We start from the raw sequence: 72,089 nt of genomic DNA on the forward strand, positions 1-72,089 counted from the left end.
CTTGAGAAGAATAGAAACTAGTAATAAGGATTATATCTTCAGATAGAATATCTATATACATATTTTTCTTATTTTGTCATTAATAAAGCTCTGATCTTTTTCATATAGTGTCCAACTTTGCAGCCTGGATTAAAATTCAATTCAAAAGCTGGTCATAATTAGGAGTATTTTTCTTTTTCTACTTATGAACATGGTTCAAAGAATAAGATTTTCATATTTTATTGGCAGAAGACTGTGAAATTAAGTTAAGTAAGCATATTAATCATTTTTTTTGAGGATGATTAGCCCTGAGCTAACATCTGTTGCCAATCCTCCTCTTTTTGCTGAGGAAGACTGGCCCTGAGCTGCATCTGTGCCCATCTTCCTCTATTTTATGTGGGATGCCTGCCACAGCATGGCTTGATAAGCAATGCATAGGTCTGCACCCGGGATCCAAACCTGTGAACTCTAGGCCACTGACGCGGAGTGTGCAATCTTAACCGTTATGCCACCAGGCCAGACCCCTAATCATTTTTTTTACATGTCTGTTTTTATACTGTTTTGATATCTTAAAAAGCTTTCTGGCTGGGGAGAGATTGACTCTTCCAAGGCAAGCCAGTTCTTAGAGGTAGCCAAGGGCTCAGGAGCACGTCTTTCATACGCAAACCAACCAATCCAGAGTCTATAGCCCCAATCACCTCCTTATCTAACTCTCACACAACAAGCCAATATTTTCACTGCCCTAAATCATCCCCAGGCCAGGTACCAGGCAACTAAAGACAACTGTATAGCCTAAAGCTCCCTGGAATTATTCAAACGAGGCAATCCTAAACTGTTTACCGTGCCCTGTCTTGCCTTTCCCTTGGAAACCCCAATAAAGTCCCTGGCTGAGGCTCTCCCCTTGCTCCTGTCTTCTGCCACCTGATCAAAACCTGGTGCTTCCCCTGTGGCCCTGCATAGCATGTGATGTCCCCTTCTCTGAGACCTGTGAGAATAAGAACCTCCTTCCTTCTAAGCCTGGTTCTCATTTCTTGCTGTGGCCACACTGACTTCACTCTACCATATCCAACATTTATATTAGAACATGATGAGAGTCATCATGGAGAAAATGGATTGTGGCAGATGTAAAGAACTCATAATTGAGAAGGGAAGTGAAAGTGCGCCAGATGAACAGCCCATTGGGATATGCGTCTTAGTGGGGCAATGAGTAATTAAACTAAGATAATTTGTCTTCTCCATCATTTCTCTATATCGCATAGATTATCGTAACGCTATCTTACTAAGGCTTGAGGGACAAATTTTTGTGAGTAAAATGTTTCATTTTCATAAATTTTGGCTGCCTGAAGCATTAACATCAAAGTAAGGATTATCTAAAGGCAAGATTGCACACCTATCTATTTACCTGCAGAAAAGTTGATGTATAATTAATAAGTAGGATAAAAAATAAAATATTCTATATTGCAATATATATTCTATGTATATGTTCTATGTATATATATTGCAATATATTCTATATTGTTTTTAATGGACAGATGTAAGAGTTGGGGCTAAACTATAGAATATCATTTCACAATAATTTCAGAATATGGGAATTATTAAGTTAATAATGTTTCTGAACTCATTTATTCATTATACATTTACTAAACAAATCAATATTAAGTGTCCGTTATGTGTCAGTCACTCATCTACGGGCTGTGGACACAGTAGTGAACAAGAGACAAATGTGTTACCCTAAAGAGTTTACATTATGGTGGGTTGGGAGAGACAAAAATCTAGTTACAGATAAGTATTATGAGAGATATGTGATAAAGTTTTCAATGAAGAATAGGTGATTAATACTATGGATTCAAAATTAAATTTTAGACTTACACGTTTGGCAATATGCTGAAGTAAATTATCTCAAAAGTTCTTAGTGACAGTACCATAGAATACCAGGATAAAATATTAAAATATCTTCCATAATCTAAAGGCATGGTTGATTTTTATAAGAAAGTAGTGATACCCTATGTGCTAAAAGTGAACAGGGAACTGAAACCCAAGAGCAGTGTGTTCATAAATTAGAATTCCAACTCCCTGAAGTGGTGGGTGGGGATTTTAAAATTTTAAAATATTGTCTTTGCTGTTGAGCTTTGTGATGTCAATACAGCCCATCAAGGTGTGCATTTATTTTATCTTTTTTAGGGCCCATTATGACTACTCATACTAAGGATATGTTTCTTTTATCAGTTCTTAAAAATTCTCAGCTGCAATTTGTTTAAACTGTATTTGTTTCCTATTCTCTATTTCCTTTATTTGAACTACCTTCAAGAAGCATAGTGCAATCCTCATTTTACCTTCACTGATTCAAACTCTGTTCCTTATTTTCCTTCTCTTAATTTCTCTATGCTGTATTACAAATATTTTTCAGACCTATATTTTGTTAATTATTCTTTTTTTTTAGTTTGGATAATCTGCTGCTTACCCTATATATTGAGGATTTTGTTTATTTTGAATGAATAACAATTTTTATTTATAGAAGTTTTGAGTTGGTTCTCCTTCAAAGCTATTTTTTCACTTTTTAGAGCCTCTAATATTTTTATGCACTTACATCTTTTATGTCTTTAGTAATACCAAATATTTAATTTAAGGTCTAACTCTTCTAGTATCTAAAGTTTGGGAAAAGGAGTGGATTCTAATACTGTGGCTTTTTTGCCTACTGAATCTCATGCACGAATGATTTTTCCCCAGTGTTATTTTTGTAATTTTGACATGTGAATTCATATTCATCTGAGCTTAATCTGTGGGAATAGTATATGACCTAAATAGAGGTCATGTCCATCTATAGAGGTTTGGATTTGCTAGTAATAAGAAATTCAGTGGTATTGCCAAAAACAGACATATTCTCTCATTAATATCTTTCATTGAGGGTTACTAATCTCATGAGTAGTAAAAATACAATCCAAAACCTCAATGTATAATCCCATAGATATGGATGATGATTATTCCAACTCAGAGTCTAAGCCAAGACAGACAAGTTTGCCCCACGTCTCTCTATATTAGTGGGCAGATTTTTTTCGCACTATAGCTTTTACCTAAGAGGAGAGTCTTTTGCACTTCTGTTTTAGTCATGAATCTTAATTCCATCATCCTACTTCAAAAGAAGCAAAGTTTCATCTCCTATCTCTGTTTGATATTAATGCCTAAATTACCAGATTACAAAGAGAGAAAAGACAGATCACTTAGAAATTGATGACCATGGGAATTAGATCTGGCTTCTCACCTGAAAAAATTGAAGTTATAAGACAATGGAAAAAAATGACTCCTAAGTTATTCGTTAAAATAGCTATCATATTGAACCCAACTGTATCCAACTCTACCATCATGCCCAAGAAAGGTGAAATAAAGTTGCTTATAGACACAGATTGAGCAAAAAAAAAAGAAATCCCTTGCTGAAAGAAGGTACATTACTAAGTGATACAATTGACAAAGAAGAAAATGAACCCAGAAAGAAAGGGTGAAATGCCAAAAAGAATGTTCAGTGCAGAAATTGATGTGTGTACTGGTAAATCTAAACAAGGATTGACAGTATAAAATAATGGTGATGCTGCTGCTGCTGATAATGATGATGATGACAATGATAATGATGGTGATAATAACAAATTATTCTGGAAGTACAATAACAAAAAGAAGTACTAGAATTCTGTCAGCAAAGACCTGAAACTAATAATTTGATTTAAATATCTCAAAGGTCCTTATACCGTTCAAGAATAGATAAAAGCTACTGTTTATTGTAGACTTAGCTTAGACTCTAAACACAAAGGTCAAACAAAAAATTTAAGGATACAGAAAGATCAAAAGAAAAAGAAATAAAAAGTGGTATATCATAGCAGCTATGCAAATATCAGACTAAGTAGACTTAAAGACAGAAAGGAAAAAAAATCACCACATACTATCAATGATGTGAGTGCTAAATAATGACAAAAATAAAGCAATATGATAAAATAATAACTTGTATGCATCTGATAACATAATCTTAAAATATCTAAAGCAAATATTGCACAATTGCAAAGGTAAACTTTGACTCTTGCCTCCATGATGGGAGATGTGTTAAACAAACAACACAACAGCAAACTAATAGGTTTGCTCTGGTGAACACATATAGGACCCTGAACTCAAAATTTAGGAAATATATATTATTTTCAAGTAATGACTAAACATTTACAAAATTCAACATATATTAGTTAATAAAGCAAATCTAAGCACATACTAAAATGATTATCATACACTTTGATCAGAAATTAAATTAGAAGTGAGTATAAATAAAGAACACAAAATAGTTTGTAAATTTTAAAATATCCTTCTAAGTAACTCATAAGCTCATAAAAAAAGAAAATCACATTGCGATGAGACATATTTAAAATTCTTTGTTTCCAGATAAAAATTATGTTGAGATAAATATATTTAGAATTTTAAGTTTATGAAAAATAATAGAAACTTGGGAGCTGAATCTATAACACTATTTAGGGGAAATATTATAGCCTTACAAAACATACTTTAGAAAAGAAGGAAGGTTGCAACTTAAAGTCTTAATCATTCAAATCATAAAGTGTGTAAAACCGCATACCTAAAAAATGTACTTGGAAGAAGGTGCAAAAATAGAGCAGAAATTAATGAACTAGAAAATAGGAATCAAATGTAGGATCAGCATAATTAAAAACTGGTTCTCTATGACAAGACAAAGATTTAAAACATTTTGTAAATAATTTAAAATAGAGGAAAGAGTCTGTGAGAAAACTATTATATATATGTGTTTGTATGTGTATAAATATAATTAGTCGAGGTTCCCCAGAGAAACAGAAACAATAGGCTACATACATACACACACACAGACACACCTATACATCTATGTATATAGGTATATATATGTGTATATATGTAAACTGCATATATAAAGAGATTTATTTCAAGGAACTGGCTAATGCAATTGTGGCAAGTTCAAAACTTGCAGGACAGGCTGGCAGTCTGGAAACTCAGGCAGGATTTGATCCTGCAGTCTTGAGTCAGAAAATTCTACTCTAGGAAATCTCTGTTTTTTCTCACTTCGTGCCTTCAACTGATTGGATGAGGCCTATCCATGTTATCAAGGGTAATCTACTTAAAGTCAGCTGATTGTAGCTGTTACCACAGCTACAAAATACCTTCAAAGCAATTACTACATTAGTGTTTGATTAAATAACTAGGTACTATAGTCTAGCCAAGTTGACATATAAAACTAACAATTTTTCTCTTAATAGATAGATAATTACAATAAAATGAATAAAAACTTGGGCAATCACAAAGTAAAATATATGAATAAGCTGAAAACATAATCAACATGCCTCAGGAAAATGCAAATTAAAACCACAAAGAGATACCAGTATACACCTGTTAAAATGTCTAAAATAAAGACGGTTGACAACAAATGGCAATGATGTAAAGCAAAATTATCCCTTATATATTGCTTGTGGTAATGTAAAATAGGTTAATCACTAGGATTTGACAAGTATTTTTATAAAGTTAAACGTACACTTGCTCTTGGTGTCAACAATTCACTCTAGGTGCTTACTCAAGAGAAATGAAAATATATGTTAAAGAAAAAGACTTACACAAAAATGTTCATAGCAGTTCCATTCATAATAACCCCAAAGTAAAATCAATTCAGATGTCCATCATCAGAAGAATAGATGAACAAATTGTGGTAGTTTACACAATGCAGTACTACTCTGCAATAAAAAACAAACTTCTAGTAACTTCTGATACCCACAGCATTAATGAATCACAAAATATTAAACTGAGTAAAACAAGTCACTTATAAAATATGCATACTGTATGATTCTGTCTATGTGAAGTTCTCAAATAGGCAAAATTAATCTGTTTCAATTAGTATAAAGCATCCCTTTTGCATCAGTTTTGGCTTATTCATGAAACAAAAACCACACAATAATTTAAAGAGGAAAGGTTTAAGATAAAGAATCATTAGAATTAGAAAAAAAGAGTAACTACTAAGCAGTAAAAAGACCTCTAAAGACTTCAGATCTAATAAATATAAAGAGTCACTACTTTTAGAATTGAGGCATGACACCCAAGAAATGAACACACTGGGAGAGGGCTCACTCCTGCACAGCTGAGACCCATGCCTTGTGGAAAATGGAGAGGCTGTAGCCCATTGAATGGTGAAGGAGATCACTGAGATGCCTCAGATCAGGGCTGGCAAGCAGAGGACCACTCTTTCATGCTCTGGCGTAACGCAATGTAAAGCCACCCACTAGAGCACCTGGGAGACGTGCAAGGGTGCCAGCTGACCTCGCTGGGAAGCTGACCTCTGGGATGATGGTGAAGCTTGCTGGGAAGCCACTCAGAGGATAGTGTTCATAAATCACTCTAGTAACCCTCTCCCCGGAACATCTGTGACACTTTCTGGGAAGCCATCTGGGGAACTCATGAAACTCACTGAAAGCTGCCCATTAAATTAATAATAAAACTCACTGCAAGTAAACATCACTGAGTGTCCAACACATTCGTTGTCATTTTATACTACAGGAGCAAGCTGGGGAAAGCACACCAGAACCAGGATGGGAAGATCCTTCCTTCTCCAGTGTCCTTCCAGCTCTTGCTACTGAGGAAGCTTAACATTGTGCAAGCTGGCAAGAGAGAAATGTATACAAAATCTAGCCTTCATATTGCAAAACAGGGCAAAGAAAGTGGATTTGGAGCTAAGAAGTGATGAATTTATACCTGGTACATTCCACTCCTCCGGCACTCACTTTGCTTATGCATTCTTCTACACATGTGGTTCCAGTTCAGGGAATCAGTGTTAGTCTCTGATGTTGGCAGAATTGAGACTCGGCAGTAACATTAGCCAGAAAGGAGAAGCCCATGCTTTTGAGCCCCTGTATAACTTCCGTTTCTGCCACCAAGGGCAATTTGATCATCAGTCTGTGGAGAGATGGCTGGGGAATGAGGCTGACTGACGTCCACAAAGCACATCATTTTTTTTCCACTTGATTATTAAGAGCCTCCTTTGCAGTGGATGCCCTTTGGTGCACATTTACATGGGACACAATACCTTTCAAGTCTGTCCCACTCTGAGAGATTCATCCACATAACTCTTCCCTAGACGTCCTAGTCACCAATCTTCTAATCCTAATCCTTCCAATCCTGAACATCCATCCAAACTGTTAGCTGTTGCCAGTACAGTATATATCTGTACCTCTGGCTGTCTCTCCCTCTAGACAGGGTGACCCACCAACACACCGCTTCAAGTTTTGCTTCCTGGGAGTATTTTCCCCACCACTGTCCTTGACAGTCATCCCTGACTCATATTGTAAGGCTCTAGCTCTTTGCTTTTGGCTAGCACCAGTATATCATACAGATCCATGTAAATCAGGTTGGAGTTTTTCTGCCTCAGTCAGTTGGTCATACAGAACTCCCCACAGTGTCATATGCATAGATTGACAGAGAGGAGGAATACAAGAGGATTGTTGTAAAAGGAGTTAGATAGTCCCAACCCGCATGGATGGAAGCAAATTCTAGATTCAAAGTAAATTATTGATTTTTTAAAATTTTTATTTTGCGTTGATCATTTTACTTTTATTAGTTTATTTTTATTTTGTCCTCAATGTCTCTCTCTCCATCTTTCAAGAAGGGTACATTCCATCTATTTTGTTAGATTTATTAAATTTTCTTGCATAGGTGGACCATAATCTTTATGATTTTACAGATTTTTCTCATATTTTTTGGCTTTCTATTGCCCATAATAATAATTCCTATTCTTTTTATTTTATTTTTGTCCTCATTTTTGGTAATTATAGCCTTTTCCATCTTAGGGTCTTCTTTATGAGCATGCTACTCCACAGAGCCATCAATTTGGACAGCATATATTATTTCAGATACCACAACTTGTATTTTGTGAGGAGAACTGACTACATAATTTGGAAAGTCCAGTGCAACATAGAAATATGAGGTCCTTGTTCAAAAACCAGAAACAAAGTGATTTCAAAGATATTAAAATATACAATTATTTTTCTTTATTTCTGTAGTCTGTCTCTGTCTCTCTCTCAACTTGTCACAGTGTTTTTAAAACTTGCTATCTAGTGTCAAGTAAAAAATTATAATTTAAAATTGTTAGCATGAATTTTTCCATTCGTATTTGTATTATTTGTATTATGAGAGTTTTAAATGAAAATATAAGGCTATTTAACTCATATGCAGAATCATTAAATTTCCACAATTCATATTTCATAGCTTGTACATGCACATATATTTCATTCCTACCAGAAAAGTAGAAATCCTACAAAAAACTAACTCAACTGATTTTATTTCATTTCTTTTTTTTTTTTTTTGTGAGGAAGATCAGCCCTGAGCTAACATCCATTCCAATCCTCCTCTTTTTTTTTTTTGCTGAGGAAGACTGGCCCTGAGCTAACATCCCTGCCCATCTTCCTCAACTTTATGTGGGACGCCGCCACAGCATGGCCTGACAAGCAGTGTGTCGGTGCACGCCCAGGATCTGAACCCAGGCCACCAGCAGCGGAGCGCACACACTTAACCACTACGCCATGGGGCCGGCCCCTATTTCATTTCTTGATACATGCACATTCTATCAAAGCTATCTATCTTTAGTTTTCTGACGAGTAAGGAAGGACTGAAAAGAAAAGGAACTGTGGTTGTTCTCTTTCCATCTATGTCATAATTTTTCAGTGTAAGTGGTTAGCCAAATCAGGGAAGTAACATAAGAAAGGATATGATAGGGTTCCTTGGTCACAGATGTGTCTTGGAATGCCATTTTCTTCTGTGTTTGAAGCAAGTTCTGGTTCGAATGGAAAGTGTGGCCTCTCGGGATTGTTAGTACCCAGCACTTACTGAGTCATAGAACTAACATACTTACCTTGTGCTCACTTTGAGTCTTGCTGAATTGTCACACATCATGGGTCCATCAGAATTCTATGCTCGTGCAGCATCACAAGCTCTATGTGATAGGGGTGGCAAGGGATGGTGGACATGGATTTTGCACATATCTCCTCTGTTCATGCATGTATATGTTCAATTGTTCCATCAAACTTCACATACAAAACCTAAGTTCAGAGATAAAATAATTAAGAATTTTTTTATTATTATTATTTGATTGAGGTCATATTGGCTTATAACATTGTGTAAATTTCAGTTGTACATTATTATATTCCAGTTTTTGTATAGACTGCGTCACGTTCACCACCAATAGTCTAGCTTTTATCTGACACCATACATATGTATCCCTTTATCCCGTTAGCCCTCTCCCCATCCCCTTCCCTGGTAACCGCTGATCTGTTCTCTTTATCTATGTGTTGTTTATCTTCCACATTTGAGTGAAATCATTCGATATTTGTCTTTCTCTGTCTGACTTATTTCTACAACATGGATGGACCCTGAGAGTATTATGCTAAGCAAAATAATTAAGAATTTTAAGAGGGCTACAGAAGCACATTGAACCAAGCACTGGACCCTTTAAGCATAGGTCATATGCCCATGAAGCCAGCCCTGTTTGGGAAGCATGCAACTTCTTATTATGCTGCTATATTTATTGAATTGGGCTACACTGGCAGAGAAAGGTTGCTTCTGCCACTGGGATTTTTCATCCATGATTTTTTTTCAGGCATAAAACTCACTGAAATCCAAACTACAGTGATAATAAAAGAGTGCTCATTATATAACAAAATATAAAGAAGATGTCATTTAATACTAAGAATATATCAAAGGCAGTAATTTTGCATTCTCAACCTATTTTACAAATATACAGTTTGTATCTTTAAAAGACCTATTATTCTGTAAAACTGAAGGGTGTTTAAAAGCTACTTGCTCTAGTTAATAATGACTTTTTAAATGACAGATGTCTAATTTTTAAATTTACTGGAAATTTAATTTAAATGTTGGTGACATTTTAGTAGAATTCTTGTACTTTTTATCTGGACATAAAAAATAAATTTGTTTTTATTTTCTTTAAAGGTTACTTTATTTATTGGCAAATCTTAGATACATCTTCCTAAATTCTACTGCTTTCCAATCATTTTTTCTAACCTGTCATGACTGCCTTCTTGGCACTTCCTTTAACTTTGATTAATTTCATAGAAAAGTTTCTGTCATAGTGTCGAGAAACAAATTCCTAGTGATTCTATGGAATAGGATATTATTTTTACAACACAGGACTTTGGGAGCTACTTCTCCTTTGTCATCTGAGGATACATTTCTCTACTTCTATTTTATATTAAATTAATATTCTACGTATTCTCATTTGATTTAAACCCTGTCTGTAAACTGAGTATCATGAATGGCATGAAATTAAATAAAATAAAGAAAATAACAATTTCATTATTCATAAATTCACTTAACAAATACTTATTAAGAGTTTATTGTGTGATGCAGAGGAGCTACTCTTTATTCAAAGGAGTATTTAATTAAATCATTACCTACCAAAAGTCAGATGTTAAAAAGAAAATAAAAAAAGAAACGAGAAAAAAATAAAGCAATAAAATAAATCTTACAATAGAGAGCATTAATCAAATATAATTCTCTACTGATTCATCTACGTTGACATACCATTTCAGAAGCAAGTTTGTTTTAAAAAAAATGTTCTTACCAGTCATTACTTTTCCCCATATTATTCTTTCTTGTAGCATGCAATAGATAAGAGTTCTTGAAATACTGATATAATTTTCTGAATATATTAAAGTATATTAATAAAAATAGAGGGCTGACTTTTAGCTTTCTTCTCGTGACTTTTAAATTTAGTAATTCCAATTGACTTGATGAAACACAAATAAATCAGCTCAGCTGTAATATGTATGTAAATATTCTTTGCATTCAAATTGTGACAGGATCAGAAATTGAAGTGTCCAGAGTTCGATATTCTATTTTCTGAGGGATTGCTTGGAATAAACAAGGAATGCAATGAACTGTTGTAAAACATGTTGGAGATCCAGTGACTCAAGTGTCCTGCATTGCAAATGGATAGATGAAAAAAAAAAGTGTATGGTTTTTTGCAGTAAGCTATATGATAATATCAAGGACTGTTCTATGATCAAAGCTGTATCTATAATTATTATATTTTGAATATTGGATATTATGATGTCTTTGACCTTTTCCCATGCACATATGTCATCAGCATGATAACTTTGGAATCTTCTAAAGAATTAATAATTTCTTTTTGGTCTGACACTAACTCACAGAGGGAGTTAGCTGCTCTTTATGTCCAAAGGATGAAGTGAAGAGAGAAACACAATGTTTGGTTGCTTCCATTTGAACTCTGCAATTACAAGTGTTGGAAAAAGTGGTCCCCTCTTACTATTGGTGGTAGAGTAAATTGGTAAATCATTTCAATAGAGAAATCCAGATCCATATAATTTAAATATGTATGCTTTTTTTTTTTTTTTTTTTGTGAGGAGATCAGCCCTGTGCTAACATCCGCCAATCCTCCTCTTTTTTTTTTTTGCTGAGGAAGATGGCCCTGGGCTAACATCCGTGCCCATCTTCCTCCACTTTATATGGGACGCCGCCACAGCATGGCTTGCCAAGCAGTGCGTCAGTGCGCGCCCGGATCCGAACCAGCGAACCCCGGGCCGCCGCAGCGGAGCGCGCGCACTTAACCGCTTGCGCCACCGGGCCGGCCCCGAAATATGTATGCTTTTTGACCTAAAAATTCATTTTCCAATAACATTATTGAAAAATATCAGCCTTGCACATTTTTCTCTTTTATATAGAATATTCATTATGGTATCATTTATATTGTGAAAAATGTTTAATAGGAGATTGAATAAATAAATTCGCATGATAGGAAACTTGGCAGCCACAAACATATTGGTTGTAGATTAATATATAATATATATTATGTAATTATATAAAATATATTAACATTAAAATATATAGCAAATAACAAATAATAATACAATTATAATAATATAATTAACATTTGATAACAAAGGAAATATATATGTGATGTTGATAAACTGTTAAACAGAGACATGATTACAAAGTATTATTTCACTCTGTTTCAGAATGACTAGAAATGTGTCTGTATTTATGCATACCATAATAATAAAGTGAGATGGATAGAGAAAAAGACTTATGCAATATCCATCACAAGGTTAATGGTAGTAGCTATGTTTTCATGGGGCCACAGATACTTTTTGCATTCTTCTTTTTTTATTTTCCAAGTTTTCTATAACAAACTTAAGAATCAGAGCAGCACATGTTCTTTGTATAAAGAAGAAAAAATACTACGCCATAAACAAAGTCTGGAATGGAAATTACCATAAGGAATTTTAGCTTCAAAGTGAGCCCTCAAATGGGTCATGAATTTGTGTTAAATTCTCCAAACAAGTGTTAAAGCTTGACTATGTAATACATAACGTTTTCCTGTTAACACACACAGTACTCTCTACATAGGTGAGATCTTGATAAAAGTTGAAATGTGTTGCTTATAGGGCAAAAAGTAAATAAATAAATGAATTTCCTGTGAGACAAATCTTAGCGGTATTTGAAACATGAAGTTTAACTTGGCTATACAGTATATTTCCTGCTCACCTGCATAACCTCTACTATTTTGCACTCCAAAGTCGGAATGCCAGCAGCTGTATTTCTATTTCTGCTTTCAATACTTAGAGTACTATGTTAAATTCCTTTAACATCTTTCACCCTTAAGTTACTCATATATAATTTAGTGCTATTAGCACTATTTAAAATGTTGAAAAAGAGGTTAAGTAATTTTCCCAAGGTAACATAGTGGACATTGGAGCCATTAATCTAATAAGGGTGCGGGGAAAATGGGACTGTGATGTTGGATTTAGTGGTGTAGGCATCTACATTTATAGCATCTTCCTTGGAGAATGAAATAAGTGATAGTTCAATCTATGTTTCTTGCTTTAATTTTGAAGATACACAGCAAAAAACGCACTTGCAGAATTAATAGTAGACAGTTATGTACTTGCTTAAATGTGAGCAAAATATACTTGAAAAAAAGAAAATTTAAAGAGAACAAAGGGAAAATCATGATGTGCATATGACAAGTCATCAAAAATCCACATTTTAGAAAAATGTACATGTGCTCTGAACCTCAGCTTCTAAAAAAATATTTAAAACTATTTGTGCAATGCAATGTGGTGTCTGGGATTGGATCTTGGAACAAAAAAAAGGACATTTATGGAAAAACTGATGAACTCTGAATAAAGTCTTGAGTTTAGTTAACAGTAATATACTAATGTTAATATTTTAGTTTTAACAATTGCAGCATGCTAATATGCATGTTAACATTAGGAGAAGTTGGGGGAAGGGTATATGGGAACTCTGTATTAACATTGTAACATTTTTGTAAATCTATAATTATTTTTTAAAAGTTTATTAAATTGATACTTCATATATCAGCAAACCATGCCTTCATCTAATACCATGTTGTCATTAGAATTTTTTTATCTACATATTTTAAAACTTGTCTTTATTTAGTATTTAATTTTTATGTCTTTTATTATCATAAATTATATATAACATAAAATTTACCATTTTAACCACTTTTAAGCGTACAATTCAGTAGCATTAATATATTCACATTGTTGTCCAACCATCACTACTATTCATCTTCAGAACTTTTCATCATCCCAAACTGAAACTCTGTGCTCATTAATATGTCTGGTTTTGATTTAATTTCAGATGATGGGAACCACATCTAACTCATTTTGCCACCTCACTTTTTACCTAGGTAAATTCTTAAAATGGTTTCATAGTGATGTCTCTTTGGAGAGACTATTTAAATAAAGATACAGAAACACCCAGGGGTCTAAGCAAACAAAGGAGACTTCAATTCTTCCTTGATTTAAAAAAATAATAAAATAGAATAAAGCTGGAGGTATCACACTCCCTGATTTCAAAGTATATTGCAAAGCTATAGTAATCAAAACAGCATGGTACTGGCACAAAAACAGACACACAGATAAATAGAACAGAATTGAGAGCCCAGAATTAACCCACACATTTATGGACAGTTAATTTTTGACAAAGGAGCCAAGAACATACAATGGGGAAAGAAAAGTCTCTTCAATAAATGGTGCTGGGAAAACTAGATAGCCACATGCCAAAGAATGAAAGTAGACCACTGTCTTATACCATACACAAAAATTAACTCCAAATGGATTAAAGACTTGAATGTAAGACCTGAAACCATAAAATTTCTAGAAGAAACATAGGTAATACTCTCTTTGACATTGGTTTTAGCATGTCGTTTTGGATATGTCACTTTAGGCAAGGCAAACAAAAGAAAAAATAAACAAATGGGACTATGTCAAACTAAGAAGCCTCTAAACAGCAAGAAAAATTATCAACAAAACAAAAAAGACAACATACTGATTAGTAGAAGATATTTGCAAATCATATATCCAATAAGGAGATAATATCCAAAATATATAAAGAACTCATACAACTCAACAAGAAAAAATCAACAACCTGATTAAAATATGGGCAGAGGATCTGAACAGACATTTTTCCAAAGGAGATATACAGATGGCCAACAGGCACACGAAAAGATGTTCAACATCACTAATTATTAGGAAAATGTAAATGTAAACCACAATGAGATATCACCTTATACCCATTAAAAAGACAAGAGATAAGGGTTAGAGAGGACGTGGAGAAAAGGGAACCCTCGTATGTTGCTGGTGGCAATATAAATTGGGGCAGCCACTATGAAAACAGTATGGAGATTCCTCAAAAAATTAAAAATGGAACTACTATATTATCCAGCTATTCCACTTCTGAGTATTTAACAAGAGAGCATAAAAACACTAATTTGAAAAGATTTACGCACCCTTATGCTCACTGCAGCATTATTTACAATTGTCAAGACTTGGAAACAACCTAATTGCCCATCAATGGATAAATAGATAAAGAAGATGTGGTATATATACATAATGGAATACTACTCAGCCATAAAAAACGTGAAATCCTGCCATTTGTGACAACATGGATGGACATTGAGGGTATTATGGTAGGTGAAATAAGTCAGATGGAGAAAGACAAACACCATATGATTTTACTCATATGTGGAAGATAAAAAAAAACAATAACAAATGAACACATAAATACAGAGAACAGATTGGTGGTTACTAGATGGGAAGAGGGATGGGGGAAGGGCAAAAGGAGTAAAGGAGGACATTTGTATGGTGCTGAATGGAAACTAGACTTTTGGTGATGAACATTATGTGGTGTACACAGAAGTGGAAATATAATGATGTACACCTGAAATTTATATAATATTATATATAAACTGGTGTTACTTCAAAATATAATAAAATAGAATGAACATTGTTACTTTCCCCAAATGAGTAATTATTCTATATCAAGGAGTTACAGGAAATTTATATGCTTGCTCTATCTGACTCTGACATATCTTTGGGCTATTTTTTGTTGTTGTTTTTCTTGTGTGTAGAAGCAATTTATCTTGGAAGTGGAAAATCTTGATTCCATTTGTTGGATCTGCCACAAGTTAACTAACTATATGACCCTTTGAAATGTATTGAATCTACTGAATTTTAGTTTCTTTGAATCTAAACTAAGGGAACAGAACTCAATTTCTAGGTGTATTTCCAACTGTAAAACTATATGAATGACTCTTTGTGACTTGTTATTAATTTATTTTACTGTTTCCCATATTGTCATAAATAAAAACTTTAAATGCTCTGGGAATTTCAAAACATATTTGCAAATTTTTGATACTCCTTCCATCGAAAGGTGGAATCTAATTTCCTTTCCCTTAAAATGGATTGACTTTAGTGATTCATTTCTAACAAATAGAATGTGGGAGAAACTTCGCTGCATGACTTCTTAGTCTGGGTCATAAAAGGCAAAACAGCATGTCCCTGCTTCTTATGGGACATGGTTTGACTTGCCTTAGAACCCAGTCACCATGTTGTGAGGAAGCCAAACAGCCATGTGGATAAGGGTCTGGTAGGTGTTTTGGACACAGTCTCAGCCAAGAGCTACCATCAACTGCCAGACATTTCAGTAAAAGAGACTTCATTAAATTCTAGCCCCCATTTGAGGCCAGTGAAGTAGAGAGAAGTTGACCCTTCTGAGCCCTGCCCAAATGGCAAAGTTATAAGCAAAATATAAGTCACTCTTTGGGGATAGATTTTTATGTAACAATAGGTAACTGAAAACATGAGTAATAACTGAGTTTACGTATTATATATTGTTAATATTATGCAAAAGCAATAGAGGGAAGATGAAAGAGCATAAAGATATGGGGAAGAGTTACAATAAAAAAACTGATATATAGAACAAGAAAACTATTCCAAATCACATTAAAGCTGAGAGAGAATGTGGCCCTGACATGGCAGGAGAGAGCCACCATTTGTAGGAAAGTAGCTCAGTCTTGTGACTGTGAAAATGATCAAGCAATATTGAAAGAGCAGTCGACAGAAGAGCAGTTGACCTCTTATGAGAGTCCAGGAACTAAAAAACGGAAGACAATTTCTTGTCTTGAAAAATAACGTTGCTGTTTTTTTTGGTCTCCATTTGTGGAACAGCTTATTGAAACAGGTTTTTGGCTTAAATAAAAAACAAAATTGAATTATATTGTTTGACTAGTAAATGGTAAGTCCTGAGACATTGAAGTAAATTATAAGCCGTCAAAGAACTTACATTCAAAACAAAATTTTCAAAATTTGTGAGATAATTACTGCATTGTGTAAGAGTATCTCTAATTAAAGACTATTTTAAAAAAACAAGTTTTAGAATGGGATAAAAATTATCTAATTTTAGCCACAAATCTGAACTTATCTGTCATAAGTTCACTTCACTCTCAGGTTAAAAGTTCATACTAAACATTACCAGCACTATTAATAATAAGAAGAAAAAATAGCTTTGCTGATTCTGTCATTCAGACATTTTTAAAAAAACAATAGTATGTGAGGACTAACTTTATGTATGTTCTCCTATTTCCTATTGTCCATATTATAGTTTCTCATGGATTTTTTGGGACTACATCAGCCATACACCAGACTACTTAGTAACAGGGATCTACCTTGGACAAACCAATTATTTCTATAATAAATTTACAAGAATAGCAACCTAAGCAATAGTAATTGGGTTATTGTTAAGCTTTGGATATGTCAATTATCTCGTTATTCACTGAATGAGTTACTCTATAGGCCATTTCATGCAGACAAAAACAAACAACTGTAGCTTTCCTGAAATTACTTACCTATCCATGGCTCCTTTTCTTAAGAAAGGTATCTAATAGCCCTAGGTAAATGTTGTTCCATGACACAGGAAATCTTGGCCAATAAATTTAAAACACATCATCATACCACAGGTCATCAACCCTCAGGAAACTTAAACCATGACAAAACCTCAGCCAAATGCCTTTAACGTTTTGTGAAATATGTTGGTGGTTGGGTTAACATTTGAGTTTATAACATTTTAATTGTAATAAGTGCCAGCAATTTGCCTCAATTATAGGCATGATAATTATTTTTCAATAATGTATATGTAACAGCCACACACATTTCTGTAATAAATAGGGTAACCCAAACCCTGATTGAAAGTATGAAGGCTTTGGAGTTAAAGTAGTGTATAAAACAGATAATACTGCTGTTCTTATGGGATTATATTCCAGCATGGGAGAAATAGTAAATAAACAAGTAAACAAATAAGTTAATTATATATAACAATAAATGAAACAAAGAATATAAAACAGAGTAATTGGGCAAGGATTGATGGAGCAGGGACTTCAGATACATTGCACAGAGACTGAATGATAAGAAGGAGGCAGCTTTGCAAAGATGGAGGAGGTATTATTCCAAGCAAAAAGGAATAAATGGAAAAATAAGCCTGTCATTTGAGAATCAGGAGGAAGACCAGGGTGCTAAAGATAGTCAACAAATCGTGTGTGTGGTTGAGGGAGCATTTCTACTTCTTTCTTCAGATTTACTTTAACTAGAGGCTTTGCTAATTGCTATAGAGAACAGGAGTTTTATTTTTTGTTGTAATGCAGACTACTAGACGTGATAGAAACATTAGTCAATATTATTGAGACAAGAATGAACTCTAATAAACAATTTAGAGCTATGTAATGGAAAAGAAGAATCCTACCTGAAATATTGAGACAAATTTAATTGCGTACTTATGCTTTAGTTTTATGAGCTTCTAATATCATCGAATGGATAAATTGGACAACAACGTGAAATGTGTTCTCCCTAGCAAACTTGTCCAGCTAATATTTACTCATTCGTATGAGCTTCCCGTATCTACATACCCTTTCTTTTTCTCTATTGCACACCCTTCATTCCTTCCTAAACACCAGTACCCCGAGGAGAAGGGAAGGTCCTACAGAACTCCGACTTTCTTAGTGAGCAAATTATTCCTCATTATTCTTTAGCAGATTATGCTCAATAAACTGCTAAATAATAATTTGCTCTTTTTTTTTTAATCCTAATGTTTTCGCTTAGTAAAATACTGAACATCTTTCTCAAGCGAATAATGAAAGCTGATACCAATATTGCAAAAGTGGATTTGGAGAACACCTTCCCCTTACTTCATTACACTTAATAAACACAAATGAAACCAAAAAGGAAAAACAGTGGAAAGTGAATGATAGGAATAGCAATAATTGGCCACATTAATTACTACCATAACTGCTTTTCAGAGTCCAATTCCTTCCTTTAATATTTATTTATTTTTGTTTCATTGTTTTATTTATAGCTTGTCTTTTTTAAATACGAAAGGAAATAAAAACATGTAAAAATTCGCTGAGGAATAACCAGTATTAACTTTGACTCTGTGCTAACTAGTGTTACCACATGTGTTATAAGACAATCATTTAAATTAATGAGGAAGAGCAAAGTCTAGGATTTTCTCCAGAGCAATATAGTTGGCTTAGATTTGCATGGCCACAAGAAATATTATAGGAATTGGAGCAAGACTTACAGCAATCATAGTTAATATATGTTATAATAATCATAATTGCATTGAGTTACTCTCAGTCAGCCAAGAGAAATACTGTAGGTAGTTGAAATACATCCAGAAGACAGCTGTTTGGACATGTCAGGAAACTAATTAAAAAGTTGCAGGATGAGCATGAAGCTGAGAGGCCAAGCTGCACATGTGAGAACCATGCTGAGTTTGAGATGGCACGAATCACTACCAGCTTACTCTCCAGTAAGAAATGCTTCCCTTTATTACAAGAGCAATGACAGCCCATAAAGGAGCACTGGCCACAGGGCAACTGAAGCCTTCCTTCAACGGAAGTATCCTCGAAGGACACACAGCAGTGAGATTTTGGGGTAAACATACCGTAGATCATCATCATGACAGATAAACTCCCTGGAAGTGTCTAGTGACAGATTGCTTGTTAATGAATAGCTTGTTAATAAGTAGGACAACTGAGACTTGACTGCTGATGCTGAGTCAGGGGTCAAATCTGTAAATCTGTTTATCCTGAAACGTTTGTCCTTCATAGAGTTATTACAGCTTTTCCTTAAATAAATGGTGAAAAAAATACATATTCTATATTTGAAGCAGGTATTAATAGAGGAGTTTTCTTTTCAATAAATCCTAGGATCAGAAAGGACCATACAAGCTCTAAAATGCCCTGAGACATGTTATCAGCCAACATATACATTAGATACATAGGAAAAAAAGTCCTTTGAAATAATTTATCTTCTTTAGCCTATCGACATTATAATTACTGTGGATAATTTTACTAAGTGGTCTGAGACTTAAGTGTATTCCCAGCCAGGAGGGGAGTAATGGAAGTAGGATTTTTGATGAGCTTTAATTGGTTGTTGAGCTTGAAGAGTTATTTGAACTGAAGTTATATTAGCGATTTCAAATATTTTAAATCCAAAATGACCATCAACCTCCACAAGGTCATTGAGTGAATTTTCTCAAAAACTTGGGGAAATGCATTTGGATGTAAAGACACAATGCTGTGTAGAGAGACTGCCTGTGGCCCTCACAAAGTTGAATGTGTCCAGCTACATAAACACATTAAAATTTGCTGGCCTCTGTCAGAAAATCCAGCTTTGTTTAGCCGCGGATTTGGCTAAACTGAAGATAGGTATAGAAAAAAGTTTGATAAACAAGTGCAGAAAAGAAATCACGTTTAGAGATGACTAGAAAGAAGCCACCAACTGAATAGATGAGGACATCAGTATAAAGGCAATTTTAGAGATGATAACGGAGTTGGGCCTAGCTCCCTTGAACCCAACTTCTTCCTTTTGTATATTTACACATACTCATTTGTTGCAACATCATGTTTATATCTGCTGTAAACAACCATAAGTCTTTCACTACACAAATATGACCTTCTTTTATATTTATTGTAATCCACAGATCACGATAATTTACTTTCAATTAATGTGAAATAACTAGGTGATGTACATTTTCTTTTCAAGTGTAAAATAGGACTAAATCTCAAATCCTCAAATTTGATTAAATTTATTCATGAAAATAGTAAATTTGTACCCAATGGGTCTTGATTAAAATGTTGTCACAGGTAATCATGTCTTCTTTCTTCTGTATTATATTTCATAAATCATTTGTTGGTAGCCATCTTTTGCCAGTCTTAATTGCTGCATGAAGCAGACACAATATTTGGTAAAAATTGCTGGATATATGATTATTCTATGACACGAACGTAATGTCAATCAGGATGGTTTGGTGCTTATATGTGGAAAATTACAAATAGTCTTGAGAATAGCTTGAAAGTACAGGTCTCAAATTACTGTCACCGGCTTCTTATCTGAAGCAATGAAGATGGGATGCTGAAAACATCATAGCCATGAGCAAAGGTGAGATTTTGATAACGTAGAAAGAGGATGCACAATGCATATTTTTGTAATTGGGTATAACTGAAACATTTACTGATTATTTGTGGTTGATGTCTGTTGGAACAAGATCTGTGAGAGACTCCAAGACCAGAAATTAAAAGAGGCACAAGAAAGACTTTTCTTCTTTTGAAAGAGATAATAAAAATTGCAAGCAACTCTTAGCAGTCAATCAGCCAGATGACAAGAGTGAGTTTAAAAGAGAAATGCATAAGGAATATTAACTTGGACTTTTCCACTTTTTCCCATCAAAATATTAATAAAGACCTAGAAATGAATCTCTTTTAACAAAGCACACACATGCACACAACCACCCCCCTGCCCCCCCCACATGCACTCACAACCACCCCCCTGCCCACCCCCCCACACGCACTCATATGACTGAGAAGGAAATGAATCTCAGAAGAGTTAAATTACTGATGTTATGTCAGAACTAAGATTTTAATCCATCTGTGACGGGCTCTAAAATCCCTGTCTTTTATCCCTACTAATTCTATTATACTCTTTCTACTATATTTTTAAATAATTATAATCATATCAATGGTTATTAAGTACCTACAGTGGCCAATCACCTTCTATTTATGATTACTAATCTACACAGCAGTTGTATAAGCTTGTAATGGTTAATGTTATGTGTCAACTCGACTGGGCTAAGGGATGCCCAGAAAGCTGGTAAAACACTATTTCTAGGTATGTCTGTGAAGGTGTTTCTGGAAGAGATTAGCATTTGAATTGGTAGACTAAGTAAAGAAGAACACTCTCACTAATGTAGGTGGTCATCATGCAATCCTTTAGGGCCTGAATATAACAAAAAGGTGGAAGAAGGGTGACTTTGATCTCTGAGCTGGGACATCCATCTTCTGCTCTCAGATGTCGGCACTTCTGGTACTTGGGCCTTTGGACTCAGACTGGGACTTACACTATCATCCCCCCAGTTCTTAGGCCTTTGGACTGGGACTAGGACTTACACCGTTGGTTACCCTGGTTCTCAGGCCTTCAGATTTGGACTGAACCTATACCACTGGCTTTCCTGGGGCTCCAGCTTGCGGATGGCAGATCATGGGGCTTCTCAACCTCCAAAATCGTGTGAGCCAATCTCTCATAATAAATGTTTTCCCGTGTATTTCTCTATGTATCCCATTGGTTCATTTTTCTGGAGAAATCTGACTAATACAGAGGTGGGTAGTGTTATTCTCATTTTACATACGTGAAAGCTGATGTTAAAAGAATATAAGTAAATTGAATGATCTTTTATAGCTAGAAAGGGCAGCACTAAACCCAGCTCAGTTGTCTCATTGACTGTGTTTTGCCTCTCAGGGAACTTGAATTTAGAGAACTTAATATTTGCAGAATTCTCTCTAATTTTTCTAAGAAATTAAAAATGATAGCATCTTTACAAAGCAGAGTATAACTGTATATTTTTCCTTTAAACTGATCTGCAATAAAAACATTAATGAAAACTGTATCAGTGAACTTATTTGAAAATTCTATTACTCTTTTGAAAGCAAATTTCCATTAACCTTTTCAGAATGAATTAAAAACAAAGAATAACTCAGGAAGTGGAAACTCATTAACACTTGGCTTAGAAAGTCTTGAGTAGTAGCATAAAGAATGGAGTCTGCAACACTTCAGCAATTATTTGTGCTATGTAACATCCTGCCAAGGATGAACTAATTCAAAGTCATCAGGAGGACATACTCATCACTGGAGGAGCCTTTTGAATGGAAAATTTCACCTTCAAAGTGGTGACACAATCAATAATCAATAGAGACAGGGAGTTAAGAGCATAATCACAATAGAAGCCACTTAACCTGAATGATTACCTCTTTTATTCTGACATAATGAGAGAATGGAAATAAAGGAACCTACATCTGCATCAGCAATTTCACTTAGAGAAAGTGTTAACAATTGGGAAAAAGGTCTTTGGGTATAAATTTATAGTTAAAAAAAATCTTTTAAAATAAGCCCTAGTCTTCTTCATTAGTATATTTTTCTCTACATAGTCTGTTAAATTTAATTAGTGTGTAATGCCCTGAATGTCATGGCCAGGAATGTCTGAAAAGTCTTTGATTGTGGGAAACAGGAATTTGTTCAGTGGTCACTCTTGGAATAAGACCTACATGAGCCTCAAAGGCCAGACATAAAGGAGGCACAGGTAAGTCTTTCTAGTGCTCCTTCTTCCCGTTTGTTGAAGAGGGCAGGATTTGGAAACAACTATATTGATCAATCTTTCTAGTCATTTGGCAAATTTATAACAGCAAATGCTTAGCAACCCACAATATAGGTAATCAAATAGTTCTCACCATAAGGGCAGCAAGATGTGTGTTCAGATAAACCATCCCTGAAACACCATTTCACAATGCCTCCGTAATTTTGCTGCCTTTAAATTTTCACCTTTAAGACAAGAGTACATTTGAACAAATAAAAAGTTGTATTATTGTTTTTGAAATAGCTAAACATCACAATATTGTTAATTCTACCACTGGAAATTTATAAACTTACTGCAGTACCAATAAAAATAACAACAGATTTTTTTTTCCTGAAATCAGACTGGGTGATTTTCCTGTACTTAAGTGTATATTTTGTTTGTTTGGTTTATTGCAGAATGGGATGTTGTTCTGTATGCATGCATTTTTGTTATGAAAATGTAGTTTTCTTATATATTGCATTCTCCACCTTACTTGTTAAACTAACCACTATATTTTTATGATTCATCCATGTCATGCTGTATATACATTTAACCTGTTGCTTATAATTGTTGCATAATATTCCATGGTGTGCATACACCACATTGTACCTATCTACTCTGCCAATCATGGACACCTACATTGCCTAAAATGCCTGCCTTCCAGATATAATGTTGTAATAATATCCTGGTACATCTGTCCGTATGCAGCTAAGCATTTCTTTGTGCTATATACATAGGAGTATAATTTATGATTCATAAGCATGCCAGAATATTCTCTAGAATGACTTTATCAGTCTACATTCCCATCACTTAAGTATTTCTGGAATTCATACCCTATTACCATCCCACTATTGTTAATTTTACTTAGGTCCTAAATTTCAGATGCAATGACTTCCAATTTGGTTTTCCAGTATACTGTCTTATCTTTTCTAATTAAGTCCCATACCAATGCCGGAGTGATCATTCCAAAAGACAAATCTGATTGTGATAAACTTCTCTTGCTTGCTCTCTTTCAGTGGGTCTTCTGTGCCTTGGAATAAGTGCAAAATCTTTTTTTTTTGGTGAAGAAGATTGTCCCCAAGGTAACATCGGTGCCAATTTTCCTCTATTTTGTATATGATACATCGCCACAGCATCACTCGATGAGCGGTATGTAGGTCTGTGCCCAGGATCCGAACTCACGGACCCCAGGCCGCTGAAGTGCGAACTTAACCACTACGCCACCAGGACAGCCCCAGAAAAGATGCAAAATCTTTATGTGTAACTTGCTTCAAACTTTCCATCTTCCTCACTGCCTATGCCTCACTACCCACAGCCTCTACCAAACACAGACACACATTAAGAACTATTAACCAAGTCACTGTAAACCTCTTGTATTCATTTTACAGTAAATATTTATTTAGAGATACTATATGTCAGGCAATTCTTTAGTCAGAGAAGATATAATGGGCAGCTAGCTGGAGATGGTCTCTTCTCTCATAGAATTTACATTTTAGTTTGGGAGATTGGCATTAAACAAATAACCAACCAAATGAAAGAAAATGAATGAAAGAATTACAGTGTACAAGGCTATATATATTGTTTGCATTCTTTTTAAAAAATATTTTACATATGCAGTGTCCTCTTCTTGGAAATTCTATTTCTCTTTCCTTCTTTATATCCCCTTTGCAAATTGTGTATATTTTCTTTCTACTATATTGAAATTGTTTTTATCTGTTTTACCCATTGCAAGGTGCTTAAGAGGGAGACTATAAATGGGACAGTTATTTTCATTGTATATTCAATATCTAGCAGATATGTCACAGAACAGTTACTCAATAAATATTTCCTGAAGCAATTAGTATATAAAATTATATATCAAGAAATAATTGAATAATTTCTTAGTTATCTATTATATGCTTAGTACTCTGCTAGATATTATAGTCAATGCATCAAAAAATGAGAAGGTGTCCTTTTTAGGAAGCTTATAATCTATTTGTAGAAACAGCTAAAAGTCATAGCACAGTATTCTAAGTGCAAAAATATTATAGAGAAAGAAGAGATAACTGTGTATAAACATATGGGAATGTGTCATAGAATAAGCTGGAAATTAGTGGGCTTTAAGGACTGAGTAGAAAGTAGACAGGTTGGAGATACAAGGAGTGCATTCCAAAGGTGAGAATGTTCAGAGGCTCCCTAAGCATGGTGTTTGAGAAACACATTGAGCTCAATTTAATAAACTTGTACTGAGTGCACAGTACATTCTAGGCTCTAGGTTAGTCTCTATAAATACAGGGATAACCTCAAAGGCTAGTGGTGGGACCACTTTGACTTAAGAGGGTAATTCAAGTTGGAAAGTGAGAAGATATGAAGAAGGTCTGATTAAGGATCATGGTGGTGGGAGATGTTCCTGAAAACCAAACAACAAAACTCAGTGCTGTCTTTGTAGGCAATAGGTTTAAAGCTAAGACATTTTATATAATAAGAGCCATACAAGAAGATGTGAACTTAGTCACAGTGTGTATGAATATTATTAGTTATGGACAATTAAAATGGGAAGTATCACCTCACACCTGTTAGAATGGCTGTTATTGAGAAGATGAGATGTCAAGCGCTGGTGAGGATGTGGGGAGAAGAGAATCCTTGTTCAGTGTTCATCACACTGTTGATGGGAATCTAAATTGGTACAGTTACAAGGGAAAACAGCATGGAGTTCCTCAAAAAGTTAAAAATAGAACTGCCATATGATCCAGCAATTCCACTTCTGGGTTTATATTCGAAGGAAATAAAATCATTATTTCGAAGAGATATCTGCACTCCCATGTTTATTGCAGCATTATTCACAATAGCCAAGACATGGAAGCAACCTAACTGTCCATCAACAGATGAATGGATAAAGAAGATGAGGTATATATATACAGTGGAATATTATTCAGCCATAAAAAAGAAAGAAATCCTCCCATTTGTGACAACATGGATGAAACTTGAGGGCACTATGCTAAGTAAAATAGTCAAACAGAGAAAGACAAATGCTATACGATCTCACTCATATGTGGAATCTAAAACAACCAAACTCATAGAAACAGAGAATAGATTTGGGGGTTGCCAAGGGAACGAGGTGGGGGAAATGGGTGAAGGGGGTCAAAAGGTACAATCTTCCAGTTATAAGATAAATATGTTTTGGGGTCGTAATGTATCGCATGGTGACTATAGTTAACAATACTGTATTGTATATTTGAAAGTTGCTAGAAGAGATTTTAAAAATTCTCACCACACACACACAAAATTATAACTATTTGAGGTGATAGATGTGTTAACTAACCTTATTGTGGTAATTATTTTGCAATATATACATATATCAAATCATTACATTGTACAACTTAAACTTACACAATGTTATATATCAATTAAAACTCAATAAAGCTGGAAAACAAAAGAGATATAACAGTTAAGAAACGTTTTCAGTGGTATTTTATACCACAGCAATTTTATAATTGCATTCGCTATTGCACCAGGGCCTTTTGATTGGGATATACACATTTTCTACCGTCTATAATATGTTTCATGCTCAATTTATTAACATTATGTATATTACACACAAAATTTGTTCTAATAAAACTATTTTTAAAAATTAATTCATTAAATTCTTTTATAATTTAAACATGCAGTAACACATTTATTTGTCTGATGTTTAGAATTTCCCAAATATTTTAAGTAAGAATAAAACCTATACAAATACTTAAATTTAAATCTATTCTAAACTACAACACCAGTAGTTTAATCCATGTCATGATTTTTCTCTTTTCAGTTTTATACCTTCTTAGAACTATAGCAATATTTATATGATATTTTTCAGGGTTCTAGTAATCTCAAAGCACTAACCCCTCCCGCCCAGCCCTCCCCCCAAAAAACCTTCTCAGGCTAGATCACAATATTTATATGGGTTATCAATCAATTGATTCTTGTTTATCATTGATCCTAAATATTTCACATATAATTCATGTTATTGAATTCAGCTTCTTTTTTACAGTAAACTTCACTTGTTAGATCAGTGACACTCTTAATCCTTTCATTTAAGCTTTAGGTTATCACACAATGATGCCCCCGCACCCCTCACTAAATGTATTTTTTTAAGTCCCCCTTGACCATTATTGCATATTCCATTTACTTGTAATAATGTTGTACCTACCTGATTTATTACCATTACTTCAAAACTTACAAATGCCTTATTAATCTTATGCATAGGAATCACGTCCTAGGAGATGAGGACCTAAACTGTGCCTTTAATTTCACTTGTTAGGGCATTTGGTTAATGCATTATCTTGAAATACATTATTGAACACTCTATTTTGTTAATATGTGTGACCATTGGCTCCTGACTCAAGACATGGAAAGAAGAGCTACCTTGCAAAGGGTCTGGTTGGCTTTGGTTGAGTAACAGTATAAACAATAATCTTGATACTGGATGCACATGAGCACTGGTGGTGGGTAAAAGTGCTGCTACTTCTGGGCCACTTTTAGAGTTATAGAGTGACAGAATGTATGCTGTTCAAGATCATAAATTCATATTGATTTTTGCAACTCTGCATATAATATTGATCTCATCTTTATTATAGAGGTTTCATCTTCCACTAAAGTTTTCTTCCTATAATGACAATCTCAAACTAAATGTACCATCTGAATAAAAGTTGAGAACAGTGTCAAAAAATTTATAATAAGAACTGGTCCCTGCACTTAGTAATTAGTCAGTGTTAAACGGAAGGAAACTGGTGATACTGGCAGTACGGAAGTACCACTGTGGAAGAAATAAAGGGATGAAGGAAGAATTGGGTAGTAAAGAAATGGAAAAGGCAGAGTCATACCTTACATTTGAAAAGTGCCACAGGTAAGAAAGAGAAATACTTAGGATACTCACACATATTGTAAAGGCAGAAGAGAAGTAGCCAGTAGCAAGACCATGATGTATGATTCTGGAGAGGGAGCGGTCAAACCTAAGAAACATGGATATAATGAGATCTAGAGAAGGATAGGAAGTAATTGGCTTTATAGACTAGGGTAGACAAATATTTTTGCACATAGTCATAGGTACAGAGGTAGAGAAATATGAGACAAAGATGGCGATAAAGTACTTTTCTCTTTGAAGAATCTGATAAGACTTTATAAAAGAGGAAGTTAAGGAAAGTTCTAGAAAAAACTCTTTTGCTTCCTAAAAGTTTTTTACTAACAAATAAAAAAATGTTAAGGAAGAGGAAGTGGTTTAAGATAGAGTGAAGACATTGTTTAAAACATCAAGTTTACATGGATTTGCCTCTTTAATCAGCATTAATTTTATGGTCAAAAACAGTCACAGAAAAAAGTAAAAGATGGAGCAGATCTAGAACTGGAATTAGGAACAATGTATTATTGAAGCCCAAAGCATTACAAATGCCAGATACCCTTCCAGCGGCCTATGTAAAATAGAATTCGAGTGCAGTCATGTGCCACATAATGGCGTTTTGGTCAATGACGGACTGCATATAAAATGGTGGTCCCATGAGATGACAATGGAGCTGAAAAATTTCTATTGTCCAGTGACGTTGTAGCCACAGTAACATCATAGAGCAATGTATTACTCAAGCGTTTGTGGTGAGGCTGACATAAACAAACTACTGCACTGCCAGTCATATAAAAACAGTACATACAATTATGTACAGTACATAATACTTGATAATAATAATAAATGACTATGTTACTGGTTTATGTATTTACTATACTATACTTTTTATCATCATTTTAGAAGGTACTCTTTTTACTTATTAAAAAAAGCTTAATGTAAAACAGTATGCCGTGTTACACTAGCAGCAGCCTCATACATCTCACGTTTACTGTATCTCTTGATTGCATCATTTTCTCTCATGCTTGATTTAATCTTGTGTTATTTTGTTCAGCATGGTCCCTAGGTATACAAAATCCACTGTTAATATTGCCATTAAGAGGCCACATTGAATGATTGACCTGGAAACAAAATTAAAAGTGATTAAGGATTATGAAAGTAGAAAGTCAGAGATGGTTATTGCTCACCAGTCAAGCATGTCCCATTCCATCATGGCTACAATCTTGAAGAACAAGAACAAAGTGATAGAAACTGTTAAAAGATCTGCTTCATTGAAGACAATGACACTAACAAAAATTCAAGAAGGGCCTACATCAGACATGGAGAAACTTCCAATGACCTGGATTGAAGACCAGACACAGAAATGTATCCCTCTTAGCACCATGATTACAGTCAAAGCAAAAAGTGAAAAGCAATATTGAAAGAAAAGTCTGGACCCGACTATAGTGTTGAATTTACTGCCAGCTCTGGGGGTTTTAAATAGTTCAAGAATCATTATTCATGACATAATGTGAAAGTGAGTGGTGAGTCTGTAAGTGCTGGTGTGAAGGCAGCTGAAGAATTTTTGGAAACTCTAGATAAGCTGATTGTGTAGGAAAATTACTTGCCAGGGAAAATAAGTCACATGAATGAAATGTCTCTATTCTGGAAATGGATGCCTGAAAGGACTGTCATCCATAAGGAGGCCATGTCAATGCCAGGCTTCAAGGCTTTTAAGGGCAGGATAACAACCTTGTTTGGCGGTAATGTTGCAGCCTACAAATTGAAACTTTATGTACAGTGAGAAATCCAGAGCCTTCAAGCACGTCAACAAACACACACTGCCAGTGTACTACAGGAGCAATATGAAGTCATGGATGACCCAGTTCCTCTTCCAAGATGCTCTCCTGGATTGCTACATTAGGGAAATGGAGAAGTACTGTTTGGAGAATAACAAATTTTTCAAGATTTTGCTTATTGTTGATAATGCTTCCAGACATCCTCCTTTAACTGGTGATCTTCATCCCCATATCAAATCAGTATTTCTCCCTCTAAATAACACTTCTTTGATCCAACCAATGGATAAAGGAGTTATACCAGCTTTTAAGGCCTACTACCTAAGGAGGACCTTTGCTCAGGCCTTTGCTGCAAATGAAGAAGACACTGATGCAATTCTAAAATGGTTACAACATCTATGACTGCAGCAACAAACTTGCTTGGGGTATGAATGGCATCTGGAAGAAGATACTGAAGAGGTTCATCTATGACTTTAAAAGATTTGCCAAGGATGAGGAGGTTGCAAAAATCATCAAGGCCATGTTTGAGTGGCAAATAACTTTAATGTGGGAGTGGATGAGGATGACGTTGAAGAGCTCTTAGAGGTAGTTCCTGAGAAATTGACTAACAAAGAGTTGTTGGAACTGGAACAGGCTGAAGAAGAGGCAAGAGAAAAGGACACTGTGGAAAAAGAAAAAGAAGAATCCCCCCAAAAATTCACAATGAAGGGTTTAGCACAAGCTTTTGCAGACCTCAACAAGCTTCTTAAAAAGTTTGAAAACATGGACCCCAACACTGAAAGATTTTCATTAATAGAGAAGAATGTTCATGGCGCATTAACTGTTCACAAGCAAATTTATGATGAAAAGAAGAAACAAACCAAGCAAAGCACCATGGACATATTTCCAAAAAGAGTGACACCTCCTCAAGAAGAGCCTCAGGCAAGTCCTTCAGGAGGTATTCCAGAAGACGGCATTGTTTTCCTAGGAGATGGCAGCTCCATGTGTGTTATTGCCCCTGTAACCTTCCAATGGGACAAGACGTGGAGGTGGAAGACAGTGATATTGATGATCCTGACCCTGCGTAGGCCTAGACTAATGTGCGTGTCTGTACCTCAGTTCTTAACAAAAAAGTTTAAAAAGTAAAAAAACTAAAAGTTTTAAAAATAGAAAAAAGCTAATAGAATAAGGACATAAAGAAAGTATTTTTTTACAGCTGTACAATGTGTGTGTTTTAAGCTAAGTGTTGTCAGAAAAGAGTCAAAAAGTTAAAAAATTTAGAAGTTTATGAAGCAAAAAAGTTACAGTAAGCTAAAGTTAATTATTGAAGAAAGAAAAATTTTTTTTTTGAGGAAGATCAGCCCTTAGCTAACATCTGATACCAATCCTCTTCTTTTTTCTGAGGAAGATTGGCCCTGAGCTAACATCTGTGCCCATCTTTCTCTACTTTATATGGGACACCGCCTCAACGTGGCTCGACAAGCACTGCGTCGGTGCACGCCTGGGATCCGAACCGGTGAACCCCGGGCTGCCACAGCGGAGCTTGCACTCAACCGCTTGCACCACTGGGCCGGACCCAGAAAATATTTTTTATAAATTTATGTAGCCTAATTATACAGCGTTTATGAAGTCTACAGTGCTATACGGTAATGTCTTAGGCCTTCACATTCACTCACTCACTGACTCACCCAGAGCAACTTCTAGTCTTGCAAGCTCCATTCATGGTAAGTGCCTTATACAGGTGTACTATTTTTTATCTTTTCTACTGTATTTTTACTGTATTTTTAAAATTTTTTCTATGTTTAGATATGTTTAAATACACAAATACCATTGCGTTACAATTGCCTACAGTATTCAGTACAGTAACATGCTGTACAGGTTTGTAGCCTAGGAGCAATAGGCTATACCATATAGCTTAGGTGAGTAGTAGGCTGTACCATCTAGGTTTGTGTAAGTGTACTCTATGATGTTTGCATGACAAAATCACCTAATGATGCATTTCTCAGAACGTATCCCATGTTAAGAGATGCATGACTGTAAATGGGGATTTGATTACCTTAATGTACTAAAAATAACTTCACTGTAAACTGATTTTTAATCAGATTCTCCCACAGATTAAGATATTAAGAGACAAACCAGGTACATTACATCAGGTGCCATTCAGTTCCCTGAAGGATCTGTTTAGGATATGTTTGTGATTGTGCTGATTACACCGGAATTTCATTGGGTTTAAACGTTAATTTTAATGGACAAAGAGGCTAATCCCCAAAGAACCTTTGAATTCTCTTTCAACTCTTTGATTCTAAGAAAAGTCGAGTAGATCAAAACTGTGAATTCACTTTCTAAACTTGTTCCATGGAGTTGTTTAATTATTGGAAGAATTTGACTCAACAAATGATTTATAGCTTCCACTTATAAAACTAAAACAAAGGATAAAATATTCTACTCACTTGTCAGTTTAGTTGGAGAACTGCTTTGTATCCCTTAATTGCATTTTTCTGAAATGTTGCTTGGCACATAGTTGGTACTCATCAATATTTGTTGAATGAATAAATCCCTTTCATGCCAAATTCTTTCTGTTTGTCTTTTGTAACACACAATAGCTTTATAGTTTCCATTTCTCATTTCTATCTTTCTTTGCAGTAGAGTTTATAAATAATACAGAAGCAATTAAGGTGCACAGGAGTTTCTGGCAATGACATTTCATATTAATTTGTACATTCTGTGATAGCTAAATTAATAACAGCATCTTCCTGGACAAAGGAAGAATGACCTCTTACTGGAACTTTTCTCTGATGTTGTCATATATTATTGGAAGCAAAGACAACGAAAATAATTAATTTTTCTATATTTATCTTTCACAAAAACAGTTCTGCTTCAGCCAAATTAACAATTTTTTAAGTAACTTTTAAGTCCTATAATTTAAGCTGCAGTGATCGTGCCTCTACTTGCTTTTCAAGATGACTTGTGTCAAGAAAAAAGTCGAGAAATGCATGTCACCTTGAGGGGCAATACGGTAACCTTTTTTATCCATTTTCTACACAATTTCTTATTTGCAGAACTAAACTTGAATATTTATAGGAGAAAAACAATAAAGTACCCTCAGCAGCTTTAAACAATCTAACTTTTTATCTTCAAGTAAAGTGACTACTCTCTTCTTACAGTATTGCCAAGCCAAATGGTTACTGAAATGGAAGAAATATCATGGTTAAATATTTACATATTTACCTAATGTTTATGAAATAGCCAATTGATAATTCTAATAACTGCTATGTGCTTTTTATTGGCCTTTTGGATGCCTAAAAATGTTAAATTTGCTTAACATTTTTAAAAATGAACTCCTGATCTCTCTCGTTAACTGGCCTCATCCTCAGCACTTCCCTCTCACTTAACGGCAACCCCATCGCTCCCAGTCTCAGGCTAAAAACACTGGCATCATCCTTGACTCCTTTCCTATTTCTTACACCAGTCGTTCAAAATATCAGCCAATCCTGTTGTCTGTAATGCAAAAATAATCTAATATCAGACCATGTCTCACCACCTCCCCATTATCTCTCTCCTGGATACCGGCTATGGTTTCCTAACTGGCCTCTCTGCCTGTACTCCTACTCTACATTCTCCCTACAGTCTAGTCTCATCCCCCAGTTAGAGTGATCCTTCAAACATGCAAGTTACTTAATGTGGTTCCTCTGCTAAAAATTCTGCAATGCTTCTCATTTAACTCAAAATCAAATCCAAATTTCTTTAATTGGTCTACAAGGCCTGGTCTATAGGCCTACTCTGAGCTACAAATCCCAACTTCCCTGTCGCCTTTCTGGCCTCAGCTCTGTTCTCCCTCTTGCTCACTCAACTCCAGCCACACCAGCTTCGGTGTTTCAAACATGCCAGATGCACTCCTTCCCTCAAAACCTACGCACTGGCTGTTCCCTCTACCTGGAATATCCTTCTCTCAGAGATATGCATTCTTCGTCTCCTTCAAACCTTTGTTCAAATGTATTCCCACTTGCATTGCAGCCTTTCCACATACACATTATCCACCACCCTCAGAGTTTGCTCTATTTTATTTTTTTAAAGACCTTTTAACCTCCTAACATAGAGCAGCATACAATATAGTTTATATATTTATTTTATTCTATATGCCTCTCACCAGAATATAAGTAGCATAGCAACATGAATGTTTGCCTATTTTGCTCAGTGATATATCACCAGCACTTAGACTAGCGCCTGAAACAAAGAGAAAGCACACAATAATAATTTACTGAAAGAATGAACAAATGAATGAATAAAAGAATGAATGAATGCAAACGCTGTAACAAGTGTTTTATATACACCTTATTGAATAATCCTAACAGCTCTCTGAGCTAGTTACTGTTGTTTACCAGAAGGGAAGGGGGGAGGGAGGAGGGTGAAAGGGATAATTCGGTACGTGTGTGTGGTGATGGGTTGTAATTAGTATTTGGGTGGTGAACATGATGTAATCTATGCAGAAATAGAAGTAAAATGATGTACACCTAAAATTTTTTACAATGTTATAAACCAATGTTACTGCAATAAACAAAAAATTAAAAAAAAATGCAAAACATGATTATTAGAGATGTAAATTGACCTCTAAAAGTCATACAGCTGGTAACCAACACAGGCACACAATCATATCACAATCTTCTCTCTTTCAGAGGCCATGTTACATCAGTGCTCATGTGCTCGATACTGGAGGTCACCAAGACTCATAAAATCCTTGAAACAAGAAACCTAAAATCTATTTGGTAAGACCAACCAACAAGCATGGACAGTACAGCTGTACAGCTGAGCAGCTCAGGAAATGGGCTGTGCAGCCCGAGGCCAGGACTCGCTTTTGTCTTCTGCTGCCTATTTGCTATTTGTCCTTGGGAAAGTCAGTTACTTTCACTTTGCTTGTAGTTCCTTGTTTGTAAAATGACGATAATAATAATAATCACATCAGAAGGTAGTTATGAGGGTTAAATAAGTAAGTATGTGGAAAGTACTTAACATCTTAGCACAGGGCTTGATGCATGAATCATAAGCACTTTTGGACTTTTTAATTAAGATAAAATTCACATACCATAAAATTAATCATTTTAGGTGTACAATTCAGTGGGTTTTAGTATATTCATGGAGTCGTGCAACCGTCACCACTATCTAATTTCAGAATATTTTCATCACTCCCCAAAGAAACCCTATACTCATTAGCAGTCATCCCCCAATCCCCTGTACCTCCAGTTTCTGGCAATCACTAATTTACTGTTTTTATCTATAGATATGCCTATTCTGGACATTTTATACAAATGGAATCATAGAACATGTGGATTTTAGTGTCTAACTTTTTGCATTTACCATGTTTTCAAGATTCATCCATCTTGTAGCATGTAACAGTACTTCATTCATTTTTATGGCTATGTAATATTCCAACATATGGATATATACCAGATTTTGTTATTCCATTCAACAGTGAATGGGCATTTGATTTCTTACCACTTTTAGCGATTAAGAATAATGATTCTATGAACATTTATGTACAGGTTTTCCTGCAAACATATCTTTTTAGTGCTCTTAAGTAAACACCTTGGGGTGGGATTGTTGGGTCTTGTAGTAAATCTATGTTTAACTATTTGAGATATTGCCAAATTGTTTTCTAAAGCGACTACACAAGCAATGAATGAAGGTTCCAATTTCTCCACATGTTTGTCAACATTTGTTATGGTCTCTCTCTTTGATGATAGTATTCTAGTGAGTGTAAAGTGATATCTCATTGTGGTTTTGATTTGCATGTCCCTAAGAACTAATGATGTTGTGGTAAGCAGAATAATGGTCCCACATCCTAATCCCTAGAACCTACGCCTACATTCTAATCCCTAAAATCTATGAATATGTTATGTCACATGGCAAGGGGGAATTAAAGTTGCAGATAGAATTAAAGTGTTAATCAGCTGACCTTAACATAAGAAAATTATGCTAGATTACCTGAATGGACCTAGGATAATACTTGGGTCTTTTAAATGTAGAGGAGGCAGGTAGAAGTTCATAAAAGAGAAAGAAGAGAGATTTGAGGATGCTATGCTACTCACTTTGAAGATAAAGGGGCATGAGACAAGAAATCAGGCCGCCTTTAGAAGCTAGAGAAGATAAGAAAATGGATTTTCTCCTAGACTTTCCAGAAAGAATACATCTCAGTGACAACCTTTTAAATTTTTTTGACTCCAGAACTATAAGATAATAAATTTGTGTTGTTTTAAGCCACTAAATTCATGGTAATTTGTTATAGCAGCAATAGGAAACTAATACAAATGTTGAGCATCTTTTCATGTGCTTATTGGACATTTGTATATCTTCTTTGGAGAAATATCTATTCAAATCCTCTGCCCATTTTATAATTAGGTTAATTATCTTTTTATTGTAGATTTGTAATAGTTCTTTATTCTAGAGCTTTATTAGACATATGATTTGCAAATATTTTCTCTGATTCTGAGTTTGTTTTTTTGTTTTCTTGATGGTATAATTTGCAGCACAAAAGTTTTTAATTTTGATGAAGCCTGGTATATCTGTTTTTCTTTTGTTGCCTATGCTTTTGTGTCATATCTAAGAAACTGTTGGCTAATGCAAAGTTAAGAAGATGTACTCCTATGTTTTTCTTCTAGAGGTTCATAGTTAGCTCTTACGTTTAGGTCTTTGATTCTCTTTGAGTTAATTTTTGTATACAGTGTGAGGAAAAGGTGCAACTTCATTTTTTTTCGCATATGGATACCTAATTGTTTCATCATATGCTCTTAAATACGAGCAGTTATGTTTTTGACATAACTTGATATATACTATGATAGAAAATATAGTGGAGGAATTATTCACTTACAATGAAGTCACTAGAGGAGATGGTATATGAGTTGAGTTTTGGAAAAGGAGTAGGAGTTGGTCAGGTAAAAAAAAAATGGGAGAAATTGCAGTGCATTGGAGGGATCTCCATGAATAAGCAAAGGCAAAGGGAGAAAATTTACAAATATTTCAAGAACTGAAATTGATAGGAATGTCTGGCAATTTGAGGACCCTGGAGTGCAGTGGCCACAAGTAACATTAAGGGGTGGGGGATGGCTAATACCCTTAAGGGAAACTCTTTGAACTCCTAATCTTGGCTTTATCCTCTTCAGGGGCACCCATATAGAGAGAATTAAACGGGTAGGTTGTGTTCTTTTTACATTTAATTGTAAAAGAAGCTCAGTAAGTTTCCTTTTTGTCGATTCACTCCCTTCTCAATATAGAGAAAATTAATTGTTTAATAGACAGTTTATTTAATACAATGTCAACATGGAATTGTTCACATTTCATGCCCTAGAGAGATAGTTCCTCTTCCCAGTATTTTTAGAGTTTCTTTACTGATTATATTTTTATATTAATTTTTCTTTATATAAAAAAGATTTGTCAGTCCTTACATGCCTGTGTAACTACCTTCACATATGTCAAGCTGTACTGTCATTTGTTATTAGTCACTTTGGAGCTTCATGATGTGTATAAATTGTGGCAGCTTTACCTAATAAATAAAACTGAAATGTCTTTAGAGATTTCATGACTGTCAAATATTGTAGCTCTGTTGGGACATGTTTAGCTTTGCCAGTATTTAATCTCCTACTTCCAAATGTTGTATTCCTTGGTCATTAGTGTTGCTTACATATGTACAATTTGAAAACCTGGTTTAAAACTATCATAAAATAGAATGTGCATATTTTAAAACTAAGTTTTGAAACTAAGTTTCCAATATCTGTCGTGTTTCTGTAACAAGTACAATTCTCAAATTATTATTATCCATTTTAGATATATATTTCACTTTAGTCTAAGCTCGACTTCAAATACGTGAGGGCAAAGTAAGACAACTCCCTCACAAAAGTATTCCCATGAGGTACTGAGTGGCTTGTGGGGAAGTGTAAGTCAGAAACTATACACTTGATTCAGGAACAAAATATCACTAATAAAGAGGACAGGAAAATAAAAAGGGAAGCTAATTGAATATAATCAACTTTTTTTGTTATTGCTGTGATTTTTAATTTATTTTTCTCTTGTTCTGATCTCAAGGATTCAGTGTTCAGTATTATTTTGATATAGAGCTCTGGCTTGTAAAAGATGGGAAGTCATCATTTCCATCCTCGCAAGAAAAAGGTAAAAAAACTGAAAATCAATGACTGTTCTTGGACTCATCTGAGAACTGAAGTCCCAAGGCAAACCGTCACCCTGAAATCTGGAGAGACAGATAAATCTGAGCGTTATAGTTAAGATCTTACCTGGAACAGAAGTCACTGCAGTCAGGCTGAGAATTCTCCAGAACAAAGGCTTATTCCCCAGTAAAAAGACTTACCAGAGTCTTACTACAGCTGGAGAAAAGCTGTTGTTTCAACTCTAACCCTCTCTAGTGCTCTTGTCTCATCAAAGGGAGGTGGAGAGGGGAAGATATACACCTGGAGAAAACACTTGTGGAAGAGTTTGGGTCAGAATGAGCCAACTAAAATACTGACACTTTATCGGAAACTTATAGAAAACCTTACTACCATGCCAACAGGGCTCCAGTGTAATAACAGTGGATCACAGCTCAAAGCGCTACGGGGTCAGACCACAAATTGAAAACAACGTCACAGATGAAGAATACCCCTGATTGGCTTGTCAGTAGACTGATTATGGCTGAGGAAAGAATCAGTAAATTTAAGGATATGCCAATAGAAACTTCCCTAACTGAAATGCAAAGAGAAAAAAATGATTTTAAAAAAGGAACAGAACATCCAAGAATCACAGGTCAGTTTCAAAAGATATAACATATGTATTTGAGATACCAGAAGGCAAAGAAAGAGAGAATGGAAGAGAAGAAATATTTGAAGTAATAATGGCCATAAATTTTACAAAAGTAATGACAAACAAGCCACACATCTAGGAAGCTCATAGAACACCAAGCAGGATAAATACCAAAGAAACTACATGTAGGCATATCATATTCAAACTACAGAAAACCAAAGACAAAGGGATAATATTGAACGAATTCAGAAAAAAACAAACAAAGAAACAGAAACAAAACACCTCACCTATAGAAGAACAAGAATAAGAACTGCATCAAACTTTTCATCAGAAACCGTGGAAGCAAGAGAGTTGAGTGAAATATTTAAAGTGCTGAAGGAAAAAAACCTAGAATTCTATATCCATCAAAATTTTCCTTCGAAAGTGATGGAGAAATAAAGACACTGTCAGACAAATAAAAACTGAAGGAATTTATCAGCAGACCTGCCCTGAAATAAATGTTACAAAAGGTACATCAGGGAGAAAAAAAAGATAAAGGTAAGTATTATGGGCTAAATGATTGTTCCCTCCAAAGTAATATGTTGAAGTCTTAATCCTCCATGTGACAGTATTTGAAAGTGGGGCCTTTGGGAGATAATTAAGTTTAGGTGAGATCATGAGGATGGTGCCCTTGTAAGAAGAGGAAGAAATACTTTCTCTCTCTCTCTCCGGTAGCATGCACCAGGGAAAGGCTTGTGAGCACACAGCAAGAAGGTGGCTGTCAGGAAGAGGGCCCTCACCAGAACCCAAATCAACCAGCACCTTAATCTTGGACTTCCCAGCCTCCAGAACTGTGAGAAATAAATTTCTGTTGTTTGCATCACCCAGTCTGTGGTATTTTGTTATAGCAGCCCAGGCAGACTAAGAGAGTCAGAAACTCAGACCTACATAAAGAAAGGAAGAATGTCAGAGAAGGAATAAAGGGAAGTAAATAACATCTTTTTTTCTTACTCTTAGTTGATCTAATAGATACCTTATCAAAGCAGTATTAGTAACAATGTATTGAATGATTATAGCTTATGGATAGGTGAAATGAAGAACAACAATGTTATAAGGGATGGGAGGGAAGAATGGGGAATACTCTGTTATAAGAAAACTCTTCCACCAGTAAAGCAGGACAGAGTTTTTGAGAGTGGAATAGGTTAACCAAAAATGTTTACTGCAAACTCTAGTACAACCACTAAAATAATTTTTAAAAAGAAGCATAACTGATATTTTAAGAGAAGAGAGAAATGGAATCACGTAAAATCATATAAAATCTTAAAACCAGAGAAAACAGAAAAAAGAGGAATAAACTCCAAAAAAAAAAAACAACAGTGCAATGAGTAGAGAATACTTACAAACATGATACATAGTAACACAACTACATCAATAATTTCTTTAAATGTGAATGGTCTAAATACACCAATAAAAACCACAGAATATCAGTGGTGGCAGCAAACCAGACTGAAACTTTTGGGAAACTTCTTTTGGGCTTCCTGAGGCCCAGTCTTCCAATGATCTCTTAGTTCTTAACCACTTTCCAATTCTTGTTCTCTGGGTTCTCTGTGATCCTTCAATGACATGATTCCAATATATTCCTCTCTTGCTTATACTACCTATGGTCTATTTCTCTATCTTCCATGACGATTCCTATCAAATAGGATTTGTAACTATCCTGGTCTCTGATAAAAACAAATTGACACAATAGAAAAAACCTATGTAACAACATTTTTCCCCATAAATAAAATTCTGACTTTAGCAATGCATGTTAACACAGGCTTTATTTTGATGGTGTCTCTGAAATATAGTATCATATTTGGGGATCAAATTAACTTTAGCACAAAATTGTTTGTTAATCCAACTTGATCTTTCAGTTACACTTGGCAATTTCTTTTTTCTTTAGGATTACAGTATAAGTCACTTTCTTGATGGTAGAAGGTATTGCTAATAAAAATGAAAGTTAGAAGGGGAAAAGGAAAACAAGCCACTTCAAGAGGCAAGATAACAGTTAACCTGTAAAAACAATTGTAGCAAATTCACGAAGACATTTATTGTTGCTATCCAAGCATTAACTACTCATCAAATGATGTCAGCAAAACAAGTCAAAAGCTCTTTTACAGAAGGCAACCAAATCATGCGATAAATTAAAATACAAATCTAGGCAATAGAAATAACACAAAATACTTCACAAGAGGTCTTCTGGGAAAAGATATTTAGTAAAATGATGTTGAACGAGATTTGTTCATTTTAATCATAGATATGTTGCTGTCTATGGTATAGACTAAGCTTGAATATTAATAGATTGAATGTTTTATGGTTAAACATAATGAAACTCGAGAATAATTGCAATTTGATGGGTTTTCAGTTTGTTGAAACTATTGGCCATTTGAAGCAAGTTAACACATCGTTTTTCTCATTAAGATTTTGTTGACCCATGTTCACAGCTCGGTACAAAGTAGGCAGTTTGAATCAATTTGACTGATTGTTGTTGTTATAAAACTGAGGATATAATTTTATAGCTGCTCTTATTCCTGACTTACAATCAAAGCAAAGGTTCACTTTAAAGGCTATGGGGCAACAATTTTGTTCTCTAATTAAAATTTTAGACTTACAAGTTTATAGGTTTTAAATGAAGCTATTTACATTCATAAGGATATTTTTCTGAATCAAATTAACATCAGTGTAATGAGGCGATGGTTAGTCTAGCACAGTTATTTGAGGTTTTTAAGAAAATTGTTAATAATGCTTCTTTTAAAAATTACATTAAAAGGATGTTTCCCAGATTGCAGGAAGCAATAAAAAAATCATATCTTTCTGGAGACCTTGAGTTCTTGAGAGCTGTTCTTTTTTTTGATAGTTTATTTTAATATTGGTGGGCTATATGGTAAGAGTCAAATGATCTTTATACGTTAATGCAATTTATACATAATTTAATTGAAATAGTAAATATGAGATATTTAGTGAAGCTTCTTTGAAAAAACATTTTTTAAAGATATATTTCTATCTGTATACAGAAATTGAAATGAGTGCTTCTTTATTTCCAGGGACTGAATACTGTAAGTTCTTATTACTCGGTGGCTCTAACCTTTGTTCACAGCTATAACACAGAAAGCACAATATATAAATCTCAAGGCTCCTAAGCTTTTGTGCACAAAAAGAATAGATTATTTAGAGCATAATTCAACTATTGCCAGCCCTTATTTCATTTCCTAAGGCTTCTGAACAAACTAGAGAGTTGGACAAGTTTATAGCCTGTGACTTTCCTTTCCAGGTTAAAAATGGCCTCGACATTTCATAAGTTACTATGCTCTACAGTTCCAATTGTCTTCTATTGAAATCTTTTCTTACAATAATATAATGTAACATGTATATAAAAATATAAAAATCAGATAATACAAAGTTCAGTATATCTTTCTACTTCCCTGTGTTTTCCATTTTATCTGGATATTTTACTGTATTTCCGTATCATTTACTATTCATTTTGTGTTTTGTTTTAACATTTACTTGTGACTTCCATTTTCTCTATTTCGCTATTTGGTTTTGTAACATTCTGGCATCAAGCCACCTTATTACAAATAACTCAATTCACACTATGTACAAACTAAGGTTTGTTTTATCTGAATAAATTTGACACCAACTGGCAAGTATCATCAAATTCTCTCTCCAAATTGCTTCTTGGTGGGAGTCACCTCAGCATTCCTTCTGTTGTTTTTTTTTTTTCTTTTATGTCTGATCTTTTCAGAGACTATGAAAATTAATACTTCATTAATCTGGTATAAATTAGGGAAGGAAGCATTCTATCTGTATGGATTTTCTAGTTCTTCAAGATTAACAGCATATGTCTTTTCTGAATTATGAAAAATTTCCAATCTACAAACATAACTTAAAAATTTATTACCTGCCTAGCTCAACTATGAACTTTGTATTTTAATTTTGAAAGCAACCAGATTCAGTGAATTTCCGTGAGGAATGAAGAGAAGGAAAGTTACTTGGAAAATAACCATCAGAGACTTTTGCTTTTTTACTAATTTAACATAAAATTGAATGTACTAAAAATTTATTTAATAAAAATATTCTACCTCTGTCATGAAGAGAACATTCAAAGAAGCAAGTGACTTCTAGGAAAGCATTCAACAACAGGGTAAAAAAAAAAGACTATTTCTTCTGTTATTCATTAGTTCCTGTGCAATTCATTTTTAAAAAGGTATTAAAACAGCCACTTTTCTTGGAGAATCATGCTTACTGCAAACATTCCAGTGAATAGAAAACAAGAAAAAGAAAGTGGGAAAAGAAAGAGAGAGAGAAATGCAGGAGGGAGGAAGGAAGGAAAGCAGGAAGGGAGGAAGGAAGCAAAACAGGAAGGGAGGAAGAAAGGGAGGAAGAAAGAAGGGAGGGAATCTAAGAGGAAGGGAGGGATGAGCTTATACTGGTGAATCTTTAGAAAATTCTAGGTCATTTTATCAACTTGAAATTTATCAATGTCTAATTTTATCAAAGATGTGAGATGAAAGGAAACTTTCATTTCTTATTTCATTCCACATCCTTTTTGAGTGATACACTCATAATGAGAACTGACAAAGACTCCCACTCTTCTGAGGTTTACTAGTTGGCCGAGGCAGGAGGAACAAAAATAAGCAATAGACAAAAGATCAGTTAATTATACTGCATGTTAGAAGCTGAGAAACGTCATGGGAAAAGAGAAGTAAAGCAAGATAAGGGAGGAGAGAGGCAGGGGAGGGCATACTTTTACTTACTGTGTCCAGGATCAGGCTAATTGAGGACGGGAAATGTAAACAAAGATCTCAAATTGGTGAAGGATTTGGTGGTCCATACCTCGGGAAGAGAGGCCCCACCAGAGGAAACAGACAGTGCAATGACCCTAAAGGGGAACCGTAGATGTGAGGTTTATGAAGAGCATGGAGGCAAATGTGACCTTGCAGGACAGAGTGAGGGACTCCTTAGAAGAGAAATGGAAAGGTTTTAACCAAAAGACTGAAAATAATTCACTTAGCTTTCTCTAACTGCTGGTTTGAGATCTATGTGTGTGTGTGTGTGTGCCCGCGCTCATAGTTATTTATTTAGTTACTTATTTTTAAGGTATAATCTAGACATAGATTAAGGCTCAGATCTTAAGTGTACAATTTGATGAGATTTGACAGATATATAAATTGACATAACCGTTTTACCCAAAACCTAGGAAGAATATTTCTACCACTCCAGATATTTTCTTAGCACTTCTTTCTAGCAATTTCTGCCCTTCATAGGAAGCCAGTGTTCTGATTTCCATCACCATTAGTTAATTTAATCTGCTCTTAGACTTCCTATAAAAGAAATTACACAGAATGTACTCTTAGATACTCTTTTGTTTCTGACTTCTGTCAACATAGAGGAGTTTTGTCCATATTTTATGTGTCAGTAGATAATTTTTCATTGTTTTATAGTATTCCACTACATGGATTTACTATAATTTGTATAACTATCACCTGTATAAATTTGTATCAATAATTTGCATACATCTGTATAATTTTTACATAATAATATTATTATATAGAAATTTGCATAAATATTCAACCCAATTAGACAATTGGGTTGTTTAAAGTTTTCAGTTATTGTGAATATAGTTGCTAAAAATATTCTTGTACAAGTCTTTTTATAAACATATATTTTCATTCCTAGGAGTAGAATTGCTAGATCAGAGCATAAGTAAAAAAAAGTTAGTTTATAAGAAACTGTCCAATAGTCTTTCAAAGTGGTTGTACTATTTTATACTACCATCGGGATATATGACAATTCAGTTTCTCTAGTTTCTTGACAGCATTTCCTGTTGTAAGTCATTTTGATTTTAGCCATTTTAGTAGGTATGAAATTGTATGAATTATATCTCACTATGGTTTTAACTTGCATTTCTCTGATGAATCATGTGCAAGTTTTTATGTGAATATCTGTCGTATGAAGTATTAGTTCAGGCCCTCTGCCCACTTACTATCCCATTTCTTATTATGATGATTTTTAGGAGGTTTTTTTTTTTCAGATACATTATAGTTTCCCACAGTGTGAGGCTATGTTTTCATTCTCTTCACTATATCTTTTGAAGAGCAAACATTTTTAACTTTGTTGAAATCCATTAGATCAATGTTTCTTTTGTGTTTAGCGCTTTTTTTGTGATCTGAGAAATCTTTGCCCAGTCCAAAGTTATGAGAATTTTCTCCTATGTTTTTTCTAAGAAGTTTTATAGTTTTATCTTTTACATTTAGATCTATAATCCATTTTGAGTTAATTTTTATATGGTGTGAGTCAGGGGTTGAGGGTTCTTTTTTTTTCTAGAGAGATGTTCAATTGTTCCAGTATCTTAAAAAAACAAAAACAAGTTATCTTATCCCTATTGAATTATACCGTCATCTTTATAAAGCAATCAACTGACCAAATTTTGGCTTGTCTATTTTTGGATTTTCAATTTTGTTTTATTGATCTTTATGTTTTTATTTGACCAAAGCCATACTATATTGTCTTGATTTTGGAAGTTACTAGAGTAAGTCCACTGACTTTGTTGATCTTTTCAAAGATTGTTTTGGCTATTCTAGGCATTTTGTATTTCCACATGCATTTTAGATTTAGTGTCACCATTTATTAAACTTTTTGGTGCTGCGATTTTGATGAATCTATAGAACCATTTTGGGAAATTTTACATCTAATACTATGTAGTCTGTCAATCCATGATCAAACTAGGAATTAAAGAAAACATCTTATGACTAATAAAGGACACATACACAAAAATCCTAGAGCTAACCGCTTGCTTAATAGTCAATAAAGCTGTAAAAAATACATATGTCTTGGAATAGACTTTCAGTTCTTGCCGAGATAGAGTACTAGACTTGCCCTCCTCATAAAAACAATCACAAAGTAGATAAAGCATATGAGATAACCATTTACATTTTGAAAAACAAGCAGTGTGGTATTGTAAGTTTTGTGAGAGGGAAAACTAGGAAGTGAACCCCATGATTGCCCTGGTTTCCTGCTTGAAGTCTTTTTCTTGTCATGACACAGGGAGATGTAGCCCAACTGGAGTGGATCGCTTGCTAAGGAGGCACAGATAATAGGTTCTGGGTTGTGAAGGCAACTGAAATTTACAGGGTAGTTTATCAGAGATGAGGATTCTGGGAGGAAGTCGGGGAGAGGGGACAAAAGTCCTCATAGGATTCACCTAGGGATCTTGGAAAATGTCTGGGCTGAGATGCCATAGGACATTCAATGCTGTGAATGTTGAAATTCTGGCCCAGCTAGAAAGAAATCTCACTGAGAAGCTCAAGTATTGAATGGAGATCCATGAAAATAAAATCCATGCCTAAAATAAGGCTGAATCCCTAGAATAAAGGCCATGCTCATCCTAGTAAAAATGATGAACACTAAGTTAAAGAGGAAGTTCTTAAAAAACTTCCAGATAAAAAGAAAAACTTCATGTAGAAAATAATATAAATTATGATTAACATCTCATCAGAAATAATGGATGTCAGAAAAAAGTGGGTATTTTAAAAATACTAGAAGAAAAGAGAATCTGTTGAGACAGAATTCTGTAGTTAGTGAAAAAACTCCATGAAGAATGAGAGTAAAACAAAGACAATTTCAGATAAACGAAAGCTGAAGGGATCATCAGCAGCACATGTGCAATACAAGAAAATAATATACGAAGTTCTTCAGGCTGAAAGGAAAAGTCACCACATGTTAATTTGAATATGGAGAAAGAAAGGAATAATATTGGAAATGGTAAGTACACATAAATCTACTAGAACTAATAAGTGAGTATAAAACCATTGCAACATACAAGGTCAATATCCAAAAAGTAATTTCTGTATACTAATAAATGCATGCATGATTTTTTGTGCTGGAAACTTCAAAACATTGATGAGAAAAACCAAGTGAGGCCTAAAGAATTGGAAACATATTCCACGTTCAAGATTTGGAAAACTCTATGATGTTAAGGTATCCCTTCTCCCTAGACTGATCAATAGATTCAGTTCAATCCTAATTAAATCATAAAAAATTTAGGAGGTAAGATTAGACAAGATTATCCTAAAATTTACATTGAATAGCAAATTAGAATACCCAAAACTATTTTGAAAGAAAAGAAAAAGTTGAAGAACTCACACCATCTGATTTCAATACTCACTATAAAGTAACAGTAATCAAGACAGTGAAGTATTGGCAAAATGAGTACACAACATGAATAAAACAAATATAGTCCAGAAAGAAACTACAAAAGGGCACAAGAAAACATGGAGTGAAGGAAATGTTCTACGTTTCAGCTGCGGAGGTGGTTACCCTACTGTATGCATTTGCCAAACTCCTAGAACTATAGATCTAAAAAGAGTGACTCTCACCCTCTATAAATTTTATCTCAATCAATATAAATTTTCAAAAGATATAGTTGTTATATTTGAGAATTTTTTTGGTCCTATGATATTAGCCTCATAATCTACAAAACAACCTGAAACTGGCATGCACATTAACCCCAAATCCTCATAAATGGTAAAAACATCAAACAATAGACCAAGTTACTTTTCAATATTGTTATTGATATTGAATCAATATTGACGTCAATACATTAATATTGCATATAGATATGGAAATTCAAAATATCAACATAATTGTAAATAATTAAGGCAAAATAATGAGAAAAAAGTAAGTAGTTATAAAAATAATATAATTTCAGTAAGCAGGGTTTAGTTATTGTAAGAATTTTTATGCACTACAATTTTCAGCATATATAAAGATTGAAAAGTTTGCCTGTATTTATGGCAAGGATGATGGGCTAGATCAATAGAAATCTCAGAAATTTGTCTTTGGTTTATGCCACTGTTTCAGCATATTACTCAGGGTGTTTGAATAAGTAAATGAAGTTATTTTTTCAAAACAGTTTATTCTTAAAGAAAGGGCATTATAGATGAATTACATTTCTTTTCATTAGTAAAATCTTAACTCATCTTTACATATTTGGCATTGAAGTTACCTTAGATTTATTCTGAAGTGAAGTTCTCTTCAAAGTGAAGCACTTCCAAAAGTTCTCATCTCTCATTTCCGTAGTTTTTTCAACTAGACTTGAATTATTTAGTGTTTAATTATAATGAACAAAAACTTATGGAACAGTTTAGGAGAGATTCCTCTTTGACCTAAAGAACAGTTTGTCTTTCTTTTTCTAAACGGTTATCTTTTGGTTAATGAAGCTGTGTCATTTTACGAGCATTTTTTGTGTGTTATTTATATAATTTAGAGTTTGAAAACTTAGTGAATGTTACATAATTAAATATAAACTTTGGGGCCCATATTGTGTCTGCTGTTAGAACTAAAAGGGGATTTTGAAGATATTTTTTATAACAGAAAAGTTTCCTAATTTGGAAGATAGTCTATTTAGTTGTAAAATTTAAAAAATTTTCCCCAAATAAATCTATTTTATTTCTTTCAATTATTCCGAAGGAGGCAGCAAAGTTTACAAAGATGTTTATGATGGAGAATAATATTTATTTCTAATTAGCATATTCACTTTATATATTTCTTTCTAGCTATGTGTTGGTGCAAATTGTACAAGGTACAAATTAAATAACTGCATTGTGTATATTGCGGCATTCTTATTTGATGTATTCCACTTCATTAACATTTGATTAAGAGTTTGGAGAAGCGGTACTAGAGAGGAGATGTGTGTGTGTGTGTGCACACGCACTTGTACCACATTCTTTTCTTCTGGATAACTATTCGAGATGAGTAGTATTCTAAAATATATTTTTCATTCCTCTACAATGATCAACAGAGTAGGTAGAACAAAATCTAACCCTTTCTTAATGAGGGAGTGCAAGTTTAAGTAACATTGATGTGCAGGATTATTTGTCTACTAAATGGCCCCAAGTAAGCAACCTCAGTCATTTAATACACTGAGTATCAAGGATATAAGGCGAAGAAAGAGACACAACTTCTCTTAAGGAGCTTATCGTCTAGTCAGAGAGACATATGATTAAATAGATAATTTCACTTCCACTTAGCAAGTGCTATTTGGTTTTTAATTTATTCATTTATTTAGTAGACATTTATTAGCAGTATCCTTAATTGAACAGCTCTGATCAACCTACTCATTTCATCTATTGTGATTAAGCAGACAGAAGGGATAGGAATGATCAAGAATACTGACCTGGTATTTTTGGGTGAGTAAATGAATATATGTATGTATGTGCATATAAATATATGAATGAAAATGCAATGAATGCATGTATAAAGATCAGTATATAGGAGACGTTGATCTAATAAGATGAAATTAATGACTGATTACCTCAATTTTCTCTATCTGCCAAAATGCTATGTATTCTGTTTGGAGAGGATGGAATGGCTTGATAGCTGTTTTAAAAGGTTAGTTGAAAAGTACTCGAGGTACAAAAGGGTGAACTACACAGATACATTTAGGAGAAATGATGAGCAGAATTTTTGTTTTATTTGCCATAGTAAGATGGGTGATGTATTGCAAAAAATTTGAATATACTGACTCTGGAGTCACACTGACCTGTGCTCACATTTTAGAACTACTTGTGAGCTATATTCCCTAGGGCACGGTGTATCCCTAAGATTGAATTTTTTCCCATTTGTAAGACAGGGATACAAATGGTAACTCTTTTGTATTTGAAATTTTATTTCTTTTTATTTCATAATACTATTTAATTCTCGTTCTCTATTTATTGAATCAATCTCGCCATATGTTTATCTATTTTATCAGTATTAAAAAAAACCTATCCTCTGCTTTCTTAATCTTCTTTATCACATATTTCCCTTTTTTCCATTTATTTCCATGTCTATTTTTATCACTCCCGTCCATCTAATTTTCCTGAGTTTATTCTGCTTATCTTCCTCTAATATCTCAAGTTAAATGTTATACTCAATTTTCCATATTTTCTTTTTCTAATGTAATTATTAAAAGCTGTATATTTTTGTCTAAATGTTTTTTAGCTGATCCCTAAAGTATCATATGTAGTGTTTTAATTATTCACTCTTAAACATTTTAAATTTCCACTTTAATTTCCTCTTTGCTCCATCAATTATTTTGAACTGATTTAAAATTTACAAATATATATATTATTTTCAGTAATATTTTACGTTGTATTTCTAACAATTATAAGCTGGTCATAGAACATGGTCTATTTAATGTCAATTATTTGCTGCAACTTAATTATGGCCTAGAGAAATGTTTCTTCAAAGTTAACTTTGTTAAGATAAAGATTCTGATTCATAGGTCTAAAGTTGAGCCTGAGAATGTACATTTAGGCACAGATATGTTAGTACACAAAATTATTACAAATACACTTAAGAGCTGTGAGAAAAACATCCTTACAGTACTTTTATGCAGGAAATATTCCCATCCTGACAATAACATTCATTAGGGGAAAAAAAAAGACATTTGTCTACTGGTTCCTGATGAGAAGTGCAAACCACATGAACTGATGTTTTCTTCCTCTGAAAACTGGAGGTAACACAGACCAGAAAAGAACTTGACAGGTCTGAAAAATCCAGCATAAAATCTTTGAGAATTGCTAGGTTGACAAAGGTGATTGGGTCACAAAGAAGGGGAGAAATTTTGGCACAAAGCGAAAGAGGGACAAGTTTCACAAATGGGAAATATTTTGGAATAGAAGATTTTAGCAAAAGCACTTTCATCTTCTCTCCATTGCCTTGGGAAAAGCATTGCTTGCTGAATCACCAGGGCAAAGCTGTGAAATAGCATCAGCATCCTGGTGCTGACAGATAAGGAAGCAGTATCGGGGTGACTGGGACTAAATGGAGTGAACAAATACCAGCTGTAGGGAGATCACCAAGCTCCTCAGTGTTCTCTCCTCCACAGGGGTTGAGAACTGGAAGTGAGAAGAGCCAAATCTATCTTTTCATACCAGGGCCTCCTGACCTGCCTCTGATTTCCTTCTTACATCACACTCAGGAGGGGTAGGATGTGGGCTTTGGCGTCTCCCTCTAAATAGACCCATCTAACATTAGAAACTTGTTGAGAAATCAAGATACATCTGAGGACTGCAACTCTTCTAATGGAAAACAAAAGAACTGATTAACTGGTACCAGAGAAAGCTAAACTATAAATAATTGTATCTGCTTTCTTTGATATTCTAAAAGGAAAGATTTTCTTTCCTCCTAATTCCTCCCCTTATTCATCATTATCTCCTTCTACATCTTATAAAGATCTAAAATATCAGCTTGGCATTTTTTTCCCCGTGTTTTAATTTATATCTGTATAATAACTCCTTCTCCTATGGCTTAACAAACACCTTAAAGTTTCTTCTGATAAAGCTCTCCTCACATTCCATATTTCTCTGGAGATACTATGGTCCTACCTTACCTTTCCCTTTATCACTAAGATTTTTGAAAGAGGAGTCAACATAGATTTTCTGTATTACCTCACTTGGCTTCTTTTCCCCAAAGTGGAATCATAATCCAAAAACTTTCCAATTACCAAATCCAAATGAAAAATTATACAGGTCTTAATTTATTTGATGTTTTGGAGTGTTCAACACATGAGTATTTTTTAAAGCTTCCTCATTTCTTGTTTCGATGACAACACTTTTGCTTGATACTCTTTCCTAACTGACTACTCTTTTTTATTCTTTTTGTGAGACATTCTTTAACGATCCATTTTTTTAGAGTTTCCATCCTTGGACTCCTGTAATCTACAAACTAACCTTGGACACATCTCCTAAGTCTTTTGACTCAGATTGCACCTAAAAATAATGACACACAGATCCTCATCTCCAACTCAAATCTCTTTCCTGAGTTTCAGATTGATGTTTATAACTTTTATCCTGAGCATCTTCCCCGAAATGTCCAATACACATTTCAAATTCAGCATATCCATATCCAAATGCATGACTTGTTTAATCCCCCTTCTCTGCAAAATGATGCTCTGCCCTTTTCCCTTTAGTAGCTATCTCAGAAAATGACACTGCTTGGGGCTGGCCCTGTGGCATAGTGGTTAGGTTTAGTGAGCTCCACTTTGGGAGCCTGGGTTTGTGGGTTTGGATCCCAGGCGTGGACCTACACCATTTGTCAGCAATGCTGTGGCAGTGACCCACATACCAAGTAGAGGAAGACTGGCACACAGGGCAAATCTTCCTCAAGGAATAAAAAAAAAGAGGAAAGTTGGTGACAGATGTTAGCTCAGGGCTAATCTTCCTCAGCAAAAAAAAAAAAAGGCAACCCCTTTCATGTGGTCACTTTAACCATCTAGGAATTTTTCTGGGTTTCTTCATCCCTTTGACCTCCCACATCGAACTGACTACCAGATTTTCTCACTTGTATTCACTTAATAGCTTGTAAATACTATTTCTACTCCCCATTTGTTACAGCCTTAGTTTAAGTTTTCATTATTTTTTGACGTGAAAACTTCCATATTGTCTATCTCTAATTCTGCCCACATATTCTTATTTAAACTTTTTAGTCAGTTAAGCTCTTTTTTTTGGTAAGGAAAATCAGCCCTGAGCTAACATCTGCCAATCCTCCCCCTTGTTTTTTTTTGCTGAGGAATACTGGCCCTGGGCTAACATCCATGCCCATCTTCTTCCACTTTATATGGGACGCCGCCACAGCATGGCTTTCCAAGTGGTGCATCGGTGCGCACCTGGGATCCGAACCGGTGAACCCCAGGCCTCTGCAGTGGAGAGCATGCACTTAACCGCTTGCACCACCGGGCCGGCCCCTAGTCAGTTAATCTTTATAAAATAAAAATTGATCATGAAAATCCCGTTCTTAAATTTTTTTAGTGGATTAAGAAAAATTTGTTTAATGAGATAGCACAAAGCTCTTCATGATTAGCCCTCCTCTATTTCTTATCCCAGATTTGAGAAGCAGAGTAGTTGATCTCTCAGTAGTTTTCCATTTCTCAATTCAGTGATTATTCTCTAATATTTACGTCTTATGACTGATATGAAGTAACTTTTAGGGTGCACTCAACTGGATGGAGAACTCTGTCACTTATAATATTTAATCATATTTCATTGGAAGCACATCTTCCACTTGGTTGCTCAGGCGGCAGGGAGTAATGAAACATATTTGTCATAGTCTTACTTTTCATTTCAAATCTTCAAGTAGCTCTTTAGACCAGTGGCCTAAACTATAATGACTCAATTTTAGAAAGCCTTTATGCTAATTTAAAGTAATTGGAATTGAAGTGCTTTACATTTTCTAAATGAAAATAAATGGTTATACCACTTCATATAAAGTAGTTTTAACTATTGCTTTTGGAAAAAAGCTAGCAAATATTCTTTCATATTCATAGCTCTCTTACGATTATGTATTTTTTCATTTGTCTTTATTAGTTTGAATAGAGGTTTTTTGCTTGTAGTTATTTTGAAATATGGTAATAATTCATTTGAATACCAATAATTTTATTGTAATTTAAAATAAAAGTTTAGATTTCTCATGGTATATATTTGACATCTTTATGTTGTCTTTCTCAAACTATGGACTAGGTTTTCCTGCAAGGTTACGTATGTTAAGTTACTGTATAAACACGGCATATTTTTCTGAAGCATCAATTTTACTCCAAAGTTTTGAGAAAACATTATATAACATGTTTAACAATTTTACTTTATTAGAATAAAGCATTCAAATGCATTTTAAAGGCCCACAGTAAGACCTCAAAGAAATTTCTTACTTACATTGGGCATTCCAAACCATACACCAAGACCTGGGGTACATATGACTTGCCTCTGATATTGCGTTTATTTCAAGTGAAAATATTTGAGAAAGACTTTGTTGTAGAGAAATTCTTTTAGCCTATGCTCAGGCATGTTTTTAAGTTGAATTTTGTATTCTTGATGGAGGAATATGAAGCAATAGCAAGAGATAGAGAATAATTTTTTAAATATTTGATTCCAATTTCAGATCTGATTTTTAATTTAGAGAAAAGGATCACATATATTAATTTGTAACTTCCTATAAAAGAAAATACTAGATATCATACTATACTATACTAAGAGAAAGGAAATTGAATTTCTGGCTCTTAAGTCTCCATTTACGTCTCTTATACTAGGTAATATAACTTCGTAATGTATCTAATCTCACATTCTGCTTGATGCGTTTATTCTCCTTACAACTTCCCTAAAATTCAATCTTTAGGCTTTAGGTGTAACTTTGCTGGTAGAGAACTCTAATTTTAACCACATTTGTCTATATTTAATTGATAGAAAATTATCTCTCAAATTAATCACAAATGCACCCTATGGTCACATTCATTCTTTGATTCTAGTTTAAGGCATTTTTTTCCTCAGAAATTGACAAGCATCCCTATTGTACATCACAGTTACTCAAGAACTTTTAAAACAGTTGTAATTTCTGTCTTGGTCTTGTCTTTTCTTACCTAAATAGCTCCAGTCGTATCAGTGATTTGACATGTAAAGCATTTTGAATCTCTTTAACAATCCAACCTGTTCTAGTTTTTATATGCTTTAGATGGGCAAATACTCTCTTAAATTATAGCACCTATAAATGAATATGATTGTTAGAGTATGATTTTACCAGTACAGATTAGAGTTTACATAAGATTTTTCTCTTTCCATATCATTTGTTTAAAAAAATGACTACATGCTTGCTCCCAGTCCAGAATAGTTATACTTTAATAGTTTTCTATATCCATTTTTATTTATTTTAATGGCCTTTTCCTCATCTATGATTCTTAAAATGTTCCATTTGTAAATTGGCTTAATATAATTTAGATTGCCATAGTAGAGAATTACTTGACTCAGTTCCAAATTAAAGTGCTGGGAAAAAAGTGGAAGCTCTAGTAATTTTAAATTGCTTTACCACGAACCTGGCAATTAAAAATAATTGCCACATTTTCAATTTTTTAAGTTACTCTGTCTGGATGTGGCTGAGCTTCTGGTCTGTTAAAATAAAAAGAAGAAAAATACATTACTTCTAATTATTACAAAGGTTTAAAGTGATAAAAAATGCCTAATTTGGGCAAAATCAGGTTTCTAGTGTTTTTAGTTTAGTTCAACAGACTTTTTTAAATGCCTCAAAAGGCCTCCTTTTAACTAATTTAGTTTTGACTAGAAATCAGTGGTGATTTATTCATCACTCAAAATGTTCAAAAAGAAATAGAATGTCCGCCATGTTGTAAAGAGATTTCAGCACTAAGTTACAGAAAATACAGGACCTATCAGAACCTTGGCAAGTCAGCTTCATAAATACCTATTATCTACCCAGTAGGTCCATATTCCAACACAAAATAACCAGTAAAATAAAAGCTACCTTTCTTTAATGAATAAATTGGAGAAGACTCTCATTTTGAAGTCACCAAAAAGTAAACCGAAAACCAATTATTTGGGCATAACCCGGGCCACTTATTTTCTTCGGTCCTAGAATTCCCCTTAGGTTTAAGATTGACTGGAAACTCATCTTATAGGAGAATTATATTTTCCTTTAAAATACAAACAGCTTGAGTAGAAAAGGACCATAATGCCAAATAGTCTTATATATAATCTTTAATAATAACCTACAAATTATAGATATTAAGGTGGTTAGTGAATGTATATTTCCATTTCTTTTAAAACTCTTCATTTCACTGGAAAAAATAGTTGTGAATGTTCCCCATATTTTAGTTTCATCCATATGACTTGCATGGCTTTTTCTCATGTTGAAATTCTCTCTTCATATTTGGATTTCCTTTAAAGCGTTTTGATAATACCATTCATGAACTACCTTCCTCCAAATCTTGGATTTTTGAAACTTAATATGTATGCAGAGGGTAGAAATAAGTGCCTACAGCTGAAATGAAAGAACACGAAGTTCTAGAAATAAATGTTTGAAATGTAAAATAGTCTGGCCCTTTAATCAAACATTTATTAAGTGCCAACATGGGTCTGCTACTCAGTGGGACACTAGATCAGAGTGCTTGCAATAAGTTTCCATGCGAGGAAATGTGTGTGACTCAGGTGTCATCGGTCCATTCACCTTGGTTTGAAACTTAAAAAAAAAAATGTTTTTGACCTGGCGTTTTATTCTAGTCAAACTGATGATTATTATTCTATCCGTATCTATTTTTGGAGCTGAAGAAAAAGTTGAAGTATTATCTTCACTCATTTTTAAAGGGACAGTCTGTTAGAAGATGAATAGCTGTATTTTAACACGTTTGATTACAATAATAATGACAAATAATTACAAGAACAATACATATTATCTCCTTTGATCTTCTCAACAAATACGTAAATTTGCTACTCTTATTATCGCAGTTTTGTAGATGAGGAAAGATGGGCATAGAGAATTTAAAAATATACTCAACATCTCACAGCTAGTAAATGGTAGAAAAGGCTTTCAATTAGTCTCTCTCCCTCCCAAGTCTGAGCATCTAATCACTACACCCACTCCTATATTATAATAAATTTGTTGAGGTACTTATTATTATTAATGACTATTATCTTTTTATTTTTGTTATAAATGTTTCCTCATTTATTGTCTTTTATTAAACAGATATTCAAGCATACTTTGAAAGTGAATGAAAAATTTTAAAGTTGTGGAGAAATGTTAACAATTTTAGGTTCAGAATACACAATCATTATGTACATATTATGTTACTTTCCTCAAATTATTTCATGTCTTTGATAGTTTTTGAATTACAGTGACAAAGCAACTTCAATTTTCCAGTCCCTTGGCCGGGTCTTTCAGATTTTAGGTGGAACTTCTCATTTTCCAGTTTTATTCCACAATCATGTCTTACTCTGAATTTCTTTTATATTATGTTAAAAAAAATTAACTTAATGCAAAGAGCATGGCAAGAGCCTGCAGGTTCTGGAAATAGCATTCAAATTGAAGACTTAAACTTTAGTTTTATTTTTTACATCTTGAGCTAACTTAGAGGATGTGAATTCAATTGCTTTGCTGTAAAATAAGAACTTAGATTAAATTATGGACATTTCTAAAATGTCTTTCCTGTTCTAAATGTGGTTATGCTTCTTCATCTAAATTATTATTTTTTTATTAATTACAAAAAGATGTTGGATCTATTATAGAGTTATAAGATAACTGAAAAAATATTTGGAGAAGGAAACACGAGAAGGGAAAGTAGCTAAATCTTGATGAGAAACAGGAAGTGTGCATCAAATGTGAGAAGGCTAACCTGGAAATGACCTCTGAAGAAGGGTCATGTTAAACACAAGCCTTTCCAACTGCTGGGGATAATGGAGAGAAAGAAGGTCACCCAGGATGTGAAATGTTTAATAACTTCTTTTCTTTTACATTTGTTGTCATTTACTATATTCAATTGATATCTATTAATTACATTTGCATAAAAACACAGTAGGTTATACTTATTATCATTGTCATTGTCATTATTTGTTTAAAAAATTTTATTTTTTTATTATACATCAAGATCTGTAGCAACTGTAAGATTTGAATATTCCTGGGGCCATGTTATGTGAAGTTATGAATGTGGAAAATTTATGCAGAATCAAAATACTCTTACATAAAAAACAGTATTATCAAGCTAGCCCTGATGGCCTAGTGGTTAAAGTTCAGCATGTTCTGCTTTGGCGGCCCAGATTCAGTTCCCAGGCACAGAACCACACCACTCGTCTGTCGATAGCCATGCTGTGGCAGCAGCTCACATTGAAGAACTAGAAGGACTTACAACTAGAATATACAACTATGTCCTGGGGCTTTGGGGAGAAAAAAACAAAAGAGATGAAGATTGCCAACAGATGTTAACTCAGAGCGAATCTTACCCAGCAAAAATAACCCTAAAAATAAAACAGTATTATCAAAGAATAACAAACCTTTAATGTCTATCTAACATTGATATTTATTGATTCCATCCTTCAACAATATTGTTCAAGAAAGGATATGAAGAGGATGACAAGAGTACCTAAAGTAGATTGCTTAAAAGAAATAGTTTGAGGCAAAGAAACAGTAGAATAAATAATATAATATGTTATATTATTAGGTTAGTTGTGTATATGCATCCTTTAAAATAGTTAAAGGTTGGTTGAAAATGAAGCTACATAGATATTTTCTATCTTTATATGTTTACTCATAGTAATTTTTTTCATCATCATATTATCTTATGTTTTACAATGCTTTTAACCTATTAAGATTATTTTATAAGCATTTTATAAAAAATTTCTTTCCTAAACAAAAATTTAATCACTTTAGTTCCATGGAGAAAAACCTAATAACTATGAATAGGAAATCTTTTAAAAAATATAATTATGCATTAGAGAAAAGTTTTCTGAAGTGGAAAAAAATACTGAAGCAGTGTTAGTTTAGAATATACAGATGTTGGAGCCAAATTAAAATATAATACATTGAACCACTATTTTTTTCAATTGCAATTTGGGCATTACAGAAAATGCAGTGTATTTGCCTATTTTCATTCTTCAAGTGAATAAAGATAATGGTCAGAAAAGGAGAGAAGAAAGCAGAATAATAAAGCAGTTAGTATTTGAAATTATAGAATCCATGAAATTTTGGAAAGATAGATTCAAGATGGCTTAATAGATAATCAACTATGAATCTTCCAAAAATATATATAATTTTCTAAGTATTTTTTTCTTTTGAGGCAGATATTATTAATAATGTGAGTGTATAATTCATAAAAAATAAAATTGTGAAAAATACACAAAATTATTTGAACTTATTAATAATAAATAAAACGCTCAATATGTGATAGGAGCATGTCAGAACTATGTATAAGACTGTTTGAAGATGCTCCCAATGGCCAAATCTTAGAAAATAAAAATAGCAATAATAATAGTAATAAATTAAAACTCTAGAAAATAAACAAATACCCATGAGTCTATGCTCATATAAAGAAATAATTGAATAAATAAATAGATAGAAGTGAAGGGGCACTTCTCAATTACAGTAGAGTTCCAATTAATAAATGGAGAAGGAATGAGGAAATATAAAATCAACGTTTAGTGAATACCACATTAATGTTTGCTACAGGGAAGGATTATCAATGGATGCTAAAATTAGCAAATGAAAGTATAAGAGATAGGTTAATTGTATACTCTCAAACTTTCTCCCAAGAAAACTTAGTAATTACAAGGAGAAAAATCATGGAGAAACCTGTTCAGACTCCAACTTAACCAAGAGACCAATGTTAATCTCACTGATGATGAGAAATATTGATATAATCCACCAGTTGATGATATGCACTGAGAAGGATGCAATGTCATATCTGTGGTACCTTATTCAGAGTTTATTCATGAAAACATATCAAACAAACCCAAATTCAGGGACATCTACAAAATGATTGGCCAGTACTATTCAAACACGTCAAGATCATGAAAGACAAATCTCTCCCTGATTGGAGGAGATTACGGAGACATGACACTAAATGCAGTTTGGCATCCTGCATCTGAAAAAGAGTTCAGTACAGTTTGCAGATTAGTTAATAGTATTGTTTTTGTTGTTGTTACTGCTGTCCAATCAATACCAAGTCCTAGCGACCCTGTGTACAGCAGAGCAGAACCCAGCCCAGTCTTTTTGCACCACTCTTGCACCTTCCAACACTATATCAGACAATGCCCCACTGCTATTCATAGATTTTTCGTGGCCAATTTTTTTGGAAGTGGGTGACTAGGTCTTTCTTCCCAGTCTTAATCTGGAAGTTCTGCTGAAACCTGTCCACCATGGGTGACCCTGCTGGTATTTGAAATATTGGTGACATAACTTTCAGCAGCAACATACAGCTGCCACAGTATGACAACTGACAGTTGAGTGGTATGGTTCGCTGATCAGGAAAAACCCGGGCTGAAGTGGAGAGAGCGCTGAATCTTAACCACTAGACCAAAAAAAACAATAGTGTTGAATGAATGTTAATTTCCTGATTTTGATAATTTCATTATGGTTATATAAGATATTAACATTTGAGGAAGCTGTGTGAAGCGTACGAGGGAACTCTTTTTTTTCTAAGTTTTGCAACTTTTCATTATTCTGTAATTATTTCAAAATGCAAACCAAAAACAAATAAAAAATGTTTCAAAAGACAATAAGTTCTTGGTAACCTTGGCTTTGATATTCTAATGTGCTAAATCTTGCTCTTTGAAAGAGTACCTATAGTAGGTTTTTTTCTATGCTGCCTCAAAATTTGCTAATTTATCTTGCTAACTACCCAAAACTGGGTCAAAATAATCAAAAAATATATTTTAAATAGTCATTTCTAAACATTTAAGTAGGTGCTCTGAAAGTAAAGTAAGAAAGCCTAGTTCTCTGTCCTAGAAGAGTTCACAATTTAACTGGAAATATATAGGATATACACATTTGGAAAGTTAAATTACTATATGATGCCAAAATGTAGTAGATCGACAAGTGCTTTTGGTATACAGAAGAGGTTGGCACACTCTGATAACTGAGGAAAGCATCAAGTTCAAGTCGATCTTAATGAGGTAGGATTAAAATTATCCTCAAGGTGAAGGCAGGATCATATGGTTTGGAGTATAATACAGCATTAGGTACTCAGACATGTTTAGAAAATTTTGAGTAGTCAGTTAGAGTAGAAATGAATACTCTTTTGGTAATAATAATGAAAATAAACTCATATATAATTTATTATGAAATTACCTTGTGCTTATCAATAAATAGTCAGGAAATCATTTATTCATCATGTTAAATTTATGAGGCATTTTCCGTCATTTACTTTAGTTTTACAAATGAGAAACAGGCCTTTAAAAGTAATGTAAATTCCCCAAGATCACACTGCTAGATAAAGTGGCAGAGGCACGTTTGTCTGACCCTAGGGCTGGCGTTTCCTAAATAGAAGAGAGATTGTGCTAGAGAATAAACTTCTTTCTTTTTCTAATCTAAGGAGATGTGTACCAGAGAGGATAAATCCCCTCGGAGGCATGGAAGGACTTTATGTTGTGAATGCTTTATAAGCAATCATGCTCTTTTGTCTGAGATGGATAGTAATCACTGCTCTGGTGTTTGTGGGTCATATAGGAAGAGCTACCAGACCAATCCGCATAAAAAACGTCCTTTGCTGCTGTGACCTGGGCATGCTTGGAAGCAATCAGCTGAACAATAGTCTAGACAGACAAAGTAATCAAGCCCTTGTGTGTTTGAGGACATAAAATGAGGTAGCACCAAGACCTGGAGAGAGAATGGAGGATTAAAAAGTGGTTGAGTTATTGGGTGTAATTACGGACGATATCTGGGCCCTTTAGATTCTACTTTTAGGGAACATTCTAGAAACTGAGTTACAGGAGTGTATAATCAAGGAAAGTTTTGTGAGTTCAGTTTTAGACATATTGAATGTGAGATTCATCTAGGAAATCCAAGTGTAGGTGTTAAGTAAATTATTTTACCAAAAGAGAATGATTTGTGTTTTGGCTATAGATTTGGCAGTCATCAGTAGACTAATAAACAGAATATTGACAAGCATAACACAATTATTAGCAGGCACAACCCAATTTCTGTAACCTGCTCTGTAAGCTCCATGAAGGCCCAGCAATCTGTCCAATCATATCCTGCGTGAAAGTTTATGCAGCAATAAGACGTGATCAGATAGCTGAAAGGACTCACAAGTCTCTAGAGAACTCATGAAACTCCAGAGAATTCTATCTTAAAGCTTTAAGACAGGTAAAGATTCAGTACAGCAGAAGAAAGAAATTCACTCAGAGATATCCACACTTTCAGGTGCAGAAATGTGCAGAAAGAGAAAGATCTCTTTCTTAGTCACGTAGGATGACTTTGTCTTCAGATTATTGGGTACCAAGACATGTGCGTGCGAGATAGCTTGGTCTCAAGAGAACCAAAGCGTAAATTGACTGAGGACTTGCCTTCCAAAAATAAGCTCTCCCCTTTAAAACTGTATTTTGCAGGCACTTTCTGAGATCTACTTCCTCTGGAATCATCCCACTACTATCTGATCCTTCTTACTCAGTTCTCCTTCCCTGAGCAGTCTCTATTCACATACAGGGAATATATGCTGGCGATTTCTGAAATCTTCAAGAGTGTATATCCCCTCAGAACTCCGTGATCTTCCTGAGGGCCTTAGCTACTCCGCATGCAAGGCACTCTATCATGGTACATTTGTCGGCGCTCACACTCAATTTGGAGCCTGTGAGGAATTTTCCCCTCCTCCACTACCCAGTCTCACCCCTGGATTGCAGGCCCACTCTCCATTTTCAGGGTAGAGCTCTAATCTTTCTATGAGCATATGTTTGTTAGTTCTGAATTCTGTGCCTTGTAGGACCATCATTTTCTCATCACTGTACCTGATTTTAAAACTCTTTGCTCCTGCTGTTTTCTGGGTGATTTGCTGCTCCCAACGCGTGTTTTCAAGGGGGATTTCCTGTCACAACATTCTGTTTAAGATGTCACCAAAGATTACTTGTTTGTTTTAACTTTATTATCCTGGTTGTTTTATCTGGTATTTGGTAGAGAAGGGGAAATATTAAAAACCAAAGCCTGTCATTCTCCAGCCAGAACTTGAACCATCAACTGAGTCAAATTTGGTAATACACATTGTCCTAGAAAGTTACATATTTCAACAGTGTTAAATTTATTTGATAAAATTGTTATCATTAAAAGAGATTTTTAAATCCACATTTATATTTTATTTTTAAAGGATTTTCTTCTTGTTTATATAAATTGGACTCAAAAAACTATAGTTTTAATGGATATCCAATTTTTGAAACACAATAGCCCTTCCCTGTAGAGGAATATATGATGGAGGAAATTCATTTACGTGTGTATGCATCTATGCATACTTGTTTATAGGTGTGTGCATATATGAAAGATAGTAAAACAAGCTTAGGTAACCATATTCCACAAATAAAATTTTTCTTAACACTTTTTCAATATGCCTTATTAAATAGAGCCATAAAGAAAAAGAAAAACAATCAAATTTGCTTTTATAGAGTAGTGAAGATAACACTCTAGCTTTGCTAATTAGCCGACATCATTTAAGTGGATATCAAAAGCATAAACATACTTGGAAAAATTTGTATTTTTATCATACTATTTCATTTTTAAAGGAACTATTCCATTTTTTAAACATTGTAGTTCAATGTCACAATTTCTTTAAAAATAAATGCAACAAGAGAAAAATTGCACTTCAGCATGAAAAACACAACAAAGAACAGTAACTTTTATCTCCTATCTGGAAGCATTTTTGAAAACAAATCATCCAACCTTGTGCAACTTCAAAGAAGTAATCATTTCAGTAAGAAAAATCCAGAAACATATAGTATAACTATCATTTCAGAAATGACTCTGCACATAAAATGAGCATATCAAACCTACTTACATATTACGTCTTTCAACTAGGCAATTAAGCTTTGTCCAAAACATTCTTTTGTGTTTGGTATTTGAGAAATAATACCATATGTTAAAATATGTATTGTGAGTCATAAACAGTCATTTGGAAACAGTTTGCCTCTATTCTGAAAATAAATTTCAAATATTAACATTTTTTTGTTTGTTTCTAAATATCCCAAGATGCGGATACAATTCTATAATGTGAAAACACTGTCCTATATTATCAGGAGTTATACAGTGGCTTATATTGAGTGAATTGGTATTTATGTTTGCCGTTGTTTTCTTTAAATCACATGTAGACAATCCTTGACTTACCATGGTTTGACTTATGATTTTTTGACTTTACAATGGTGCAAAAGCAGTACGCATTCAGTCGAAACTATACTTGGAATTTTGAATTTTGATCTTTTCCTGGGCTGGCGATATGCAGTATGATCCTCTCTCGTGATGCTGGGCAGGAGCAGCGAGCCGCAGCTCTCAGTCAGCCACCCAGTCATGAGGGTCAACAACCGATACACTTACAATCATTCTGTGCCCAGACAACCATTTTGTTTCTCACTTTCAGTACAATCTTCAATAAATTACATGAGATATTCAACATTTGATTATAAAATAGTCTTTGTGTTAGATGATTTTGCCCAACTGTAGGCTAACGTAAGTGTTCTGAGCACGTTTAAGGTAGGCTAGGCTAAGCTACGATGTTTGGTAGGTCAGGTATATTAAATGCGTTTTTGACACCAATATTTTCAACTTTGGATAGGTTTAGCGGGAGGTAACTTCATCATAAGTCAACAAAGATCTGTATTTGCGGTGGGCTCATACTGAGATGTATTAGGTTAGGAGAATAAATGCAATTTGAAACTGTACAAAGACACATTAGTCAAAGAAAACATTTTCTTCTTTCTATTTCAAGGACTAGATATTCTGGCAAAGTCTGCAGAAATCAATCAAGAATTAGACAGTTGCTATGCTCTAAAGATCAGGGCTGTGTCATTGTTGACAGATGTCAGTGTTTATGCCTGTGAACCCAATACCTTACAATAATAAGCATCACCATGAATTTGCCCAGAGAGCATATTCTTCAAGCACTTCCTTCAAGTAACAAAGAAAGTTTTGGATTATCAAGGAGATACTAAAGAAAAAATGATATAATTCAAAGAAAACTGAAGAAACTCAATTTAAATATTAGACCTAGACATTTTTCCAGGTTTTAAACAACATATTTATTTGTATAGTACCACTTTTATATATAAGTTTATAAATCATGTTGTTCTATATGGTGTCTAAATTACTCCTTTTCCGTGCTTTGTTTCCAAAGAGATAGAACAAAAGAAATGCTCCATTCAAATAAATGTCCTTCTTCTCTGAATACCAGTCTCTCCATCATCTATTTGAACAGGGTCGCATGAGGAGGAAAGGCATAATGCCTGGCACCTAGTAGACCCTTAAAGAAAATAAGTTACGTTATGTTTTTTCTTCACGAGAAGGACTGGTTTTTAAATATCTGTTATCAAGGACTAGTTTTTCATTTTGATATTTTGTTTTGTTTTTATTTCAATATACTGATGGCACTTTTGTGAAATACAGTAATAACACATTTCTATTACTATTCACCAGTGGTTCTTTCCTGGGTCTTAGGCAGTGTCCTTTCGCTCATACACATATTAATACTTAGCCAAGGACTCAAAGGGCCCCTCTGCAGATCTTGAGAGCATTCTCTCTGCCTCCTCTCTGGTTCTCTTCTCTGCAAATTCTAGCCACCTTGATCTTCCCAAACTCCAATCTCTTTCTTCTCAAATCAGCAAAGTTACCAGGCTCTGTTTGGTTTCTCCCTCTTGTACTGTGTCCTAGAAACTGCCTTCTTGTACTAGGCTGGAATGGGCGAGGGCTTCCCAGTTTATTTCCCCTCTCTTGGGGATGACAGTTCTGCTCTGCCTGTACTGCAATATCTACAAGATATTGTTTTATACATGTTGTCTGGTTTTCTGATTCTTTAATGAGGTAGGGTAATCTGGTTCCTGAGAGTCCATATCAGGGAACAATAGCAAATGTCCCCCTTCATCATTGGAAACTATTTTCTATGAATATAGAATTCTAGCGGTACAGTTTTGTTTGTTTGTTCTGTTTTGTTGGATTTTTTGTCCTTCCAGCATTTTAAAGTTGTCATTCTGTTGTCTCCATTCTTTCTGATGAGAAATCCACTGTCATTCTTATTGCTTTTTTCCCCTGTCTTTTGATGATTTCTTTTTACCTCTCTTCAATTTCAAGGATGCTGTCTTATTTTGAGTCCAATCTGCATTAATGCCATCCAATGAATTTTTAAACGTAGATGTATAATTTTCTTAATTTTTGGATGGTTATGTAGTTATTTTTTAGATTTTCCATCTGTCTTAAAAGTCCTTATGTTCACCTATTATACCTATTATTTTCTGTAGAATCTTTAATATATTTATCACAGTTGTTTTAAAATCCACGGCTCCCAATTCAAACATTTTGGTCATTTGTGGGTCTATTGCTGTTGACTGATTTTTCTCTAGAGTCTGGGTCAAATTTTCTTTGATTTCCCCATATTTAGTAATTTTTTATTACATATTATATATTGAAACATAGTTTAATAGAGACTAAGGGCCCTTTATCTTTCTCTGAAAAGAATTGACTTTTTTCCTATCAGGAAGAAAAATCAACCTTGTAGAAGACTGGTTTTAAACTTTTGTTTTTCTATTTTTGCCCTCAGGCCTGGAGCATAGCCCTCAGTCTGGCAATGTGTTCCTTACATCTAAAGTATGGTTCTTGTGGGATTCCAGTGGAAATCCAAATGTTTTTCACTAATCCCCTCCAATTCTTTGCTTAAGACCCACAGCTATGGTAAGATTCAGGTGTGAGGGATAAAATGAGCCTCTCCCTACTTAATTTAGGTAACTTCAGTCCGGAAATCATCTTACTTTCAGATGTTATATTTGAAGTATAAAAGATATTTGCTAAAATTTTATAAACTAGTCTAGAAACCATTTATATTTAGTATATTTTAGAACACTGGATCAGTTTCAAACTACATTTTTTGCTATTCTTAGATATATTAAAATAGTTGAGACCTTGTCCTGTGAATACCAAATCTTTTAAAATACCCCATTAAGTTGTCCAAACCTCAGAACCACAAAGACAAAATTTTCTTTCAAATAAGAGTTCTATTGAAAAACAGATATTACTTTTGGCGTGTATTAAAAATGAATTTCTTACAGTTAAAAGTAATTCCACCTTGATTCTGTTTCCTGGTGAGATGGAGAACTAACACTTTCTTCCAAAATCAATGTTGGATAAAGTAAAACATGCAAATAGAAACATGTATTTCAGGAACTACAAAAGAAAACAAACAAACGCTTGTGACACTTATAAGGGGAGACTGAAAGTTTTTTTGAACTAATGTGTGTAGAAGAGAGAGAGTGGTTGCAGCTTGAGCAAAGAGAGCCAAAGGCAATGGTGAGAGACAAGGACGTTTTAATGTCTGCTGCTATATCTTCCTCCCGCTTCCTTGGGACAATCTTTGTCTTCTCCCTCCAGCAGAAATCAGGTCTAGCTGCCCTGATCATGATAGCGTGTTCTAGAAGTTAATATCAAAGTAGCATAAATTCCAGCTGTGGTAAAGAGTTTATGAAAACAAGTTTAGACTAATGAACACCAGTCGTTCACTTCCTACCAGCCTCCCAACTCTAAGGCTGTGAACTACAACCTAGTTAAATTGCTGCTTTAATTCTATTTCACTCTACATATTTAAAGCAGAGTCTCTCATATAAGTCTCCATCTAAAGATGCTAAAAAAAAAAATAGCAAAACAAAATTAAGCAAGGTAGAAAGAATAATAAAGATAAGAATGGAAAACAATGAACTAGAAGCCAAATGCACAATAGGTAAAATCAAGGAACACAAAAGTGGTTCTTGAAATGTTTAATAAAAGACATAAACCATAGTAAAAATGATACGGGAAATAAGAAAAATTTCTAAGCGGCAGGAATGAAAAAAGAGGAGACATAATTACAGATCCTAGAAATATAAAAAATAAGAAGATATGAATAATTTTATGCCAACAAATATGACAATTTGGATGAAATAGACACATTCTTCAAAAATGCTAATTCACAAGGCTGAAAGAAAAGGAAATAGAAAAATTTTTTGGTACTGTTTTGGATTTTCTACCAGGAGTTGGTTTTGCAATATGATAAAAGGTTTTACTGTTGTTTATTTCCTGATGGATCAGAAAAGATTACATCATCATCTACAGTAGCAGAAAAATATTTAAACTATATCCATGATAAAACAATTAAAAATTCTTCAAATTCTATATGACGAGAAATCATATTTTTGAATGTTTTATACTTTAGAAAAGTTTATTATCTTTAGTAATTTTTTGCACTTCCTTTAGGGGAGAGTTCACTGAATTATTTGACAAGGTCAAATCCTCATATTATATACCTTTATAAAATCATATTTATTTCTCATTTACTGTAGACCTAACTTATATTTATTTATATGATAACAATTAATGTCTTTATTCTACACTAAAAGTAGGGTCTATGATAAATAATTATTTCTTATATTTGATCAACAATGTATCTACCTCCAGCACTTAGCAGAGTGCCTGGAAGATAATAGGTGATCAATAAATGGTTTTGGAAAAAGTAAATAAAAGAATGGAACAAAATGATTTTCCCTGCCTGTGATAAAATTAACATTATGGTATTTATAAAATATTTAATATTAAGATATAGCTCATGTAAAAAGCAATGATTTATTCGGATATGTATTTATTTAGCACCTACAATGAGTCTGACATTTACAATATGCTGAAGTATAAAGATGAAATATTCAATAAGCACCTAATTTTTATTTTTTGTTTTTTTTCAATGTTATATTTTGAACTAAGTTTAGACCTACAGAAAAGTTAGAAAAGTAGCCTTGAGATTTCCTCGTTATCCTGACTCAGCTTCCCCTACTGTTAAAAATGTTATGTAACCATAGTATAATTACAAAGACCAGAAAATTAATAGTAATAAGTATTAATTTTACTAATAAATAAGTACTAAGAACAGTAAAATTCTGTTAACTAAACCAAGCTGTACCAAGAGTACAGCTTTCAGACAGAGGTCAAACTAAAGTGACCATCAATTCTGTATAGAAGAAGAAAGGAACAGAGAAGGACTACTAAAACACTGAGAAAAAAAAAAAGTTAAAAAATGGCAGTAAGTACATACTTATCAACAGCTACTTTAAACGTCAATGGACTAAATGCTCCAATTAAAAGGCATAGGGTGGCTGACTGGATAAAAAAACAAGACCCATATATATGCTGCATACAAGAGACACACCTGAGACCTAAAGACACTCACAAACAGAAAGTGAAGGGATGGAAAAAGATACTCCACGCAAATGCAATGAAAAGAAAGCTGGGGTAGCAGTACTCATATCAGACAAAATAGACTTTAAAACAAAAACTGTAAAAAGAGACAAAGAAGGCCATTACATAATGATCAAGGGAACAATCCAACAAGAGGATATAACACTTGTAAATATCTATGCACCCAATGTAGGTGCACCTAAATATGTAATGCAATTATTAACAGACATAAAAACAGAAATAGACAGTAACACAATAATAGTAGAGGACTTTAACACTCCACTTACACCAACGGATAGATCATCCAAACAGAAGACCAATAAGGAAACATTGGCCTTAAACGACACACTAGAACAGATGGACCTAGTAGATATATACAGAGCATTCCATCCAAAAACCAAAGAATACACATTCTTTTCAAATGCACATGGAACATTCTCCAGGATTGATCACATATTAGGCCACAAAACAAGTCTCCGTAAATTTAAGAAGATTGAAATAATACCAAGCATCTTTTGTGACCACAACGGTATGAAACTAGAAATCAACAATAGGAAGAAAATCAGAAAAGCCACAAATACGTGGAGATTAAACAAAATGCTACTGAACAACAACTGGGTTAATGAAGAAATCAAAGAAGAAATCAAAAAACACCTGGAGACAAATGAAAATGAAAATACGACATGCCAGACTTTATGGGATACAGCAAAAGCAGTTCTAAGAGGGAAGTTTATAGCGATACAGGATTATCTCAACAAACAAGAAAAATGTCAAATAAACAATCTAACAATGCACCTAAAGGAACTGGAAAAAGAAGAACAAACAAAGCCCAAAATCAGTAGAAGAAGGGAAATAATAAAAATCAGAGCAGAAATACATGAAATAGAGACCAAAAAAAAATAGAAAAAATTAATAAAACCAAGAGCTGGTTCTTTGAAAAGATGAACAAAATTGACAAACCTTTAGCTTGACTCACCAAGAAAAAAAGAGAGAAGGCACAAATAAGTAAAATCAGAAATGAAAGAGGAGAGGTTACAACAGACACCTCAGAAATACAAAAGATTATAAGAGAATACTATGAAAAGCTATATGCCAACCAATTCGACAATCTGGAAGAAATGGATAAATTCTTAGAATCATACAACCTTCCAAAACTAGATAAGAAGAAGTAGAGAATTTGAATAGGCCAATCACCAGTAAGGAGATTGAAACAGTAATCACAAACCTCCCCAAAAATAAAAGTCCAGGACCAGATGGCTTCCCTGGTGAATTCTACCAAAGATTCAAAGAAGACTTAATACCTATCCTTCTCAAACTCTTCCAAAAAATTGAGGAGGGGGGGAAGCTCCCTAACTCATTCTACGAAGCTGACATTACCCTGATACCAAAACCAGACAAGGACAACACAAAAAAAGAAAATTACAGGGCAATATCGCTGATGAACATTGATGCAAAAATCCTCAACAAAATACTAGCAAATCGCATACAACAATACGTTAAAAAGATTATACACCATGATCAAGTGGGATTTATTCCAGGTATTCAGGGATGGTTTAACATTCGCAAATCAATGAACGTAATACACCACATTAATAAAATGAAGAATAAAAATCACATGATCATCTCAATAGATGCAGAGAAAGCATTTGACAAGATACAGCATCCATTTATGATAAAAACTCTGAATAAAATGGGGATAGAAGGAAAGTACCTCAACATAATAAAGACCATATAGGACAAACCCACAGCTAATATCATCCTCAATGGTGAAAAACTGAAAGCTATCCCTCTAAGAACAGGAACCAGACAAGGATGCCCACTGTCACCACTACTATTTAACATAGTACTGGAAGTCCTAGCCAGAGCAATCAGGCAAGAGAAAGAAATAAAAGGGATCCAAATTGGAAAGGAAGAAGTGAAACTGTCACTATTTGCAGATGACATGATTTTATGTATAGAAAACCCTAAAGAATCCACCAGAAAACTTTTAGAAGTAATAAACGAATATGGTAAAGTTGCAGGATACAAAATCAACATACAAAAATCAGTTGCATTTCTATACACTAACAACGAAGTAGCAGAAAGAGAAATTAAGAATACCATCCCATTTACAATTGCAACAAAAAGAATAAAATATCTAGGAATAAACTTAACCAAAGAGGTGAAAGATCTGTACACCGAAAACTATAAAACATTGCTGAAAGAAATTGAAGAAGACACAAAGAAATGGAAAGATATTCCGTGCTCTTGGATTGGAAGAGTTAACATAGTTAAGATGTCCATACTTCCTAAAGCCATCTATAGCTTCAATGCAATCCCTATCAAAGTTCCAACAACATATTCACAGAAATAGAACAAAGAATCCTAAAATTTATATGGAACAACAAAAGACCCCGAATAGCTAAAGGAATCCTGAGAAAAAAGAACAAAGCTAGAGGTATCACACTCCCTGATTTCAAAATATACTACCAAGCTATAGTAACCAAAACAGCATGGTACTGGCACAAAAACAGACACACAGATCAATGGAATAGAATTGAAAGCCCAGACATAAACCCACACATCTATGGACAGCTAATCTTTGACAAAGGAGCCAAGAACATACAATGGGGAAAAGAAAGTCTCTTCAACAAATGGTGTTGGGAATACTGGATAGCCACATGCAAAAAAATGAAAGTAGACCCTTACCTTACACCATACACAAAAATTAACTCGAAATGGATTAAAGACTTGAATGTAAGACCTGAAACTGTGAAACTTCTAGAAGAAAACACAGGCAGTACGCTCTTTGACATCGGTCTTAGCAACATATTTTCAAACACCATGTCTGACCGGGCAAGAGAAACAATAGAAAAAATAAACAAATGGGACTACATCAAACTAAAAATCTTCTGCACAGTAAAGGAAACCATCAACAAAACGAAAAGACAACCTAACAATTGGGAGAAGATATTTGCAAACCATACATCTGATAAGGGCTTAATCTCCAAAATATATAAAGAACTCATGAATCTCAACAACAAAAAAACTAACAACCCAATTAAAAAATGGGCAAAAGACCTGAACAGACATTTCTCCAAAGAAGATATACAGATGGTCAACAGGCACATGAAAAGATGTTCAAAATCATTAACTATCAGGGAAATGCAAATCAAAACTACAATGAGATATCACCTCACGCCCATCAGAATGGCTATAATTAACAAGACAGGAAACAACATGTGCTGGAGAGGATGTGGAGAGAAGGGAACTCTCATACACTGCTGGTGGGAGTGCAAACTGGTGCAGCCACTATGGAAAACAGTATGGAGATTCCTCAAAAAATCAAGGATAGAACTACCATATGATCCAGCTATTCCACTGTTGGGTATTTATCCAAAGAACTTGAAAACACCAATGCATATAGATACATGCACCCCTGTGTTCATTGCAGCGTTATTCACAATAGCCAAGACTTGGAAGCAACCTAAGTGCCCATCAAGGGACGAATGGATAAAGAAGCTGTGGTATATATACACAATGGAATACTACTCAGCCATAAGAAACGATGAAATCCAGCCATTTGTGACAACATGGATGGACATTGAGGGTATAATGCAAAGTGAAATAAGTCAGAGGGAGAAGGTCAAATACCGTATGATTTCCTTCATTAAGTAGTAGATAATAACAACAATAAACAAACACATAGGGACAGAGATTGGATTGGTGGTTACCAGAGGGGAAGGAGGGAGGGGGGAGGATGAAAGGGATAATTCAGTACATGTGTGTGGTGATGGGTTGTAATTAGTATTTTGATGGTGAACATGATGCAATCTATGCAGAAATAGAAGTATAATGATGTACACCTGAAATTTTTACAATGTTATAAACCACTGTTACTGCAATAAACAAAAAATTTAAAAAAAAGAGATATTATGGGGAAAGGTGGGCGAAGGGTACATTGGAACTCTGTACTATTTTTGCAACTTTTT

The sequence above is a fragment of the Diceros bicornis genome, chromosome 11 (assembly GCF_020826845.1).
Source record: "Diceros bicornis minor isolate mBicDic1 chromosome 11, mDicBic1.mat.cur, whole genome shotgun sequence".
Classification (NCBI taxonomy): Eukaryota; Metazoa; Chordata; class Mammalia; order Perissodactyla; family Rhinocerotidae; genus Diceros; species Diceros bicornis.